General features: G+C 35.4%; 1 protein-coding gene across 1 annotated transcript; it reads right to left on the bottom strand.

The window, feature by feature from the left end:
- Positions 1-22,857: 22,857 nt before the first annotated feature.
- LOC145261049 (signal peptidase complex catalytic subunit SEC11A) lies at positions 22,858-48,025 on the bottom strand. Its single transcript, XM_080119210.1, has 6 exons — positions 47,881-48,025; positions 42,840-42,949; positions 39,225-39,374; positions 33,970-34,089; positions 32,130-32,187; positions 22,858-23,534 (listed from the first exon to the last, which is right to left on the bottom strand). The coding sequence occupies exons 1-6, from the start codon at positions 47,935-47,937 to the stop codon at positions 23,484-23,486; spliced, it is 546 nt and encodes a 181-aa protein (XP_079975336.1). The 5' UTR covers positions 47,938-48,025; the 3' UTR covers positions 22,858-23,483.
- Positions 48,026-72,089: the final 24,064 nt, after the last annotated feature.

The raw sequence follows: 72,089 nt of genomic DNA, 5'->3' as shown, positions 1-72,089 counted from the left end.
GCACGGTACCTTCTCCACATAAGTACTGGGTTTCCATGCCTCCTAAACTGCCTCTAATTCTTAATAAAATGAAAGAAAAAAACAAAAGCGAGAATTAAAAAGGCAAAAAATAAGAAAAATGTAAAAACACAAACAAACAAACACATACAATCACACACAAACAAACAAAAAATACACAAACATATCCAAACACAAACAAACGCATACAATCACACACAAACAAATAAAAAAATACACATACCTGTCCAAACACAAACAAACGCATACAATCACACACAAGCAAACAAAAAATACACAAACATATCCAAACACAAACAAACGCATACAATCACACACAAAGAAAAAATACACAAACATATCCAAACACAAACAAACACATACAATCACACACAAACAAACAAAAAATACACAAACACATCCAAACACAAACAAAAACACACAAACAAACAAACACACACACACAAACCCATACACACAAATAAACAAAAAAGCACACACATTCACAAACACCTCACAAACACACACACACACACACACAAACCCACACAATTTTTTAGAGATAAAGGAGAACTTTAATGGTGCACTCAATCTATGTATCTGTTGCGATTTCAAAATCACAGCCTCCATTTTTTCTTCCTTTCTTCGCTCCTGCTGTTCTATTCGCCTTCCCTTACCTTAAACAAAGGATGTGATTAGCTAACACGAGCTAAACATATGAACATTTATCTAGGTTCAGTGAATACATTCACCTTCCGTTTCTTTTTATCATCGACTTCGCTACGCACGTCGGAATTCAAATATATCAAACAAAACAGACAATTGACTTTTTTACTTTTAGACAAAATTAATTTAAATGGAATCAACAAACTCCCAATCTACTTTTGATTGCATAAATTTCGTTCTGGAATTAATTAGAGTTGTTTGTTTGTCTTATTGGGAGCAACATCACTAACATCACGCTGGCCAAACAAATACAGCTCGTTTCGACCTAGTCAGGCATCTCGGCCAGGGAGTAGGATGAGGCTCTTGAAGTGACGACTAACGCTACCAGTCACGTTGACCGAATCCACCAGCGCCGAAGGGTTAAAGTTCAAAACATTTTACCTTTGCAGCTTCTAGCAAACTATTAAGCCAATTTTGGGTGTAAACATTTGAAATTTTACGTAAAGGGTATTCAGACATGCAGCAAGCTTTTAAATCAGTTTTTGGGCGAAAATTTGGCTGGCAAGAGGTTAATGTTTACAGAGTTGACCTTTGCAGACTCTACCAAACTCCTCTGCCAATTTTGGGTCTAAACACTTGAAATTTTAGATGTAGGTTACTTGGACATGACTCAAACATTTTAATCTAATTTAAGCCCAAAACAATAAATTTTAAGAGGTCAAAATTGGGGTCAAAGTTTTAAAAAATTTGACGTCTGCAGTCTCTACCAACTTTTCTCTATGGTAGTTAAGGAAGCCTATTATATAGAAATGCATTACTGTACATATTCTCACTTTTTGATATATACATATGCACGTAAAGTTATGAACAGCACATAGGGCCCAAGCAAAGCCAGGCTGAACTGCTAGTATCAATATATAAACTATTTTATATATATATATATATATATATATATATATATATATATATATATATATATATATATATATATATATAAGCTGAATGTGTGTGTGTGTGTGTGTGTGTGTGTGGCTGATCACAAATAGGCTCCTATATGGTTAACTATTTTAAAAAACTGATTACATATAATGATAGAAGATGTATCGAGACACAGGAATGGGTATATTTGATCTGGCAGAACGGTGGTTCATTAAAATTGTGGGGTCTGCGTTCGTGCCTGGTCCACAAAGTATGGAAATAAAAAATTTAAAAATTAAAAAAAAAGTTTACAAGTGCTTTTTATATAGATGTACATAAGAATACTTTGATAAGTATGTTTTAATTTAAATAGGGATGGTATAATAAAATTGTCGGGTCTGCGTTCGCGCCTGGCCTCCATAGAATGAAAATAAGCATAAACTTTAATAAAAACTTTTCATATCTATCTGCATGAGTATACTTTGATAATTATGTTTCAGTTTGAAGAAATGTGGTATAATAAAATTATTGGGTGTTCGTTCGCACCTGACCTCCATAGAATGGAAATATGTCACAAAGCTTAACAAGGTTTTTTAATATAGATCCACAGAATATTGTGATAAGTGTTTCAGTGTGAACAGGTATGGTATAATAAATGATGGGGTTTATCCACTTTATTTTTACTTTCATCATATTTTGCTTTGGTTTTGATACCCCCAACTTCAACCCAAATTTACAACCCAATCATTTCATAACCTATCATACTTTCATAAATCAGAGTCCATTTTCTGTAGGCTGTTTTTGAACCCAGTCAACGACGGGTACTTTTGCTAGTATATATATATATATATATATATATATATATATATATATATATATATATATATACTTGTTTATTGTTATATAAACATGCTCACATCCCGCTGCTACAAATAGCCACTTGTTTCAATCAAACAACAGATATCATCAGGCAGCGACTTGACTATTCAAAAGTTCAATGAATAATCTATTATGAATGAATGAATTATTCATTGAACTTTTGAATAGTCAAGTCGCTGCCTGATGATATCTGTTGTTTGATTGAAACAAGTGGCTATTTGTAGCAGCGGGATGTGAGCATGTTTATATAACAATAAACAAGTATTATCAGCTCTTTTTATTGAGCACTATCTAACAACCTCGTTGAATTCATTAGTCCATTACTTTTGAATATAAAAAAACCCGAGTATATATATATATATATATATATATATATATATATATATATATATATATATATATATATATGAGCAAACAGTTAATAAAATATGTTAAAAAATGTTAATGAAATATGTTTTATATATATATATATATATATATATATATATATATAAACTATTTCCGGTTAAATCTATTAAAAAGAAACGAATTTTATATAAGAGTGCTCAATAATAGATAGGACGAGATACTTTTTTTATTTATTTTTATAAAATAAATATTTCTGATATCACTACAGAATCTGACAATTCGCTAGCGATAAAATTTGTGTGTGTGTGTGTGTGTGTGTGTGTGTGTATTTGTGTGTGTGTGTGTGTGTTTGTGTTAAGAGGCTATCAATGGTCATGTTTGAAAAAATTAAAAAATAAAAATAAATGAAAAACCTGGTCTTCATGCTCGCTATTCATACGCCTCTCTCTCTCTCTCTCTCTCTCTCTCTCTCTCTCTCTCTCTCTCTCTCTCTCTCTCTCTGTAATATCAATAGTTGTTATATACTCGGTACATTATTTTAAAAAAAAAAGTACATTGTATCATTCCAGTCTTACGTTTTGATAGTTATCTTAGACTTTTAATAAACAGAGAGAGAGAGAGAGAGAGAGAGAGAGAGAGAGAGAGAGAGAGAGATGCCAGAGCGGGCGGGGGTGGGGGTGAAACAACATCGATTGAGAGAGGGTGAGAGTAATAGACAGAAACACAAGAGATTAATTTTTTGATGAATAAATACCAATTTGCAGCTAATTACATCAATTAAAGCGGATCGATAAAAAAAAAAAAAGTAGAATCCAATCCCCAAACGAAGGAAGATTTCAACATGTATTTTGTGTGATTATAATATAAATAGCCAAAAAAAAAAGGGGGGGCGGGGTGAACAAACATTGATTTACTCGTGTCTTTATTATAATAATAAAAAGAAATATCAAACATGTGTATTTATTTGTGTACAAAGTGGCGTGCACATGGCGTCGAGTAAGAGAAATTGCAAACGCGGTCACGGGAAACCGAGATTATGGGCTACCATACAATTTTCCGTTTTTTTTGTTTTTTTTTTTACGTTAACAAAGCTATTGCCGCTGTGATGGCGGCATGGCCTTTCGCTTTCATTGGATCCAGCATGGAGACAAAACAAACAAAAAAATAAATTTAAAAAAGTACAAAACCAAATAAAAGAGAATGGATAGAGGGGAGCTGTAGAATTGTAATCCCTTCGTTTGACGTTGTACAATTTTCTTTTTCCTTAAAAACACCGAAAGTGGATGCTCTTTAAGTTTATAAATTCGCGTTAGTAAAATAAATTTTTTAAAAAATACGCGGACATTTTGTCGAATGGACGTTTAGTGAAACGGACGTTTAGAAAAGGCGGACTTTTACGAAAACGGACGATTTGTTGATTGTTCTTTTAAAATGATATTTTTTATGCATTTTTTTTTTTTTACACTGAATTATAGTAAATTATAAAATAAATTAAAATTATGTTATTAAACTGACTTTTTAACCTAAACTCTAAAAAATATATTAATTTTAAAATTGATTCAATTGTAGTAACAGTTCGAATATATCACGTATCTTGCTTGTTTTCCATCAAAATTTTTGAAAAAAAAAAAAAAATGTCCGTAAATTTTACTTCTGATCCTGAAATTAAATTATAATGTAATAATGTACTACTCTTTACGATGTGCGTACTCATCACGGAACGTTCCGGGAACGAGGATATCATATTCCAAAATTCACGTAAATTAATCAAGTAGGTTTTTTTTAAACCAAGAAAACCAAAATTTATGGCGAAGATTTTTCATCAGCCATGTTTTTGGATCAAGCATATATAAAGGTGAGACAGACACCTCAATTCGAACTATCGAGATCAAAAGCAGACTTATAATGGATACATTTAGTAATAAGTAATAAATAATATTTTTTATATTTTCGTTTTTTTTTTTTTCAATATTTTTCCAGTGAATTATTATCGAAGGGACACTAATCTACCAGATTATCAAAAAAAAAAAAAATAAATAAAAAAATAAAAAAAATAAAAATTTTTTTAATAAAAGTAAATATTTAAATATTTGTCGGCGGTGCTGCTCAGTTTCTAATGCAACGTTTTAGTAAATCGATCACCCATTTTAGAACCACCCGACGTTTTTAAGCCAATTCTTGTGAATTTAGCCTTTTTTAAAAGCAATTTGGCCCTTTTAACAAATTTCTGTTGAAATTTGCCTTTTCCGATTATTTTATATACACATTTATGGCTATCTTCAAGTTTTGTCACCCGACATTTTTTTTTTTTTTTTACAAAGGAGTCATCAAAGCTCGGAGGCCACTCGAGGACAAAGGTTAAAGAGTGTACAATAGTCAATGGGAAAATGTCATAGTAATCGTTATTAGTGGAAATTTGGTAAGTTGGATTATTTAAGGAGATGGATCATAAAGAACTTGTTTATGTTGGACTTGAAGACGACCATATTGTACCTATTTACTATGCTTCCCCACGGGACAGAGTTAGACACCAGGGTCGTTTTTTAACGTTGAGAAAAGGTACAAAAACAAAAATTGTCTCAGTCGTGAAGGATTTCTCCTCCACTGAAAGAGAACAAGAAATGGAAGTGCAGCATCTGAAGAACAGATGGTATTTATTTGCTCCCCCACCGAGCAAATTAGGCACAAGGCCAATTTTTAATGTGAGGAGTGAAGGGAGGAGGAAGGGAAAAAGGGGACCAGCTCCCGAGAGGTGGGAAATGGGAGCTGGTTAAAGGTCAGGCATGTGGGGTTGCCCCCACATCTGGTCTTTGCTAGTCATAGCTGGTCTTTGTTAGTCATAGCTTGCAGTATCTGCCGGAACAGATGGTATTTATTTGCTCCCCCACCGAGCAAATTAGGCACAAGGCCGATTTTTAATGTGAGGAGTGAAGGGGAAATGGGGACCAGCTCCCCGGGGAGTAGAGGAGCTGGACAGTGACAATTGGTATGAAGGGTTGCCCCTACATTGACCAAGGTCTTATATGTGGGGTTGCCCCCACATATGGTCTTTGCTTGCAGTATCTGCCGGAACAGATGGTGTTTATTTGCTCCCCCACCGAGCAAATTAGGCACAAGGCCGATTTTTAATGTGAGGAGTGAAGGGAGGGGGAAGGGAAAAAGGGGACCAGCTCCCGAGAGGTGGGAAATGGGAGCTGGTTAATGGTCAGGCATGTGGGGTTGCCCCCACATCTGGTCTTTGCTAGTCATAGCTAGTCATAGTTTGCAGCATCTGCCGGAACAGATACTACACTTTGATCTTGGCCAAAAGGCCAAAGTATTGTAGTCAGATTGAAAGCAGGCAAATGGAAGAGAGTTCCACAGGCATGCAATTCTAAGAAAGAAGCTTTGTTTATGGAATCTACGTTTAGGTTTAGGCACAGATAAAGAGGGGGGGGGGGAAATTATTGATAGTGGTTTCAGCTAGACGAGTGTTTTTTTGTGAAAGTCAGGCTAGGGGGAACAATAGATTGGAACTCAGACGAGCATTTGTCATGAAAATAACAATGAAGCAGAGATAGGTTCATAATGTGGGAAAGAAGTTGCAGGGAAGAAAAAAGAGCCCCCCCCCCCACACACAGGTAGAGCTACTACAATAGAGCTGACTGGGAAGTCATTAGAGAACGCATTCGAGATGTCCCATGGACCAATATCTTCTCTCTTACTGCTGAACAGTGTGCCAATGAGACAACTGAATGGTTCAAAGCGGGCGTTGATGCACATGTTCACACACGGAAGTATTATAGCAAGCCCCACTCACCCCCATGGTTCATTGCAGATTGTGCAGCTGCCATTGCACAAAGACAGCATGTCCCCCCTCGCCAATCTTTCACGAAAAACAAATTTGTTAACTTATATGGAGCGGCTCATCAAAACTTGTTTACGTTAGACTTGAAGACAAGCTTATTGTAGTCAGAAAAACGTTATAAAAAAATAATGTTGTCCGAGAACGACAGGAAAAGCTGTGTCCTAAACATGGCCGGACAAAGACAGGGTATAACATGCTTGATACGGCACGTTGGAGTACGAGAAGACTTTTGAACAAGAGACAACATGTAATTCTAGAAGTACCTGTAGATAAATGTCTGTCTGTTGTTTCACTGAATTCTTTTCTAGTCTTTGTTTCCTTGTGACTGTCTGCATAATAACGTCTTGAGCATAAACATGTAGTAACTATGTTACACCTTCAAGAAAATACGCCAGATCAACGTTAAATTATCTCCCCTTTGCAGATTGGCTGTCAAGTTCCATACTGTGAAGAAATGCTGTTCTTAGATCAAGAAAATTACAAGACCATCCGTTTAAAGTAATGAACATTAATGGAATGCTAAAGCCTTTCTTGAAACATGTGGGAAAGTCTGATCTAAGCCTCCTCTTCATGAAACCCTTGAGCGACAAGCCTGGCTTTTTTTCTTTTTTTTTTTTACATAGGCATCACCACTTATCAAGGCCAAGAGGCCACTCGAGGATAAAGGTTAAAGAGTGTACAGTAGAAATTGGGCAATATAGTAATCGTTAGTAATGAAAATTCTGTAAATTTGTTAACTTATATGGAACGGCCATCAAAAACTTGTTTATGTTAGACTTGAAGACAACCTTATTGTAGTCAGCTGGAAGGCAGGAAAATGGAAGACAATCCCACAGGTGTGCAGTTCTAAGAAAGAAACTTTGCGCTTGGAATCTACATTTAAGTTTAGGCACAGATGAAGAGTGGGGGAAAGTATTGATAGTGTTTTCAGCTAGACAAGTGTTTTTTGTGAAAGTTTGGCGAGGGGAGACTATAGATTGGAGCTCAGCCGAGCACTTGCCATGAAAATAACGATAAAGCAGAGAAAAACTCGTAACATCTCTTCTGTGAGAAAGAGGTTGCAGGGAAGAGAAAATGACATCATCATGAAACCTTTGAACGACAAGCCTGGCCTTACTAGAATTAATATTTTTCATTTTCGTTTTGTTTCTTTTTTTTAATTTTTAGCAGTGAGATTTATACGGAATTGCTTTGCACTGAAAGGGGCACTCAACCTAAATGGGTTGAACTGGTTTCCTACAAAGGAGGAAGTTTCATGAGAGTATAAAATTCCCAGTCGCATGCATATCCCCATTAAGCCCTTTAAAAAGTAGGACAATTTCTAGAATAGACGTGCAGACGGTGGATGTGTGGTGTGTGTCACAAAGATGAGAAGCCGTCAGAAAAGTTAAGGAATAGATTTTACGGCGCACATACGAAAGCGCCCCCCCCCCTGTAAGTTTTTTTATTTTTGTCTTTTTTTTCATCTTTTTCAGCGGATTATTATCAAATGATCACTAATCAACTGGATAATAAAAAATTTTTTAAAAAACTACAAAAAAATTTCAATATTTAGCATTTTTTAAGGGTTGCTTTGTTTCTAATACATTGTAGTAAATTGATCCCCCATTTTGAAAGCAGCGACTTTTTTGCAGCCAAAATTTTGCAAATTTAATCTTTTTAAAGCAGTTTAGCCTTCAAAAAAGCTTTAAAAAGGCTAAATTCACAAAATTTGGCCCCCAAAAAGTCAATGGTTCCAAAATGGGGGATCAATTTACTAGAACGTTGTATTAGAAATGGAGCACCCCTTAAAAAATGCTAAGTATTGAAATTTTTTTTGTATTTTTTGATTATCTGGTAGATTAGTGATCATTCGATAATAGTTTGCTGACGTGTGCCGATTACACATTCCCAACATAGTTGATGTTTTGCGTCAAAATAGATTAAGGTGGTATGAACATATCGATGATGCAAATCCAGTCAACAGATGTAGATTTATTGAGATTGATGGATGTAGATGCCATGTAAGACAAGGATGACGTTAGCAAGTTGAGATTACGACCACGACTTGCACAAGACCGTTTGGAAAAGAGGCAGCAGACAAAACTATCCAACTTGATGCTAGCATGAAAACGGATGTTAAACAATGATGATGATGATGACGATTATGATGATGGTGATGATGACGACCACGAAGATACTGCTGCTGATGATGATAATGATGATGATGATGATGATGATGACGATGATGATGACAATTTTGATTATGATGATGATGATGACATTGAGAATTATGATAGTGATGACAACTATGATGATTATGAAGATGATGATGATGTTAACGATAGTGATAATGACAATAATGAAGACGATTATGATGATGATGATGACGACGATTATGATGATGATGATGACGATTATGATGATGATGATGATGATGATGATTATGAAGATGATGTTAATGATGACAATCATGATTATGATGATAATAATGATTATGATAATGACTATTATGATGATGATAATGATTATGATGATGATGACGATTATGATGATGATGATGATGACAATGACGATTATTATGATGATGATGATTATGATGATGATGACAATGAAGATTATGATGATGATGATTATGATGATGATGATGACAATGACGATTATGATGATGATGATTACGACAATTATGATGATGATTATGACGATTATGATGATGATAATGACGATTATGAAGATGATTATGATGACGATTATGATGATGATAATGATGACGATTATGATGATGATAATGACGATGAAATACACATAATATTCTTCAGAATCAGTGTGGCCCAATTTCCGATTCCTTTCAAACAAAGGTCCCTCAGGGTACATTATCACCAACCCCACAGCAGCAAAGCCCCTCCCCACGCTTTTTCCTTCACAAAAATATATACAGGGTCCAAATAGCTAATCCTGACAGTGGCAACATGTTAACTTCACTGCTGTCCAGCTTCACAGTAAAACAGGTTAAAACAAAAATTAAATTTCTCAAACAGCGGCTCTGTTTCTATCTACAGCTAGTAGTAGCGATCTTGTCCTCTACAACCAGCAGAATTTGGATCTGCCAACAAACAAGAGTTATTGACATCAATACAGCCATCAAAACATCCTAACACAGATGGACAGGGCACGTAGCCAGACAACAGATGGTTTATCAGGACAATGCAATGGACACCTCATGAACATAAGAGGCCAAAGGGAAGACCAAGAATGAAATGGAGGGACGACCTGATACAACACATGGCAGCGGATAACTCGGGACAGAGTTAGATGGCTAAAGCCCAGGGAGGAGTTCCTCATTGAGTTATAAAACCCTTTTTGATTGATTGATCTAACCCTAACCTGTGCAATTAACATTAATTTTTATTTCTTCCAATTTATAAATAGGTACCCTACAGAGATTCGTATTAGCTAAAAACAAACATTGTGTTCATTATAAATTGAGGAACGCTCGGACGACTTTTCCGGTTATTTCTCTCAGCTGCCAAATGAGCCCGAGCCAACTTTGCGAAAATCGCGTCAGTAAATGCAGAACCACCACTAACCCTTACGTCCAGGTAGCAACATCGTTGTTTGGGGTTAGGGTTAGGGTTAGGGTTAGGGTTGAATTTTTTTTTTTTAAATAAAAAAGAGGACGTCGGCTTTGAACAAACATTCTGATTGTATACTTACAAATTACCTGTGCTTCTACATGGCTTGTTGCACTTTGCTATATTTTGATAAATAATTTGATTTGATGGTTTGAAAGTTGTTGGCATAACCTTCATGGGCCTCCTCATAATAAATGGTGACTCCCCCGACGTAATCCATGAGTAACAGCTGCACAGAAAGCATGGCAAAAAATTCACTGAGGAACCGATAATAAATGTGTCAACTCGTGTGGCACATCTGTCACCTTACAACACGATTGCAGAAAAATAAACAGCCGTAACTAGCTGCCCCCACAACGTTCAATTACAAAAATTGGTGATAATCTTTATGATTAACTACTTTGCTATAAAGAAGAATGAGTGTGACTTAATTGAGTTTTTCAAGATAATTAATGAGGTTTTTGAATGTGAAACATTTTTTAAAATAAAAACAACATTCACTGCTGATGCAGAGTACCTCCTTTCCTAAATAATGCCATCCATGAAATTGTTAATAAAACTCATAATCCTTTCTGCGATACAAATATATTTGGTACAAATAAATTTCAGTTTAAGCCTGACTTGACCATCGAGTTTTAGCTATGAATATTCAACAGTCTTTCTTTTACCATTTTTCAACAAGTTCACAAATAGGATAACCTTAAATACAAATATTGATCGTTGCGTGATGGGACATGGAGTAATGAAGTTTCGAGATTAAAACCTTTTCTTTGTAAATTTCTTATTTGTCTAATAATTCTTTTTTGTATCTTTTGTTTTTGCAAACATTTGTTAAAAAAAAAAATGTATATTTGTGAATTTTTGTGCATATGTTTATATGTATTTGAAAAGTATTCTATTTGTATGTTTATATATATATTTGAAAAGTGTTTATTTTTATGTATAAAAAAAAACAAAAAAACTCAATGTCATAAAAAAAATGTCTTCTTTTTGCACACATTATTCCAATATAGTAATAATTCATTTTGACCAATGAGAATAAAGACAAATTCCCCCAAAACCAGAAGAAAAAAAACAAAAAAACAATTATTTTATTGGTTTATTTTTCTTTGTTCATTTATTTGTTTACTAGCGGGGGTACCCGGCGTTGCCCGAGTGTTTGTTTCCGGGACGGGGGGGGGGGGGTTTAAAAAATGTTATGGTAGGTAAGTAGGAAGGATCAAACCCGGAGTCATGAGTAAAAGTAGGAAAATAAAGTGTGAAAAAAAACAAAAAAAAACATCTGCAACGTTAACAGTTCGGCCACCAAGAAAAGTCCATTCCAGTTGTTTAGGGAAAAAAAAAAAAAAAAAAACGACTACGGTAGGTCGGCGCGAACGTGAAAATATAATGTGAATTGTCCAGCACGCTAACCACTACGCCACAGAGCACTGTAGCTTAGTTTAGTGATTTTAAATAACTTCACATGAAAGAACTACGAAGCCAAACCGGTGTTCTCTTCTCAACTGTTCCTTGTGAACGATCCCCAAACGGTGTTAAGTGGTGGCAGGGGGAGGAGGAATTTATTAGAGAGAAAATATTTTACCACTTCCATTGATTTTAACCGATTTTGGCCGTGACTTCTCAGCAGAAAAAGTATAGAAATCTAAGATTATCGAGGAATTTGAGAAATAATAAGCCTATAACACACCTCAGATATTGTTCTGCCGTTTGTGCATATTATATTTGCATGAAATATCTTGATTTTTAATCCTATTAAGGTCAAACTCCGATGGGAAAAAATGGGTTCATTTTATTTATATAGAGATTTTTATTTTTATTTATTTATTTATTTTTCTTTCCTTTTCTCAAGTTAAAACAAAATTGAATTATCAAAAAAGGGGGTGTGTAAAATGTTTTTGACTCCTAATAGAGGTATATATTTAATTGTTGCCCACATCAGCAATATGTGGCACAAGGCCGGAAAGTGGGAACCCCGCAGGCTCCCCTAAAGAAGGGGCACTCCTGCAATTTTAAAAATTGCCTGAGTAACCCCGTCGGCATTCCCCGGTCGGAGTGCCTCAAGCAGCAAGCAATAAACTTGTCCCACCGGAAAGCCCAGTGGCAAAGCCTGGGAGGGTGGACCTCCTAGGTATTACCCAGGTGGTATACCTCAGTCCAACAGGTGCTGGGCCAGTTCCCGGCCCTTCACCTGTTGGGCTGAGTGTCAAGTGACGAATCCTTGACTTGTACTACCCTGTCTTCCTGCAGCCGAAGCCGCTAGGAGACCTTCCCCATCAGACTTCTAATGGGGGTATGAGACAAATGAATTCGCCAATCATTTTTATAAGCACTGGCTGTGCTAAACAACCAATGAAAACGTTTCAAAATTATTATAAAAATTGTCTGAACTACGCCGCCATCTTTGTTCAACACAATGTCTTAAAACCTAACAGCTATCCTTTCTGCAATCCGATCATGTTTGATACTACTAAATTTTAGTTTATGTCTGACTTGTCCACCAAGTTCCAGCCATGAATATCCAACATTTTGTGATCCTAGGCATTATATTCATTAGATCTTTACCGGCATAGTTGACAAAAATAAACTTCAGTCTATGCCTTACTTGTCACTTGTGTCACGACCTTTACCATTTTTTGTTTTCTACACCCCCTCTCTCTAATAGGTAGGGTGACCTTCCCCCCCCCCCCAACGTAACCCCAATAAAAGTTACACATAGAGTCTGACCATATTTGGTACAAATAAACCTCAGTTTACTCTTGACTTGCCCACCAAATGTCAGTTATTAATATCCAACAATATTTTATCACAATTCATTGATATATGGGGAAACTTTGGTGATTGTCTCATCAGTAGGTGTGATCTTGTATAAGCTTTACACTAACTGAAAATTAACCTTCACACTCGCTAAGATTTTTATCTGCAGTTATGTTAAATGTAATGTCTATCAAAGCACTCCATTTCACAAATTGACAACAACAACAAAAAAAAAAAACCTGTTGAGGAGGATACTGTAGTTTGTTTAAAACATTGTGTGTAGTGTTAAAGGATTTTTGTTTTTTTTAGGACAATACAATGTAATTTCTCCGTCACTTAGTTTTTGTCTTACTTGTCCACCAAGTTCCAGCCATGAATATCCAACATTTTGTGATCCTATGCATATTCATTAGATCTTTATCTCCATAGTTGGCAAAAATAGACTTCAGTCTATGTCTGACTTGTTCACTTGTGTCACACCCCCGTCCTCTAATAGGCAGGGTGAGCCCCCACCACCACCACGAGTGTTAAAAGGATATTTTTTTAGGCAATACAAGGTAATTTCTCCGTCAGTTGTACGCGCTTAAAAATATTGAAAACCAATTTTTTTTTTTCGATAATTTTCTTTATTACCTGTTCCGTGTATACAAAGTGTTGTTAGCACGGAATGCAAATTTTCGAGATTAAAATCTCATCGTTAATATGACGTTAAAAAAAGATATGTTTGGTGTTATATTTTTTCTCTCTAGTCGGCCATTATTGGAACGAATGCAGATTGACATCAAAACAATTTATCTTTACATCATCAATGCTCTGATCCCCATCTGGCATCAATTGAAATGAATAGGTCTCGTCTTGGGGGATGGAGATGCTCATGTTTTGTTATGGAATCTAATATATAAAAGACTATGTTTGTTTGTCTGTCTTCATATTTTAAAACGCCATCTTTGTTCAACACAAAGTCTCAAAACTTAACAGCGATCCTTTCTGCAATCCGGTCATGTTTGATACTACTAAATTTTAGTTTATGTCTGACTTGTCCGCCAAGCCTCTGTTCCATCGACAAAATGTTGCATCCCTCTGCCTGTTCTACAAATACTTTAACGGTGAATGCTCCGACGAACTGCAAGCACTTGTACTCCCTCAACGTAAATACCCCAGACAAACAGTAGAACCGCTAGACTTTGGAATTCCGTTCCGGGTCCCTGCTTCCTCAACTGTACTGACATGCAGAAGTTCAAGTGCGATGTGAACTGACATCTTGTTACCCAACTCCCTACATAGTTCCCCTGAGAGTAGCACCTACATCAAAGTGGCAATGTGCCTTGTTTGGATTGAAAAAAAGAAAAAGAGAAAAAAAAGAAAAAGAGAAAAAAAGAAAAAGAGAAAAAAAGAAAAAGAGAAAAAAAGAAAAAGAAAAAAGAGAAAAAAGAAAAAGAGAAAAGTGTATTTGAGAAGTTTTATCAGCGCACAAGCAGAAAAGCCTGGTGTATAAAATTAACTAGATTTTTTTATAAGACAAGCGTACATTCGAAATGAATGTTTCTTTTTAGAGCACAATTGAAACATGAAATTCAAATGATTATATAAAAATGATTTCATAAAATCAACAATTGGTTCTTTGATATGACAGGGGCGCATTCGAAATGAATGTTTCTGTTTAGAACACAAATGAACCATGATACTTGACTTTTGTATTTTAAACTTATAGTGAAGCCATTATTTACAGGTAATTTTATGAACTCAACAATAGGTTCCTTACAGTGCAATATAAACTACAATGTATTACGGATTAAGTGATTGCCGGAAGCCATGTGAAGCTTCTTCCCGGTACACTGCGGTGGAGGTCCCTAACGAGAGTAGGCAATCAATTGCTTTGATTAAATAAATGGGTGATTTGTTGATCATCATCCAGGGCAACGTCGGGTCTCCCTGCTAGTCGTAACTACAACAAAGATAGAAAATTTGTCTTAAAATTTACGTATCAAGGAGATTAATTGGAATGTATTTGGGTCACCAGAATTGCAAAAATTTTATGATCTATTTTCAGATGCAAAAAAGATTCTTTCAAGTGTTTTTTTTTTTAAATTTAAAACATCATTTTTCATTGATAAAATGATTATATATATATATATATATATATAAGAGAAAGAAAATTAAAACTAAGTTGAACTTTACAAAATTTATTGTTCAACTGAATACTCCAAAAAACAATTTACGAAGTCCTTATTGCGGAGTTTCAAACAATGCTATTCTTGTTATTCTTTTCATCAGAGGACAGAAAGAAATCAACAAATTATATTTGTAGCAATGCTAGAATTTACTAGTTAAGGCATTAAGTGAAACCGCAATTTATTGTAGTTATAAATTGCCAAATAAAAAGGTGTAAAAATGTTGGATATGTAAAAAATATATATAAAAACAAACCGTGCATAATATTTCAGCTTGCATGAAAATCCTCTCAAGTTGATCCGAAATGCTAAATAGTTCTTTAGAGAGAATTGATTCCAATATATATATATCATTTGTAGTATTATATGTATGCATACATATCTTATTTATAGTATTGCGAATTTTATTGGGTTTACATAATTGATAATTTGGTATTTTTTTTTTTTTTAAATAGAGATACGAAAATAGGTAAATATAAACATCTTTAAAATAACTTTGGAACGAAGAGATGTAGGTGAAATATTTTCTCATAATTTTCCTTAAAAGGGAAATGGATTCCATATTGTTCATTGTAAAAGTGTTTTTTTTTTTCACGTCTGATGATAGGCTGTTCTTGTGAAAATTTTCAAACAATATAGGGTTTGAATTTGTCCAAATGGTCTTGAAACAATTGTAACAAACTATGAAATACACTATTTGCTGCTACCAATCCATTCTTTGATGTCTCGATTTTGTTAAAACATATATATATATATATATATATATATATATATATATATATATAAAGCTTTGACTTCGAAGTATATTTATAAATTTCAAACAAAAATAAATATGTTTATTTTTGTAATAACGCGTTATTTTGCTTTCGAACATATCTTATACATATATATTATTCCTTAATTGGAATTCATTTTTTAGATGAGCATTGTGATACTATAAAGTGGCCCTGGGGTGGATTTGAGCCACTAAGTGCTAAGAGGAGGGAATAGACAAAGGAAGAGGAAATAGCTTAGAATAAACAAAGAAATCGGAAATATCCTACAATCAACCATAACAATAGAAACCTACTGATAAAACAGGGAAGGGCAGCTTCCGGTAGCCAGGGTGGGGTGAGCGACCTGTGAGACCAAGACAGAGGAGACAGACAGTTGACATCTAGATGCGCGTCGCGGCGGTTGGAAGTTGGACAGTGATAGTTGAACAGTTATAGAGTTGACTGTGAAATAGAGACGTAGACAATTTTGGAGTTGATTGTGAAACAGAAATAGATAAATGTAACATCGATAGAACAGGGGAAGACACACACACACACACTCACAAGTCCAACAGTCAATTTATATGTGAACATTGGCGTTTGTGTTTTTCCTTTGTTTGTTCGTATTTCTATTTTGTGAACCGTGTGTGCTCTCATCGACAGTCGCCAACGGGAAAAGGATGATCTGGCCATAAGAGGAATAGTCGAACGAAAAAATCTACGATACACAACGTTGGGAGTCGGCGATCTGATGTCGAGGAGCCACACACGTGGTGTTACAGCATTATATATATTAATTTATTTCGGACTATTATTCTCATCTTTATTAGTTGTTGTTTTCATAACAACTAATAAAGATGAGAATAATAGTCCGAAATATTTTATTTTATTCAAACTCAACCAACGTTTCTATCCCCTAACGTGACCAACACACCGTTGCGACATTTGAAAATGCTACCATGAAAAACAACAAACAGATTTCTACTTAGTGATTCTCTACTTCAACAACAACATGGCAAAAACAAAAGAAATACCGAGGATGAAGCTTTGCCTTCGAAACATATTTATAAATTTCAAACAAAATAAATATGTTTATAAATTTCAAACAAAATAAATATATTTATGAATTTCAAACAAAATAAATATGTTTACAAATTTCAAACAAAATAAATATATTCATAAATTTAAAATAAAAATGTTTATTTTTCGTAATAATGCATTGTTTTGGTTTCAACCGTATCTTCTATATATATATAGCTATCTATATATACATAAAAGTTAATGTGTTTGTGTGTGTACATTCCCCTACGCAATAACTCTGTCAATTTTAAGTCTACAGACTAGAAATTGGATATACAGGGTACTGAGATTTAGGGAAATCTTTGTAATCCATTTTCAGCCAGAAATTTGTCTGTTAAGGGGTACAAATTCAACGATTTGAACTTTGTGTACTCTACCAAACTCCTCCGCCAATTTTGGGTATAAACAATTGAACTTTTAGATATAGGTCCCTTGGACATGGATCTAACTTAATAACTTGATTTGAGCCCCAAACAATAAATGTTAAGAGGTCATAATAGGGGATAAAGTTAAAAAAAAAAAATTTACATCTGCAGTCTCTACCAAATTACTCAGACAATTTCTGGTCTAAACATTTGAAATTTTACATAAAGAGTATTCAGAGATAGGGCAAGATTTTTAATCGGTTTGGGTCGAAAATTTTTTAGTTACCGATATAGAAATGTATGTGTGCATGTATGTTTGCATGTCTGCCTAAAACTTTCGACAGAGGCGACGGATTTTACCAAGATCAGTATCGTTTTGAAGTTCGACCTTTTAGACGACAAATATAAAAAAATTGGCTAGCAACATTAATTTCTTCACCTTCAACTGGCCACTTTTCTACGGGGGGGGGGGGTCGCTTTTATTGAAAGTCATCCTCTCCTTTTGATTGTCTAGCCTTAATTTAAACCTACGTCACTTCCAGTTTGGCATTAGTTGTAACAGCAAAGACGTCAGGTTTTTTTCCCCGTTCTTTTCTTCCTTCGCGGTACAGGTTCAAGCCTGCCTTCCTACTACTACTTTTTTTTTTTTTTTTGCTCAACATACGCATCCAAACACCCAGGAAACGCCGGGCTTAAATGCTAGTATATCTATAAAAGTGTGTGTGTTTGTGTGTGTACATTTCCCTACGCAATACCTCTATCAATTTTTAGTCTACAGACTAGAAATTTGATATACAGGGTACTGAGATTTAGGAAAATCGATGTGATCGGTTTTCGGCCAGAAATTTGGCGATTAAGGGGTGAAAGTTCAACGATTTGACCTTTGAGAACTCTAACAAACTCCTCCGACAATTTTAGGCTTACACACTTGAAATTTTAGATATAGGTTCCTTGGACATGGATCTAACTTAATAACTTGATTTGAGCCCAAAACAATAAATGTTAAGGGGTCATAATACGGGTCAAAGTAAAAAAAAATTGACCGCTTTTTTTTTTTTTTTTTTTTGCTCAACATACACCTCCAAATACCCGGGCAACACATGCTACTATGTATATATATGTACATGATGAGCTGCGAAACAGTACTGTGTGTGGATGACTATAATGCTCCCTATCTTCGGTTCAGCATTTGCGAAGTGATGCTCTTTGTGTAAACAAATTGAGCTTAGGCACTTTGGACAAAGTCAAAACATTGTTAATTCACTGTCCGCATAGCGCAATGGTTAGAAGCTCTGACTGTCGTTTGGGCGATCGGGTTTCAATCCTGGCTTGAGTTAGTTGCTTGTCTAGCCGTACTAATGAGGATGACATCATATATATATATATATATATATATATATATATATGGTTCTGAATTTTTTAGGGTCCACAAGTAGCGCATTATTTGGTAAAATTCAGCTGTAAAAGTTGCGTTCCTGGAGATTGAAGGCTCAATCCTCAGTGCGGGGCAACCCAAAAATACAATTGCGAATTACTTAGGACCTCTATCCAGTCATGGCTGATAGAACGAGAACATGTTACTTTCATAGATTAAATAAACGGTTCTGGTTGAAATAGTGTTGGAAGGATTAATCGGAATTGGGAATCAGAAAAATTGACAAATTTGGGGGTATCGGAATTATTATCGAAAAAATTGGTGCCTATACTTCGATGCTAAAACGATTCTTTTGTCTTTTTTTATTTTATTTTGTTTAAAGCAAAATCTTCCATTGCTGGTAATAATGATAAAATAATAAATATTTATTGATTTTATAATATCAGTAAAGCTAAAATCGATAGATCATCCTCCATAAGTGTATTTTGACGTTTATGAAAATATCTGCACATTTAACGTTTTTTTTTTTTTTTGTTTTTTTTTTTTTACACAGAAATCTGGGAAAATACCAACTCTATAGTTAAATATTTAGAGATTTATAAAGAATTGGAATCGGAAACAGAATCAGTAATTGTCTCGGAATCAAGAAAAATATTGGAATCGTCCCATCACTAGTTTGAAATTCCTCGCAGATTTCAGAGTTTGACAAGATACACCTGAAGAAGGTCGGATGTTGCGTCAGCTGAAACGTTGTGCAAATAACACTCAAGATAAAAGAACAGTAGTCCAAAGAATCTAAATAATACAAAGACTGGGAATTTCAAACAGAATCAGTAATTGTATTGGAATCAGGAAAAATCGTCCCATCACTACTATACACTTCTACGTGCAATGAATAGTGCACCTGAAATATTGGATTCAATTCATGTGGTTTCAGTTGACCTTTGGAATATATTAACAACATTGTTCCCTTTTTTTGGGGGGGGGGGTGTTTTGACTAAAAGCTGTATCATTAAAAATTAATGCTCAATAACCTGGGTGTTTCAAACATGGTTAGTTCCATAGGTTTTTTATACACCCAAATTCAAAAATGTTTATTTTGTAAAATATATTTATCCTGCTGGTTCAGGATATATCTACAGTTCCTGTTGAATAGTCTGAATCACTTGCAGTTTGTTGATATTAATATAAAATCTATATATCTAGAAAAGTGAAATTGTCTGTGTGTGTGTGTGTGTGTGTGTGTGTGCGTGTACATTTCCCTACGAAATTACTCTGTCAATTTTCGGTCTACAGACTCGAGATTTGACATAAGGGGTATTGAGATTTGGGAAAATCTTTTTAATTGGTTTTCGGACAGAAATTTGGCTGTCAAGGGGTCAAAGTTCAACAATTTGACCTTTGAGAACTCTAACAAGCTTCTTTGCCAATTTTGGGTCAAAACACTTGAAATTTTAGATGTAGGTTACTTGAACATGAATCAAACTTTTGAATTTGATATAAGCCCAAAACAATAAATGTTAAGGGGTCAAAGTTAAAAAAAACATGTTTTACCTCTGCGCTCTCTATCAAATTACTCAGGTAGTGTTTTGTCTAAACATTTGAAATTTTACATAAAGTGTATTCAGACAGAGCAAGCTTTTTAACTGATTTTTGGCTGAAAATTAAGCTGCCAAGGGGTCGAAGTTCAAAAGATTTGACTTTTGCGGTCTCTAGCAAACTATTGAGTCAATTTTGGGTCTAAACATTTGAAATTTTACATAAAGGATATTCAGACATGCAGCAAGCTTTTTAATCAGTTTTTGGGCAAAAATTTGGCTGCCAAGAGGTCAAAGTTGAAAGAGTTGACCATTGCAGACTCTACCAAACTCCTCCGCCAATTTTTGGTCTAAACACTTGAAATTTTAGATGTAGGTTACCTGGACATAAGTCAAACTTTTTAATATATATATATATATTCACATAAAGTTATGAACAGTACATAGGATCCAAGCAAAGCTAGTAATACACTAAAATAAATTATAAAAGTAAGGAAAAATTTTTAAATCTTAGATTTAGATCACATTTTTTTAAAAATACCCACACACCTACAGACAAAGTTCCTTTTATGTAATAGTAAAGTAGATAGCAAGATAAATATTTCACTTGATAATTTTCCATAATTTTTGCCTGATACACGAGTATATCAAACAGTTTCCCTGTTAAAGATTTTGGAACCGCAGTTTTCAGCTGTGCACAATACTGTATAATTCCTTTTATTTTTGTTTTTAAATTTTTGAAGTTCTAATGAAAAAAAATAAGAAAGTAGATCCCCAAAGAGGCTTAACCCTGCATTAATTACCTGGGTGTTTCAAACATGGTTAGCCCCATGAGGTGTTTAAACACCCCGATACAAAAATGTTTATAGTGTTAGTATTTTGCTGGTTCAGAATATATCTAGTTCCTATTGAACAGTTTGACATTAATAGAAAATAAAATAAATTATAAAAATTAAGATATTACATTAGCTAAGCTCATAGTTGCTAAACTGAAAAACGTAATAAATTGTAAATAAAATATTAATCCCATCAAAAATTATGACAAAGAAAATATCAAAACATTAATTGCATATTAAATATTACAGAGTAGCGTAATTATAGATAATATGCACTTATATCGACAAACTTTCATTCTCATTGGAAAAATATAAAAATCTATAAATCATAGTTATACCTACATAGGTAAGCTACCCCAGAAGGAAAAAGTGACATCTACCTCCAAGGAAAACTGAAATACAATTGTGCCATACCATAGGTGCTATAATACTCTTACTGACTCAGGAGAGTACTGGGAGGGAGGTAAATAAATAAGTTGCCAACTAGGAATTTTTAAACAAAATTGGGATGACAAAACACCCTATGGGGATTAACGCAGGATTAAAAATTTTAACTTCAAATAAAGAAAAAAATTCAGTTAAAATTTTTAACAATTAAACTAAACTGAAATTGACAAAAAACAAAAAAAATGATTGCTACATCATAATGAAAGCAAGGGGCACGACTGAGCTTCGATCTTTGCTCCCCTCCATAAAACATTTACAAAAAATACTCATCTTCTACAACCACCGCCAATAGTCTCCGAGTCTCTACATTAACTAAATGAAACTTTCTTGAACAAGTGTTCTTTCTTAGAACTGTCTGTGGAACACAATACTATGGAGCTACTTCCAAGCTGACTATAACATGGTTGTTTTTAGGTTCAATATAAACAAAATTTCTGCAGACCACCATCAGTGTTGTCCTTTTATTGCATTTCCATCCCAAACAAGGCACAGTGCCATTTTCATGTAGGAGGCTACTATCAGGGACATAATTTGCAGGGATACTATGTAGGGAGTTGAGCAGCAAGATGTCTGTTTACATTACACTTCAACTTCTGTATGCAATACAGTCAGGGAAGCAGGAACCCAGAAGGGAATTCCAATGTCTAGCAGTCCTAGGGAAGAAACTATTAGAGTAAAAGGCTTTCTTACATTTAGGGATCTTTACTGTGTAGGGGTGGGATTTTGCTGCTTGTTAGGTCTGTCGGGGATATTTACATTGAGGAGGTATAAGGGCTTGTAGTTCGTTGGATCATGTACCATTAAAATACTTGTAAAACAGGCAGACGAATGCAACATTTCGTTGATGGGACAGTGGTTGAAGCCTAGCTTATAGTGCGGGACCTATCAGGTTGGCAACTCTCTTTTGAACCCTGTCTAAGAGTGAGAGACTTAGTAGCAGATGGACCAGTCCAAATGTGACAACAATACTTCATACAGGGTCGAATGGTGGCCTTGTAGAGATACAGGATACGCCCCGGTGTAAGTAACTTTCTTGCATGGTAGAGAGAGAACTCATCCTCTTTGCAGCAGCCTTGGCAATGCCCTCAATGTATTTATTCAAACCCAGGTTCCCTGTGAACGTTAAGCCAAAGAGTTTGAACAAATACTTTCAGGTAATGTATCATTATTGTCCATCCGGCACTCATTAAACTCTTATCCTCGAGTGGCCTTTGGACCTTGATATGTGGCGATACCATAGTAATTAAAAAAAAAGCATGAATAAATATAAAGGTGATACTGTTTAATAATCAAAAAAGTTTAAACAATTCCTGTGAAATGAAACTAGGCAACCCATATCCATGGCTTTTGTTTTTTAAATTGATTTTTATTGTTTATTTTTTTTAATTTCATATAAAAAAAAAAAAAATACTAATTAAATATTGGAAAAAAAAAAAAAAGAGAGAGGGAGGGGAGCGAGAGAGGGATGAAATGATGATGTCAGCAGAAAAGTAAAATGATGGAGGGGTGGAGCTAGAAAGAGAAGAGGGAGGGGGAAAGGGTCTGTTACAGTCATTGGGGTCAGGCAGGGTGGTGGGGGTGGGGATAGAAGGTCAGCAGGCAGGGGAACAAATGATGATACCAGCAAGGCAGTCTCAGGAACACCGCCTCCTTAGCACCCTCCCCTAGCCTCTACCGCATATATTTATATAATATACCATTATTTTGTATTTATTATTTACTGTTCAAAGTCGTAGCAAGAATTGATATTGAAGGTTAAATGCATGTTAAGAGAAGCAAGTTAAATGAAACGTGTTTGTACGTGAGACGACAACGAGGAGGCAGTGTGTACAACTTGTGTGCCATGCAGACACGGAGAGGGTGTGATTTTGTGTTAGCACTGCGGACAGCAGGTTATTCCCGATGTATAAGCACAAACAAGCCAAGACACACCAATACAGCATACTGAAAAAGAAAAAAAAAAATGGAAACATATCATTAACCAAAACTCATTATTTTGATATATTTCTGTAGAAATATATTTTCTTATAATATATATCAATCCTTATTTAAGAAGCTCAATGTAATTACAGAGCAATCTATATATATATATAAAAGCGAAAATGTATGTATGTGTGTTCGCTTTTTGTGTATGTCTACAAAAGGCTTTTTTCGCCGTGATTCTCGGTTGGCTCGCTTCTTAAAACTTTTTATATGCTGTCTAAATAATAATATCTACAACTAAGGAACTATGCTATCGCAGCTATCTTTAATTTACCCGACTTTTACAAGCTATTTTTGAGATATTTTTTGATCGACGCATAGCGGGGAAAACAGAAACTGGCTTCCAGCGCAAAACTAGGTCAGACATCACGCGGCTTAACGTTCTTGCACCTGTTAATTTCGCTTTATAAACGTCAAGTTAACACACTTATCAATTCATCTATTCTTGTGGTCGAGATGGTTAGGTTGCAGGTTTTTTTCCCCCATTTCCTTTCCACCTCCGCATCAAAGGTTCGCGGTTCAAGCCTACCTTTCTACTAAAACTTTTTTTTTTTTTTTTTTTTTTTAAACAGGGTTGTTTTGATCAACCCCCCCCCCCACACCAACATACACACACCTCCAAACACCCAGGCAACGCCGGGTACCCCCCGCTAGTATATAGAGTAAATGACAAAATGTTATATTCCAAAATTCATGATGTTGACCATCTTATAATTTATTCCTTTAAATCAGTTGACTCATACAATTCTTGACAGTATCTCTTTCGTAGCGCAAAATCAATCACTGAATCTATTATGCCCTTAACTCATCAGAAGAAATAGCAACAATCAATCCGTCAAAAGGAACTGAAGTGTGATTTGACATGATTAAAATCCAAAAATTGGAAGAGAAGCTGCAAATATCTTTATATTTTCCAAATGGCCTAATGGAAAAATATAAAGGTATTTGCAGCTTCTCTTCCAATTTTTGGATTTTTACCATGTTGTATCACACTTCATTTCCTTTTGACGGATTGATCGTTGCTATTTCTTCTGATGAGTTAAGGACATAATAGATTCACTGATTGATGTAAGAAGCTTGTCAAAACATGGAGCCTCCCCAAGACGAGAGCCATTCATTTCAATTAATGCGAGATGGGGATCAGAGCGTTGATGATGGAAAGATAGAAGCTTGGTTTTAGATGCATTAAAATTAACCATCCACCTCTTTCCCCATTGCACCACATGCTCAAGATCAGAGGAGAGAGAGAATCAGAGAGAACTTGGTCGTTTACAGCCTTTAAAGTGTTGCTACAGATGGTAGTTGTCAGCATAAATGTCTACAAATGATCTAAGAATTTGATTTGGGAGATCATTGATGTAGATCAGGAAGAGAGTTGGGCCCAGGATGAACCCCTGAGGGACTCCAGCATTAATACATTAAGAGCTTTTGATTTCTGCCCATCAATCACTACTCTTATAAATCTAAATGATTTAATTGAAAAGACATTTCCAGCTATACCATAACTGAAGATCTTTATGTCATACCTTATCAAATGCGTTTGATATGTCAAGAGGAATTGCCATAGAATATTTTGGTGAAGGATCAATCAGTCAAGTTGGAAAAAGATAATTTCAGAAGATGCCCTCCTTTCTCTTCCCTGCAATCTCTTTCCTACAGAAGAAACGTTGCAAACCTGTCTCTGCTCTATTGTTATTTTCATGGCAAGTGCTCGTCTGAGCTTTAATTTATGCCCCCCCCCCTTGCCAAATATTCATGAAAAACACTCGTCCACCTGACACCATTGTCAATAATTTCCATTCTTTATCTGTGCCTAAACCTAAATGGGAATTACATGAACAAAGTTTCTTTCTTAGAACTGCATGCCTGTGGAGCTCTCTTCTGCTTCCCAGCTTACTACAGTATGGTTGTCTTCAAGTCCAATGTAAACAAGTTCTTGATGAGCTGTTCCCCTTAAATAATCCAATTTACCAAATTTCCATGACTAACGATTACTACAATATTGTCCCATTGACTATTATACACTCATTAACCCTTACCCTCGAGTGGCCTTCAGCCTTGATAAGTGGTGCCTCAAAAAAAAAAAGTTCGAATTGGATGATCTCTGCAAATGAAAAATGCATGTGTCAACCAAATTTTGACAACCACAGAAGATGATGAAAGAACGAGAATATTGACTGAAGAATTCAACATGAACCATCTGACATGAATTGTATACCCGTTATTAAAACGGTGAAAATACAACAGCAGTTGCAGAGGAATTGAAAATTTTATTTAAAAAAAAAAAAGTGACATTTTTTTTTAAATGTCACAAAATTTATAAGCTTAACAAAAAACAACAAAAAAATGTTAAGGTTTTTCATATTAAAAAAAAAGAAAAGCTGCAATGACTGTCTGCTTTTTTAAACGTCACAAAGTTTATAACTTGAATTTTTTTTTAATGTTTAAAATCTTTAGAAGTTAATGAAAATTATTTCCCTTGCATCAGTGCCTTTCTCTACCAGAGCAACCAAAACAATTTAGTGTGGGGGATCAGTTTTGTAAATAAATTTATACAAAACCATTGGAGTATTTAGCAAAGAAGCCAACAAAATAAATGAAGAAAAAAATACAATAAATAAAAGTTACTTTATACCTAAAATACTAATTTTTTTTGTGTGTTTTAATGAGTTTTTAATGCACTTTGATCTCAAAAATGCAGTTTTTATAAGCTAATGTGAAAAAAAAAAAAAGAAGCTATTTTCGTTGGGAAAGAAGCCTCACTTTGACTTTTGCAGTACGCATGGATTTTTTTTTTCTGTACACATCTCTAAAACGTGTGCATCTTGAGTGGGGTGGGGATGAATTTGGGCACTTCTGCACTTCAGCATTATGGCAGGGTTGATGTGGAGGCTGGGCTAGTGGTGGCCTATAACCCACAGACTCAAAAAAAAAAAAAATTTTTTTTCTCTTGTGTGTAGGGGTCTATTTTTATACAGCAATTTTTTTTTTTCTATTTTTAAAAATCTAAGAGGGAGGCGGTCGCTACTAGTCCCCCGATCCCCCAAATGTAAATAGAGAAAAAAAGTGCTGCATAAATACGTTTTTTGAATCTGTGGGTTGTTACAGTGCATTCCAAAAATCACAAATTTTAGTCAGAAAAAAAAAACAAAAAAAAAACAGCAAAGATGATGAATACAGAGAAATTCAAAGCAAAGCTTCTTTCGCAACAAGATGTTGCCATTTTTTTTTTTTAGATCAAATAAGGGACAATAAAAACTACTTAAAAACACAAAACAAAAATGAATATTTTAGATATAAAATTAACTTCTATTGCCTATGATAACATTTATTTATTGTATTTTTTTCCCTGCATAGTTGCTTGTTGGCTTTTTTGCTAAATCCCCAATCATTCCTCATTTCCAGGATATTCAAACCTTTTAGGACAGTTAGCCAAATTATTTTACCACTAACTCCAAGTGATAATTAAAATGTTTTTTGAAATTGCATTTTTTGCGTTAGTTTTATTTGTTTCTTCTGGAAACGTTTTTTCTTTTAACGAATAAAAAATGATTTTTTCATTTCAAAAGAAATTTTTTTAAATGTTTCTGTGACTAAAAATCAGTTGTTGAAGAAATTCTTTTTTGTTTCTGAATTTTTGAGATGAGGATTGAGAATTCGTATCTGGATTCTTTTAGACTACTGTTCTCATCTTGAACGTTATCGTCACAAGGTTTCATTTGATAGAACTTTTGACTTTCTTTAAGAAGTGTATTTTATTCGCAAAAAAACATGGATTAGTGGATAAAGTACTAGGTAAATCCAGTTCTAAAATTACACTCTTCTGGAGGTTGAAGGTTTAATCTTCAGTGCAACACTAAAAACACAATGGCAAAATTACTTAGAACTTCCACATGGCTGATGGAACAAGATTTAATCCTTGTGGATTAAATTTAAAAAAAAAATGGTTTTAAATTCTGTACAGATTCCAGAGTTTAACAGAAAGATTCCCGGGTTTGGCAGAAAGATTAGACCTGAAGAAGGTCGGAGGTTACATCGACCTAACCGTTGTGAAAATGACGACAGTAGTCTGAAGAATCCAAACAATGTCTTTGTTCAAATAAATTGTGGACAAAAAATATAAAAATAAGTTGTGATAAGTTATCTCCCTTATTTAACCAATTTAAAGTAAAAAAGAAAGGATTAGGAAAGCAGGATTTTTCAACAAAGCTCCTATTGTATCAATGAGTCAAAAATGTCAGTTTTATTTTATTATTTTTTCTGAGGAATTTTTAAATACTATTGCTAAATAGCAAGTTTAATAATCAAAGGGTAATAACTCTTTAAACCGAAGCTGAATTATGCCCCTTGGTCTATTTCAGCTTTGAAATAAATGCAATGATAGATAATAGACTGGCAACAACTGAAGCAACGGACAAGTGTACCACCGTACATTTTAGGAGGAATTATCCAGCGTTCACATACTCCTTCCACAACAAAAAATATCAAGGTTTCTTGTCGATGTAACTTGTAAAATTGTCAAAATGGTTCAGAGTGTCATTGCATCAAACGGCTGTTTAGCCATCTTTTTGAAAAACGATATACAGATGCGATGAAACTTTTTCTTTTTTATCCTAAACAAGGCATATTGCTCATTAGACATAAGGACCACTATTTGGGATCGTTTCTAACAAGAGACCGTGGGGAGTTGAGCAGTGAGATATCTGTTCACCAATGTTTCGTCATTATTTCAAGACTTCCTCGAAATGAATAATTTGAAGAAAATAAAACACAAATATAATATTTGAAGATATACTTATGTTTGTGATGTTAAAAGGATGTCTTTGTTCTATTTCAGAATGACAAAAGCCAAGCGCATCATCATCATGCAGAAAGCGGATAAACCGTTTTAAAATAGAGTGAGTGAGATTAAAAAAAAAAGAAAAAGAAAAAGAAAACCTCATTTACACATCCAACATTTGAATTGTAACGACTATATTCATTCCAAAAAGAACAAAATATTCCTTTCAATCTCTAATGGCATCAAAAAATCTCACTCATTCTATTTCAAAACGCTATATACACTTTGGATGCTAACGCCCTTTTTCGTTCTGAAATAGGACAAAGACATCCCTTTTCATATCTAAAACGCAAGTATATTTTCACATATTGTACTGGTATTTTATTTACTTCAAATTATTCATCCCGAGGAAATTTTGAAATAAAGATGAAACATTGATGAAATTCGGTTTGTTCCAATTTTTCATCTCTCTCTCTCTCTCATATATATATATATATATATATATATATATGTATGATTCAATTCACTCCCAATTCTAACAATCACATTAGCACCTGCTCCACTCCGTGCTCCAATTCTATTGAAAAGGTCATAACATTTTCCAAAATCTTAACATGTTTTTATTGAAATCCTTCGAGATGAGTAATTTGCATTTTTATTTATTTGCAAACTGTTATCCTCATTTTCGTAGTTGTTTCACAACATTTCGGCCAACTAATTTTTAGGACTTGTGGCACAGTGGATATAAAATTGAGTCTCTGTGGTTTCAGGTAAGCATTGCCTGAAGATAGCGGTTTCAATCCTACCCAAAGCAGGCCAGAGTCTTACTTGGCCAAAAACATGGTGAGACGCCGACAATTATGGAAGGCAGTAATTATTGGGATACAGTTATGAAATTCAGCATTCCTATCCTGCCGCAGTTAATCACCTGAAGAAGGCCATATCTGTGTTTGCATTCATCTCTGTTGTCTTACACATTTTACACACACCGAACTAACCAGTAGTTGCACATTTCTTGTGTATCCAAGTCTTGCAAATATCACAAAAATTTGAGCATCCTCCACTTTCTTGTGGTTGGTTGGTTGGTTGTTGTTTTACGGCATATCAATCCTTTTCGGGTTATTTAATGCCAAATCCAAAGATTTGGAAGAAAAATTTTTTAATAGAATATATTTGTTGTTTTCAAGTCGGTTTCTATTTAACCCATAGTTGGGACCCTAACAGGTACTACCACTCCGGGTCAGAGTGGACCTGGAAGCAATGGTAATTAAAGGGTGGCTCCACACTCCCCAAAGCCCACAAGCTGGGGCCTCACTACTGGATATAGTTTAAGGTCATATCCAGGACCTCCATTGAGGGACTTTTACCCTCTGCAGGGGGGGGGGGGGGCAGTCGGTGTATTCTAATGCCCCACCGACAGGGCCCCACTTTCTTGTGGATTTCCAATATTCATAATTGCCTCCGTTCAGTCCCGAAAAAACGATAGATACTCCCTGCAAGGGAGGTTGCGCATGGAGTCATATAAGGCAAGGATTATACAATCGCCAACCGCACCTATCCTGAATCAGCACTGCTCAAGTCCAATGGCAAGGAGAAGCACAGGACGACTGGAAACAATGTCGAAATAAGCAGAGAGCACATTTAGCACCTGGAAGTCCCAAATGGTCACCCATTTTAGTACTGACCAGGTTCAATGTTGCTTAACTTTGGTGATCTATCAGGAACTGGTGTGTCGACATAATTATGTTATATAATTCCAACATTACAACTGATAATCAACACTTTTTTGTCTTTGCAACATTAATTCCCAGTTTGTTTTTTACTTTCCTTAGAATTCCTCCAAGTTTGATAGATAAAACGAGGGGGAGACGGGATCAGGAGAAACTACTATCATTACATACATTTCTTTCTATTCACATTAAAAATTAAGGTCCTTGTTGAAAAATCCAGTTTTCCTAGTTTTTTTTTTTTTTTGTTGTTTTTTAACTTTAGGGTGGTGAGATAAGGGAGACAACTTATCACAATTTATTTTTATATATTTTTTTTGTCAGCAATTGCGTGTTTTAGGCCGTTGTGGTTGTAAAACAGATGTTGATTGTGAATTTCCCATTTTTTTTTTTTCTGCATTGTATTTTTAATGAATAATAATTAGAAGAGCCAGGTGCATCCTAAAAAGGAGAACTGTTGCCACATCTGGCCAGGAGTTGCTCGGCATGCCATATCAATTCTTGATAAGAGTTCAAAATCGACTTCGAACCTAGGTTATGCCACTTTTCTTCCTTGCAACCTCTTTATCACAGAAGGGACGTTACGAGTCTGTCTCTGCTTTAATGTTATTTTCATGGCAAGTGCTCGACTGAACTCCAATCTATGGTTCCCCCTTGTCAACCTTTCACAAAAAAAAAAAAAAAAGAAAACACTCAACTACCTACAACCACTATCAACAATTTCCTCCACTCTATCTTTGCCTAAATCTAAACGTAGATTCCAAGCAAAAAGCTTTTTTCGTAGAACTGCACGCCCATGGAATTGTCTCCCGTTTTCCTGCTGACTACAATATGGTTGTCTTCAAGTCTAACGTAAACAATTTTTTGATAAATCGTTCCATATAAGTTAACAAATTTATCGAATTTCCATTATTAACGATTACTTTATTGTCCAATTTCTACTGTACACTCTTTAACCCTTATCATCGAGTGGTCCCTTGGCCTTGATAAGTGGTGATGTCTGTGTATAAAAAAAAATTTTTTTTAAAAAGCTTTAAAAATATACAAATCTGGAATATTGCATGCTTAATCAATACATATTGAAGAATGCTATATCCAAACATCTGCTGGTCCTGGATATGACCTTAAACTATACCCAGTGGAGAGGCCCCAGCTTGCGGGCTTTGAGGAGTGTGGAGCCACCCTTTAATTGGCATTGCTCTCAGGTCACCTCTGACCCGGAGTGGTAGTACCTGTTAGGGTCCCAACTATGGGTTAAATAGAAACCGACTTGAAAACAACAAATATATTCTATTAAAAAAATTTTCTTCAAAATCTTTGGATTCGGCATTAAATAATCTGAAAAGGATTGATATGCCGTAAAACAAAAATAACCAACCAACCAAACATCTGCTATATAACATGATATATATGTATTTCTTGAATAGTCTTAAGAAAATGTAATAATTTTATGTAGCGTTTTTTGCTTTTTTTATCATGGCGATGTAATTAAGTAAATAAACATGTTCAACATCAATTTAACTTTAATAAAAAAGAGAGAACTGCATGTTATCAATGATTATTTCTTAATACAATTGGTATTTCTTTGCGATTTTGTTAAATTCTTGCTTTGAACCGTTCCATATAAGTTAACAAATTTACCGAATTTCCATTACTAACAATTACTATATTGTCCAATTTCTACTGTACACTCTTTAACCCTTATCCTCGAGTGGCCTCTTGTCCTTGATAAGTGGTGATGCCTATGTAAAAAAAAAAAAAAAAAAAAGAACTGCCTGCCTGTGGAACACTGTTCCACTGGCCTGCTTCCAAGTTGAATACAACATATTAGCCTTAAAATCCACTTTAAACAAGCTTTTCTTGAGCCGTCCTCATAAATAATCAAATTTTACCCAATTTATACCATTAACAATTACTACACTACCACCTTACATTTATTAATCCTTATCCTTGAGTGGCCTTCGGGCCTTGATAAGTGATGACTTCCAAGTAAAAAAAAAAATTTAAATAAAAAATCTTACAAAAGAAATAACCACTGCAAATTCTTACCTTTAATTTTGGATAGTCATTCATCAAAATAGTTACTATGCCAACATATGGAACAAAACTGTAAAAAAAACAGCAATAAGAAATTTAGGCAAGGAACCATGGCACAGTGGTCAGAATATTTGAAAAAAAAAAATCAATCCAAAAAGCAATATTCACCTGAAGGTTGAAGGTTCAATTCTTAGTGTGAAAATATTTTTTAAATATTCTTTAATTAGATAAATTAAACCAATCGATTTATAAAAATAAAATTAAAAATAAATGTAAGAAATTTTTTTAAAATGTTTATAACTGATCTTACAAGACTAAGTTAAAAAATAATGAATTTCACGTTTCTGAATTTTTAAGATGATTTATTATTATTATTTGGATTCTTCAGACCTATGGCGCAGTGATACTAGGAAAAATCAATTGTAAAAGTGATATTCTCCTAAAGGTTGAAGGTTCAATTCTTAGAGAGGGTGACTGAAAAATATAATTGCGAATTACTTAGGACCTCTATCCAATCACGGTTGACAGAAACAAGAGCATGCTACTCTGGTGAAGTAAATAAAGGGTTCTGTTTGAAATTTCATCCAAATTCCTGAGTTCGACAGAAACATATCCGAGTTCCACAATATAGACCTGAAGAAGGCCGAAGATTACATCGATGGAAATGTTGTGAAAATTACACTCAAGATGAGAACAGTAGTCCGATGAATCCAAATAATACGAATAACCAATCCTCATCTCAAAAATTCACAAACGTCAAATCATGAAGAGTTTAAAAATCTTAAAATCTCTCCCTTGATCAGTCACACAGAAATTGAAAATGACACTGTCTAAAATTTTAAATAGCATCACCTTAGGTCACTCACACAAAAGTTTAAAATAGTATTTACTGCCTATGGTCCAAGTTTAAAATAGTATTTACTGCCTATGGTCCAAGTTTAAAATAGTATTTACTGCCTTTGGTCCAAGTTTAAAATAGTATTTATTGCCTTTGGGCCAAGTTTAAAATAGTATTTATTGCCTTTGGGCCAAGTTTAAAATAGTATTTACTGCCTATGGTCCAAGTTTAAAATAGTATTTATTGCCTTTGGTCCAAGTTTAAAATAGTATTTATTGCCTTTGGTCCAAGTTTAAAATAGTATTTATTGCCTTTGGGCCAAGTTTAAAATAGTATTTATTGCCTTTGGGCCAAGTTTAAAATAGTATTTACTGCCTATGGTCCAAGTTTAAAATAGTATTTACTGCCTATGGTCCAAGTTTAAAATAGTATTTACTGCCTTTGGTACAAGTTTAAAATAGTATTTACTGCCTTTGGTCCAAGTTTAAAATAATATTTATTGCCTTTGGTCCAAGTTTAAAATAGTATTTATTGCCTTTGGGCCAAGTTTAAAATAGTATTTATTGCCTTTGGGCCAAGTTTAAAATAGTATTTATTGCCTTTGGGCCAAGTTTAAAATAGTATTTACTGCCTATGGTCCAAGTTTAAAATAGTATTTACTGCCTTTGGTACAAGTTTAAAATAATATTTATTGCCTTTGGTCCAAGTTTAAAATAGTATTTATTGCCTTTGGTCCAAGTTTAAAATAGTATTTACTGCCTTTGGTACAAGTTTAAAATAATATTTATTGCCTTTGGTCCAAGTTTAAAATAATATTTATTGCCTTTGGTCCAAGTTTAAAATAGTATTTACTGCCTATGGTCCACGTTTAAAACACCATTGTCTAAGATCAGTCATGCTGAAGTTTAGAAAAGCATTGTCTAGAGTCGGTCATAATCAAGTTAAAAACGGTATTGTCTCTGGTTGATCACACTGATAATAGAAAAAAAAAAAAAGTAAACCAAATATACTAACCCACGTGCTCGTCCAACAACATCTTTTTTCTGCAGCCATAACTGGCCAGGGGCGTATAACCCCCTGTCATCTACTGAATTGTTATCTCCCTTGGTGAGAAATTTTACACTACCATTTTTTCTGGAAAAAAAAAAAAAAAAGATTTATTTTAAATTTCTAAGTGAAAAAGAACAAAAAAAACTGGTTGAATTAAAGACAAAGAAAAAGAAATGTTTGAAAATAAATAATTACATATTAAAAAAAATTAATCAGAAAATATGGAGGTTGTTATTTAAGACTCTGCCTTGCGGATTCCTTGGAAAAGGCAAAGTCTAAGGGAGTAAACCCCAACAAAAAATCTCTGAAGTTCCGATAGGCGGATGGTGAAACTCTGCAACATCTTCCCGGCAGTTTCTGCAGCCATGCTGGTACCGACTGTATTGGCTTGCCTTTCCGTTAGAGTCTACCTGCAACACCAAGAGGGGGACCCTGTTAAATGGGAAAATCAAGGTTCTCTTATTACCTGCCCAGGCCTGCACCTGGTTATCCACAGCAGATGATGTAGTAAACCAAACTAGATGCAGAATGCCATTGTCTCAGGAGACAAAAGGTTGCCATTAATATTATTTAAGACAATCCTCAACCGAAATTTTAGTTTCATTATAAAATTTTGTTTGTTAAGATATAGTTGACACTTTGATTTTTTTAATACTTCGTTTGAAGCAAAAAAAAAAATATTATGTACTTAATTTTCATGTAGGAAATAGTAATATATCCAAAAATTATGAAAAATCATCAAATAGAACAACTGCTATTATGTTTTTAGCAAAAAATGTCTATTGATATAGACAACAAATATTGTACCTATTTACTATGCCTCCCCACGGGACAGAGTTAGACACCAGGGTCGTTTTTTAACGTGGAGAAAAGGTATGAAAATAAAAATTGTCTCAGTCGTGAAGGATTTCTCCTCCACCGAAAGAGAACAAGAAATGAAAGTGCAGCATCTGAAGAACAGATACTACACTTTGATCTTGACCAAAATTGTAGCCATTACACAAGTAATCTAACATATTCTTTTCGGAGTTATGTCCCCTGCTTATAGCCTCCTACTGCCTACTTTATAATATCCATGAAAAATGTGATTTTACCCAATTTTCTGAAAAAAATTACTTGCATCTAGAAATAAATTTCTACTCAATTTTTTATAATTTTTGGATATATTACTATTTCCAGCATGACAATTAAGTGCAAAATATTGTTTTTAGCATAAAAAGTCATATTAAAAAAAAAAAAAGTTGATCTGTCGACTGTATTCTAACAAGCACCAATATTTTCAACGTGGACTAAAAAATCTTTGTAAAACAAACAATAATACCAAATTTAGAGACTGAATAGACCGATACTAGCTTTCAACAATCCACAAACGTTTTGTTAGCATACCATCTGCCTGCATGATTCACCAGAGCGAGCCTCGATCAACTGAGTGAAAGGCAACTGCGAAATCAACGAAGCAGATGATTGTGAGTTGCTGAAACGGCCAACGATTTTCAAGGGTGCGCTGAAGATTGAAGATCTAATCAGCACAACCGTTGCTTGGTTGAAAGTCATCTTGAGAAGAGTGTATACAGGAGTCATAGAAACTTTGGAATCAATGCAGCAGCAGAACCGAAAAGGCTTCTGCCACATCAACGAGGATTATTCCCTGGTAATTTTAGCAGGTTTTCCTGTCGCCTTCTTTGAAGAAGGAGAGGAGCAGTGCCTTTCTCCAATCAGAGAAATATTGAGATGAGCGTGTTGCATTAGAGGGAGAATTTGTCGAATAAAGTCAGAATTTTACTTAGAAGTTAGGTTTCATGGTTTTATTTTACGGCATTTCAACTCTTTTCACGTGATTTAATGTCACATCAAGTAATTTTGAAAAAAAGTTTTTATGCTTCAAGTTCTTTATATCTTGAAATATTCACTCGCAGCATTTGGTTTGGCTGTTTTGTAGAGAAAAATTATGTTTGGTTTCGATTGCAAAGGGAAGAAAAAAATATTTTTCGTGCATTTTAGCATCAGGAGATTTATTAATTAGGCCAGGACTTATCGAGTGACCTGCTAAAAAGAGAAAATGGTAAATTTAGTTTTAAACCAAAAAAAATCTATTATCTATAAAAGTGAACGTGTCTGTGTGTCTGTCTGTGTACATTTCCCTACGCAATAACTCCGTCAATTTTTAGTCTACAGACTCGAAATTTGATATACAGGGTACTGAGATTTGGGAAAATCTATGTGATTGGTTTTCGACCAGAAATTTGGCTGTTAAGAGGTCAAAGTTCAACGATTTGCCTTTTGAGAACTCTACCAAACTCCTCCGACAATTTTGGGTCTAAACACTTGAAATTTTAGATATAGGTTCCTTGGACATAGATCTAACTTAACTTGATTTGAGCCCAAAACAATAAATGTTAAGGGGTCATAATAGGGATCAAATTAAAAAAAATTGACCGTTTTTTTTTTGTTTTGTTTTTTTTTGCTCAGCATACACCCAGGCAACGTCAGACAACCATGCTAGTAAACAATATATCCAAAGTTGAATGGAATTTCACCCAATTTTCTCAGGTTTTTCATATTAAGACAATAAATCTATTTTCACTGACAAAAGTGACTTCTTCAGATAGTAAACAGTTTAAAGAAAACTGTTGGTTAACATAAATGATAAACAAACCTGGACATGACATGAAAAATTGTCAGTTCTGAATTATTTTCATATGAATGCCATCTTAAAATGATTCATTCATCCATACAGAGTTACTACGCTTTTTTTGAAATAAAATCTACTATATTAACGACAAAATGTGTGGATGTGTGTTTGTATGTCTGCCAAAAACTTTAAACACACGCAACGGATCCTCACGAGATCAGTATCATTTTCAAGCTCGATCGTTCGGACAAATATCGAAAACTGGCCAAAAACATTCATTCCCTCACTCTCAACTCGGCTATTTTTTACAAGTGTGTGTGTGTGTGGGGGGGGGGGTCGCTATGTTCGCTAACATTTCAAGTCATCGTCTTCATTGGATTGATTACACTTAATTTCAACACTCTCACCTTCTGGTTGCGCGATGAGACATCAGCTAAGACGTTAGGTTTTTTTTCTTCTCCTTCGCGTCACAGGTTCTAGCCTACTTACCTACTACCAACCTTTTTTTTTTTTTTTTTTTTTAAAACAACTCTTCACCCAAATTGCCTACTGTTGTTTTGATCACCCCCACCGCCCACCACTACCACTTTTTTACCCCCCTCCCCCTGCTTTCCTTACTAGACCTCCATACACTCGGGCAACGCCAGGTACCCCGCCAGCATTAACTAAAAAAAATGCAACAAAATAAATGAAAACAGTTACTAAAAAACACCAGACAACAACTAGTTGGTTTAACTATTGACATATAATCTTAACTTTTCCAGATACAAGATTATCTCATCTCCGACATGCACAAAAAGAAATGGAAACATTAATAAAATTACTTTTTGCAATCCAACCATATTTGGTAAAAAATAAATGTCAATCTATGCATGACTTGTCCACCAAGTTTCAATCATAAATTCCAACAGTTTTTGTTTCGCATTCATTCGTTTTGCGAACTGTTATCCTCATCTTCATAGCTGCTGTTGTTTTATCACATTTCGACCAACTCATCCTTTGACCATCTTTAAGTGGTTAACCACGATGGGATAAGAATGCTGAGTCTCATAACTGTATCCTCGGTAATTACTGCCTTCCATAGTTGTTGTCTCATCATGTTTTGGCCAACTAATCCCGTGGCCTGCTTTGGGTCAGATTGAAACCGCTATCTTCAGACAATGCTCAACTAGAACCGTAGATACTCAACGCCTCTATCCACTACACCATAAGCTCCAAAGTTTTTGTTTTATTGCTGACTCGCAGAGGGGGGGGGGGTAGGGGGGCACCTAGCCTTGCTGGGTTATAAAAAAAAAAAAAAAAAAAAAAAAAAAATGCTTAAATATATTTTAATTCATTCAGATTCTGTATTTATTATTACAGAACCAATTCTCCATTGAATATTATATTGTACCTAATATATAATACTGATTTCAAAAGTTAAAAAAAATAAATTACTCGGGTGCCATTTAGCGCTCCAGTTGCATCTTCTACCAATGTAGCTATCGAGGGATAGATAAGAAAGATTTAATATCAAACAACTTAGAGACATGAATTGAATTTGATCACGCGCGGAAAAACGTAAATTTATGTTGGCAAGTTGAAATGAACATTTTGCATTTTAACTTGCCGATATATTTCTGTATGCGTTATTCATCCATCCAAACAAAGATTTTAATTGTTATAAATCTTCCTTGGTGTATGATTACTAGGGCTATGACAAGAGAATATTCTTTTCATTGTTTTGACTCTCGAGTATATATCCGACAGTTAATCAATCGAGAACCACATCACTCTATATAAAAGCATATAAGATATCAACGGATACACACTCGAGAGTCAAAATAATGAAAAGAATATGCTGTTGTCATAGCCCTAATGATTTCCTGTTAATTAGTGCTATGTGACCAATAGCTTAAGAGCTTATGAGTAAAATATTTATACACACACACATACATCTGTTTTATTTATACGGATAATTGGAGGAGAGGGTGATAATATCCTCAATAGATGTTATTCTAAATGGGTTTCACACTAATCAGACCATCCCCCTCCCTAGCATTTTTATCTAAAAGATAATGTCTATCAAAACAATCACCTGAAACATTCAAGAGAGATTTCACGATGTGTGTGTGTGTGTGTGTGTAGGGAGGGGGGGGTCAGCTTTAATCGGCATCAGCCAGGTTTTCTGCTGTCCGCCACGTCGCCTTTTCTGACCTTGTCGGTAAACTGAGGCAATTGTTTTGTAGATGAACTTGCCTGGTTGGCGGTAGAAAGCATAACTCAACTAACGCAGACACCACACCAAAATGACTTGATGAGGGGAGTTGATTCTGATTCTGCAGCAGAACATACTCTGTGGTTTGAACGAAAATGCTGCTATCACACAGGCCCTAAAAGTCGGGCTGTTGCCATCTTTTTGCTTGTTTCTTATTTCCAATTGTTTTTATCCATACATTCTACCAGATTATCCTGCCTCACACGTACATTAAAAAGCAATTTTATTTGAGCACAACAGAATGTGGGGAAAATTGATGACATTATTTAAACAGTCTCTATGCTACAATTGAATCATTTGTCGCAAGAAAAAAAGGTACGCGCTACTTACTTCTCATGTACTTTTAGCACCCTGTGGACAATTGGAATATCTCTGCCTTCTACTTTGAAAACAACAATGTCGCCAGCTCGGATCGGTTCTTCTTTATAGTTTGTAAGAAACAGTAAATCTCCTCGGTAAAACGCAGGTTCCATACTACCACTGGAAGGACAGAAAAAAAAAAAAAAAACATTACTTGAACAAAATAAATAAAAAAGGGAAAAAAAAAAGAAAAAAAATTACTTGAACAAAAGAAAATAAAAAAGGGAAAAAAAATAAAAAAAATTACTTGAACAAAAGAAAATAAAAAAGGGAAAAAAAAGAAAAAAAATTACTTGAACAAAATAAATCAATAAATAAAAAAGAAAAGAAAAAAGGGAAAGAAAAGGAAGAAAAAAAAACTACTTCAAACGCAAATAAAGCTAAATATTGGTGCATTAGGTAAAACCATTCGCCCAATGTATAGAGTATTGTTGTCACATTTAGGCTGGTGCATCTGCTACTAGTCTCTTGCTCCTGAACAGGTTTCAAAAGAGAGTCGCCAACCTGATAGGTTCTGAACTGTCATGTAGGCTTCAACCTCTGTCCCACCAACGAAATGTTGCATCCCTCTGCCTGTTTTACAAGTATTTTAATGGTGGATGCTCCGACGAACTACAAGTCCTTGTACCTCGCTCGACATAAATACTTTTGTCAAACTCAACAAGCAGCAAAGTCCCACCCCTACACAGTAGAGATCCCTAGATGTAAGAAAACCTACTCCAATAATCTTCCGCAGAACTGCTAAACTCTGGAATTCCATTCCGGGATTCTGCTTTCCCAACTGTATTGACATGCAGAAGTTTAAGGGTAATGTGAACAGACATCTTGCTGTTCAACTCCCTACATTAAACCGTCTAATGTGGTTAATGATATTGCATAGACACATCGATAGTTACAACGAAAATAGATACGTCGTTGACATGGTTAGCAAATATGAAGAACCCCCACCATCTACTAATTATGCAATTTTTGAAGAGGACTTGTCATCGCGTCATCAAACCCGAACATTAATTAGCGATAAGATAGAACAGTTGAAGCAATACGCAACAGCCGTAAAAGAGGAAATTCTGTTTAACGAATGCAAACCAGATCCCGACAGTGTGTCATAGTACTGTCTGACACACCACTGCAAAATTCACAAATGCTTAAACACCGAGACAACAGATGCCGAACTTGAACAGTATATGGTCGATCGAACTCACCCGTGGAACCAGAAAGGCCAATACAATCACTTATATCAGACATATCAACATCACAAGAATATATAAGCATTTCCGACGATTCAGAAACAGATCAACCACAAAAAAATACGGCATGAATAAATATGACATATAAAAGATGGAGAGAATATACAGGTTGTCTCGTTAAATATAAACTGACATACTGTGACAAGGACATAAAAAGCCTCTTACTAGAAATTGCAATGAACTATCATTAAAATAATTATAAACATTACAGTCAATGATATATGCATTTTTTTTTTTTTACATAGGCATCACCACTTATCAAGGCCCACAGGCCACTCGAGAATAGGGGTTAAAGAGTGTACAGTAGTCAATTGGACAATATAGTAATCGTCAGTAATGTAAATTCTGTAAATTTGTTAACTTAAGTGAAACAGCTCATCAAGAACTTCTACGCATATTAACAGACAAAAGACTTTTCCATTCACTGTCACGGGTAAATAAAATTTCATTAGACTTATATTGGAATTCATCATTATTATATTGGAATCTATCACATGTATGGTACAAAAATATACATATGTGTGTCTACGTACCAGACATTTGATGTGAAAAGATTTGACATCATATTTAAAAAAATCATGTAAATTAAGTTTTATTTCCAAACTAGCGGGGGTACCCGGCGTTGCCCGAGTGTTTGTTTCCGGGACGGGGGGGGGGAGTTTTAAAAAATGTTATGGTAGGTAAGTAGGAAGGATCAAACCCGGAGTCATGAGTAAAAGTAGGAAAATAAAGTGTGAAAAAAAACAAAAAAAAAACATCTGCAACGTTAACAGTTCGGCCACCAAGAAAAGTCCATTCCAGTTGTTTAGGAAAAAAAAAAACAAAAAAAAAAAACGACTACAGTAGGTCGGCGCGAACGTGAAAATATAATGTGAATTGTCCAGCACGCTAACCACTACGCCACAGAGCACTGCAGCTTAGTTTAGTGATTTTAAATAACTTCACATGAAAGAACTACGAAGCCAAACCAGTGTTCTCTTCTCAACTGTTCCTTGTGAACGATCCCCAAACGGTGTTAAGTGGTGTGGCAGGGGGAGGAGGAATTTATTAGAGAGAAAATATTTTACCACTTCCATTGATCTTAACCGATTTTGGCCGTGACTTCTCAGCAGAAAAAGTATAGAAATCTAAGATTATCGAGGAATTTGAGAAATAATAAGCCTATAACACACCTCAGATATTGTTCTGCCGTTTGTGCATATTATATTTGCATGAAATATCTTGATTTTTAATCCTATTAAGGTCAAAATCAAACGTGAAAAAATGAGTTCATTTTATTTATATAGAGATAAAAAAACTTAAATTTTATGAATAACAAGAGCAGCTGTTCTGTCAGCTGTTTTGAGAATCTAAAACAACAAAAAATCAAAACAAAGGGGGATAACTCAATAATTCAAACTTGTGAGATTTATGCCTATAAATTTTTATCACTTAAAAGGATTTTCTTCATAAAAATAAAACTAGATCAAATAACATCATTTTTGGAATATATGCTCGTTTTGTCATGAGTACATACACCATAGCTTTTTTTCTTTATTTTTGCTTTTTAATAAAGGGACAATAATCCAAATATTTAACTAAGAGAGACAATCTAAGAAACTGAATTAGCAATGCCACCTTAGAGAATAGGTTTCATGCTATGATCATGACCTACTTGAGATTTTCCAAAAGTAATGTTCACACCAGTTAGTCTTTTTATGCCTATAGATTAACAGATTATATATATATATATATATATATATATATATATTCCAGCCAGCAGAGGTAGGGGTGGGGTGGGGTGGGGTGATTTTCTTTGGTTCACAGAAGGGAACTTTGAGCCGAAAGCTGATTGAGTAAAGATTCAGAAATCTGATAGCAAATCTGCCGTTTGGTGGAAAAATAGTGAAAGGTAAAATGTTATTCTTTTTGAACTAAAATGGTAGCTTTGCTTGTAGAGAGAGAATTCTTCTGTTGCGGCACTGGTCGAGGTCACACAACTGACACTGCGACCAGCGTTGGAAATGAGCAATGACTTTGGATGATCACGGCCTGTAACAATAAACACATACAGATGGATGTTCACAAACTGCTCATATACAAACAAATAAAATGTGATACTATCAATGTACCCCCCCCTCCAAATATTAGGAAGAAACAAAAAAAAAGAAACAAAAAAAAAGAAAGAGGAAATAATAAGTTGATCAGCAGAATCAAGGTTATAGGAAACCATGAGCTTACTAAAAATTCAATGGAGAAGATGTCATTGCCCAAGGCACACAAAAGAAAACTGAAAGAGGATTGTTAATCAAGGTGTGGCAAGTGACTGTTTAGAAAAACAATGTTAAAAGTATCTTACCTCAGAACAACTACAATGGGCGATTCACTTCCGGTTACGACCATCAAACCTTTCCAAATCATGAGTGCCGATGACACGATCATGGCAAAATTTAATACTTGGTAATACAGCTGAAACACACGAATTTTACATTTTTAAATAAAATACAGAAGATTTTTACGATTAACAATTTCATAAAATCAATAAAAAGGCAATTGAAGCATTCTTTAACCTTGGATGGTGCTGGTCTCGATCATCACAATCGGTTGACATCAGGAAAAAGCATTTAGTCTATAAAAAATCTTAATTAAGGAAATGACTTCCAAAGAAAATCTTATAGCATTTCAAGTCATGTAGTTTAAATAAAAACCTGGTCAAACATAAGTTAATTTGAAAGTCAATTTCTAAAAAGCTGTCCAACACATGCCAGCATGTAAAAATGGGCGTTAAACGGAATATGGTAAAAAAAAAAAAAAAAAATGGTTCTGCGTTTCTTGGAAGACGTGCGCAATTGAAATCCGACAGTTCACAATAAATGGGGAATTTCTTATATAAACTTACGTGCCATGTAAAAATAGATATCTACACCAAAAATTATGGAAAATTATCAACATCTTGAGAAGAGACCGGATTACAGCTGTGAACTACTAACATGGGAATTCTTGCTTCAGGGGCTTTCTTTCCTGGTTTAGAAGCATTCTGGCTCTAATGGAAAGCCCTCAATCATTTGAGAACGGAAATAGAGCAATCAAAAGTCGATATGATCATTTATGAATGAAGAGAGTCATAGTAATAATTACAGCATTCTACCTGGGTCGTTGGGTTGACCCTTTCCAACAAGTTCACCATGTCTCGAAAATGAGCTGACCAGGCATGGTGATCCAGTTATGAGTGTAAACCATTCGTGGTTCCAGTGATTGACCACCATAAAGAGGAGGGCCCACAATCGCTTCAGCATCCTGCTTAACCATTCCGAGCCAGGTTTTGAGCTGTCCACCGCAACGTTTCTTCGAGCCTGATGATGGTACTGGGTTGATGACTGCACGGATGAAGTCATCTGTAGTAAGGAGGAACATACAATGCAACACTGTATGGTTTTCCCTCTACTGCACAACTGGTGCTGCTTGAAAGGTTCAGCAGAATATAACAATCATGTAAACGACTATATAAAAAAAAATAATGTAAACGAGTAAAAAAAAAAAAAAAGAAAATGGAAGATTTATGATAACACACTTTAATGACAAGCAAAGAGGCAAAATGTTTCATTTATTCAAAAATAAAATTTAACTGTCAATTATTTTTATGATAAAAGAACAAATATTTATTACTTTTAAAATTGATCATTCTTTTGTTAGCAAGATAATTAATTAGCATCATAAAATACAGAAGTCAAAACTTTATCTGCTGATGTTTGTTCCTTTGGTATTTGAGCATTGTAAAAACAATCCTGCATGAACTAGAGAATTGCAATGGAGACTACGAGGCTGTGGTTAAAAGAAAGCAACAGAAAAGATCTGATTGCTCTTTAAAATCCGCAGAAAAAAAAGTGTTGGAGGACCCTGGCATCGGAAATCTGTTTTTTTTTCTGTGAATTGAATTTTTCAGAGTCTACCATGAAAATCTTTGCTAATACTCATACAAGCATCGCAGAGGTCAACTTCTCACAGAAAAGGTCCACAAAAATCGTCTGATAAAAACAAAGAAACTTCTGAGCAAAGTGAAACATCCTGTGGAACTAGAAATAATTTGGTTTTTATCCGATAAAAAAAAAAAAAAAAACGTTTGCCAAATTCAAAAGCAAAACATGCAGAATAGCAGATGCCTTTCATACAACCCTAACCCGAAACTCCTAGAATCCAGCAGATTAAATGTTTTTGGATACGTGTCCTCAGAGGGTGCTGTCATACCTATGCATTTTTTCAAACAGAATCTCAGATTGAACTCAAATGCCTACATAAAGTTGCGAACCACTGTAGTTGAGCCCTGAATAACAAGGGTAGCTAATAATAGGCCGTATGTATGGCAGCGGGATTCGGCTCCCCTGAAGAAAAGTAAAAAATGGTTGTCAACCAATTTTTACGATCAGATAAATCCTAATGTTTGGTCTCCAAACTCTGCTGATCTTACACTGATGGATTATTATGTATAGGTTGGTGTCAAGAAAGATACCCATCACCATGCCAGTACTACAAGAGACCAGTTAATCAACGGAATTAAAATGAGTTTTGAGGGTTTTTCAAGGGAAAATGTAAAATCAACTTGCTCCAGGTCCAAGCTCAGATTGAGGCTGTAGAACATGTTAATGGAGTTTATTTGGAGTAAAACTCTTCGACAATAGTTTAATTTCCTTGTCTATTGAATTTCTTTGAATTAAGTTTTATACAGTAGAACTCCGGGATACAGCATTTATCCGTTCCGGGGTTGGGATCCTAAGGTGAAATCGACGTATGGCAGGGCCTAAGCAAAATTTTATAGATTACATATTAAAAATCCGTAACAAAATACAGTACAGTATATAATACACACATATATAATCAAATAACATTATAAATAACGAAGGCGGAGAAAATACCATTACCAAGAGCCAGAAAAACATTGTATTCCACATTGTAACCTGAAAAAAATGTATCCTAGGGCCACCGTATACCGGGGTTCTACTGTAGATACCAAGAGCCTTTTTTTTTCCCCCCCTGATAAAATTGTCAAATTTGTCTCAAACATGCTATATATTCCATGTCAATAATTTTCCCCACTCTTTATCTGTGCCTAAATCGAAACGTAGATTCCATGAGCAGAGCTTCTTTCTTAGAACTGCACGCCAGTGGAACTCTCTGCCGCTTGCCTGTTTCCCACCTGACTACAACTTGGACATCTTCAAGTCCAGCATAAACAAACTCCTGACAAACCGCACCCTTAAGTAAGACACTATCAAAACCCCCAATACTAACGATTACTACAATACTATCTCATTGATTACTGTACACGCAATAACCCTTATCCCTGAGTGGCCTTCGGGCCTTGATAAGTGGTGACCCCCATGTATAAAAAAAAAAAAGAAAAAAAAAAAGTTAGCCACATTAGTGCTCCTTCCAACCAGCGAGTGCAGTATGTGACTGAACCACCGACCGCGGGGGACTATTCAATATCACGTACTTGTTTTACAAATACTTTAATGGAATGTGCTCTGATGAACTTAAAGCACTTGTGCCCCCTCGACATACGTAATTCTAACTAACCCAACAAAATTCCACCTCACTTCACTCTTAAGGCCCCTAAATGCTGGAAAGATTTCTACTCTAATAGTTTCTTCCTTCAGACTGCTAGACTCTGGAATTCCTTCCCTGTTTCTTGCTTTCCTGACTGTACTAACATACAGAAGTTTAAATGCAATGCAAACTCCCCACATAGTCCTTTGTAGATATGATCCTGATTAGTAGTCCCTCATGATTACGTGGCAATTGTGATTTGATAAGAAAAATCTGCGTTTATATAGATCGGCCCCCATGGCTGACCATATTGGTTTGGTAAAATCCGGTAATGAGTTAGAACAACAGAAAATTAAACTCTGGTTTCCAAAACGAGAAAAAAAAAAAAAAAAACACTTCATTTATTTTGCAATTTTTTTTCTTTCTTTTTTTTTTTCGTAAAATTGTTCCTTTTCATTTTGTTTGGGGAGGGGTTAATTAATTAAATAAATTGTTTAATTTCGAATTCTAAACTCCATATTGCTAAAAACAAAAAAAACAAAGTGTCATAGCAACGTCAACGTTTAACATAAAAGTTTAGGCACTAATGCATTTAAACATATTCAAGCAAATGAATTGCATTCAGTTAAGGAGAGTTCCGTCTGTGCAAGGGAAGAGTTAACAAAGCTCTCCGATTCTCATGTTAAGAACTTGGTCAATTTTTATGACGTGTCCCAGCGTATTATAAACACCCCAACCTCCCCATGTTAAGAACGGCTTTCGCGGTTGGGTGGTGTTTATTCCGAAAGCCGTTCTTAACAAGGGGAGGTTGGGGTGCTTATAATACGCTGGGGCACGTCGTAAAAATTGCCCAACAACTTTCTAAATTTGCTTGGAGGGGTGAGGGTGGGGGTTAAAATGCACAAATCAGTAAACATGGACTCACTGCTTGAGATAGCCGGGATGGTGGAAGTCTTTAATATTTCGAGAATATCATCTCTTTTTCAAAAAGAAAAGGACCTAAGAATATCATTAAAAACAAAAAAACAAAGAAAGCCCATATTTACTGATTTGTATTTGTGATTGTTTTGGGACAATAAATAGATATACGGAGATAAAAAAAAAACAAAACAAAAACAAGACTTTTCGTGTGTTCATACGTCACCCTAATTTAGCCGTCGATTCCATTCTTCCATATTTATTTTAGCGTTATTTTTTTTAAAGATTTTTTAGTTTGCTTTTGTACAACAAAAAATTTAAACGTAATCAAACCTTCATTCGTTTTTTGCTTCTCGTTAAATGTTTAATTTTGTGTGGTCGCCTTTCGGCTGTCGTAAATCGTTACCGGACCTTACCGAGCCAATATGGCCAGCCATGGTGGTCGATCTATGCAAGCACTGGACAATCGACATCCGTGTATTAAATATAGTGTTCGTTTCGAAATTTCGTAGAGGTTCCAGAGTTCAACCAGAAGTTTTGTTGTTCTAAAATATGCTTCTGAAAGAAGGCCAAAGATTATATCGGCCGAAACGTTATGAAAATATAACACAAAAAAAAAGAAAGAAAAAAAAACTTGTTGTTATTGATTTGCAAGACGAATACTTTAAAAAGTATAATTATTTTTTTTTTTTTTTAATAAAAAAAGATTTAAGATTTCTGGGTTTCTTTTTTTTTTTTTTTCAAGTTTAAACATGAAAACAGAAACGTAAAGAATTTTGAATTTAAGTCCATATTTCAATTTTGGGTGAAGGAATTAATATTTTCTGGAAATCGTTTTGTATTCATGCGCGAATTAATGGCGAAAGGTGTTAATTATTCATGGACTTAAATAATTTTTTTTTTTTTTAATATTTATGTAAACAATAATCTACACATACTTGCCGCTTGTTCATTCTCCGGACATCATCGAGAAAATCCATCTCGAAGAACGCCATGGCGTCGCGTGTAAAATACGAGAGACACGCGCGAGCACGACGACACCGGTTCGCCAAAATCTCGCGACAAGTCTCGTTGCAAATCTCGTGCACGTCACGATTAAAAATTGTTAAAATTAGTTTTGCATTTTAAAAAAAATATATTTTTTAAAAGTAAATTCTTCTTAAATCATTTGGCTTTGAGTGAAAATACTTTTAATCTGAAAAAAAAAAAAACTGTTATATACTAAAACAGAATCTACCCAGGCATCTCCAAACGAAACGCTACCTATTTAATTTAATTTGAGATTTTGTGGGTTAAATTTACCCCTTTGCCCTTATTATGCCTACGTGTGGTTGCACATCACCATCCTGAAATTACCTGGATATATATATATATATATATATATATATATATATATATATATATATATATATATATATATATATATATATATATATATATAGCCAGTAGAGTTTAGTTTCCTAGAAGTACATCCAATGAAACAACACGTGTCTACCAAAATAGTGCTCAATGAGTGAACAGAGCAGGTATATTAATTTTATTTATACAAACATTAATGGCTACATATGTGCATACATGTTTCTGTAATCACCCACGTTGGGGGATTACGTCTTCAGGCCAAGAACTACCTTCAAAAGTGGGTGATTACAGAAACATGTATGCACATATGTAGCCATTAATGTTTGTATAAATAAAATTAATATATATATATATACTAGCAAAAGTACCCGTCGTTGACTGGGTTCAAAAACAGCGTACAGAAAATGGACTCTGATTTATGAAAGTATGATAGGTTATGAAAAGGAAGGGTTGTAAAGAGATAGCTTCGAATTTGGGGATATCAAAACCAAAGCAAAATATGATGAAAGTAAAAATAAAATAGATAAACCCCATCATTTATTATACCATACCTGTTCACACTGAAACACTTATCACAATATTCTGTGGATCTATATTAAAAAACCTGGTTAAACTTTGTGATATATTTCCATTCTATGGAGGTCAGGTGCGAACGAACACCCCATGATTTTATTATACCATATTTCTTCAAACTGAAACATAATTATCAAAGTATACTTACGCAGATAGATATGAAAAGTCTTTATTAAAGTTTGTGCCTATTTCCATTCTATGGAGGCCAGGCGCGAACGCAGACCCTACAATTTTATTACACCATCCTTATTTAAGTTAAAACATACTTATCAAAGTATTATTATGTACATCTATATAAAAAACACTTGTAAACGTTTTTTTTTAATTTTTAAATTTTTTATTTCCATGCTTTGTGGACCAGGCGCGTATGCAGACCTCACAATTTTAATGAACCACCATTCTGCTAGATCAAACATACCCACTCCTGTGTCTCGATACATCTTCTATCATTATATGTAATCAGTTTTTTAAAATAGTCAACCATATAGGAGCCTATTCGTGACCAGACACACACACACACACACACACACACACACACACACACACACACACACACACATTCAGCTTAATATATATATATATATATATATATATATAGAGAGAGAGAGAGACAGAGACAGAGACAGAGAGAGAGAGGGGTTTTTTGTTTTTTTTACATGGGGGTCACCACTTATCAAGGCCCAGAGGCCACTCGAGGATAAGGGTTAATGGGTATACATTAGTCATTGTGATTTTAGCATAGTAAATATTAGTGGGAATTTTATAACTTTGATTACTTAGGGGGACGGTTTTAATAAGAACTTGTGCACGTTGGACTTGAAGGCAATCAGATTGTAGTCAGCTGGAAAGCAGGCAATCGGAACAGAGTTCCACAGGCGAGCAGTTCTAAGAAAGAAGCCCTGTTCATGGAATCTATGTTTATGTTTAGGCACAGATAAAGTGTGGGTAATTGTTGATAGTGGTTCTGGCAAGACGAGTGTTTTTCATGAAAGTCTGGCGAGGGGTGACCAGAGATCGAAGTTCAGATGAGCACTTTCCATGAAAATAACGATAAAGCAGAGACAGGCTCGCAACGTCTCTTCTGTGGGAAAGAGGTTGCAGGGAAGAGAAAAGGGCATCCCCCACTAAGCTATAAAGTCTATTTTGAACTCTGTCAATGCATTGTGAATTTGAGAAGTTTTATTACTACATAAGCTAAAAGACCCAACATATAAAATCAAGTTCTTTGATATGACAGGGGCACGTTTGAAATAAATGTTTGTTTAAAGCATAATTGCACCATTATACTTGACTTTTTCAAGTTGAACTTAAATTCAAGCCATCTTCTATAATACAAATCTCACCTGTCTGTTTAAATGTATGTATGTAAGTATGTTTGTATATATGTATGTAGCTGTCCATAAGCTGAACAATGGAAAGTCCACTGACATGAATCGGTTGCATGCAGAGATCTTTAAATGTTCTGGGCCCAAGCTTGGCAGACTGCTTGGTGTGATGAGTGTGTTCAACAGAATTGGCGGAATGCATTGATGGAGGTGCTATACAAGGGGAAGGGTGCCAGAAATGAACGTGGAAACTATCGGGGCATCTCATTGCTGTCAGTAGTCGTTAAGGTGCTCTGTAGGATCATTCTTGAGAGAATGCTAGAGCACATTGCTGACAATGCTTTGCCCGAGTCGCACTGTGGTTTCATAAGTGGTCAGGGACAGTGGATATGATTTTTGCAGCCAGGCAACTACAGGAGAAATGTATAGAACAGTGAAAGGGTCTGTATCAGGTGTTCATCGAATTAATTTGATACAGTAAATAGGGACACTTTGTGGAAGATTCTGAAAAAGCTTGGCTGTCCTGACAAGTTTGTAACCATGTTAAAGCTCTTCTGTGATGAGATGAAGGCTGTGATCAATGTTGGGGGAAAGCTGGCTGATCCTATTTCAGTAGAAAGTGGTGTTAAGCAGGGAGACATTCTGTTACAGAATGGATAGAGAGAGAGAGAGAGAGAGAGAGAGAGAGAGAGAGAGAGAGAGAGAGAGAGAGGTGAGTAAACGTGGAGTGTAGACACATTTACCAGAACCGAGGGTCAGCTGACCAGATTACGTATGAGTGACATGGTCAGGTTGGCTAGATCAGTGAGACTGGATTTGGACTTTGAAGAAGACGGACGGCTTAATAGCTGTTCCCTCCCCTTCACTGCGGGTGGGGGACGCTGACGTGTTTAAAGCAAGCAAGATTCACTTCCATATTCTGTGTCGACATCTGGAAGGAAAATAAAAAACTATAAAACCAATTCATCGTCTTGGAGTGATAAATCTTTGTCTAACAGGTACCAGTCGCCCTCCAAGAGAAGATAAATTCCAGATGGATCAACATCGACGACACATGAAGTAAGGTATGTCGAAGAAAATGCATGTAACACACACACAAAAGCATATGAACAATTAGAGATGAACACACACAACCGCATATGAAACTAGACGATCATACGCACACGGAATTCTTTTATGACACACATAATCTCCTTTCATTCTAATAATAATCATTCCATGACAACAAATACAATTATGGTCCTCCCCTTTTATGTTATACACCAAACGTCAATTTGGTGCCCCTCTAGGATAACCCTAGTGATAACTTCAATGATAGCACTATGTAACAAACGTTCAATTTGGTGCCGTAACTGACCAGACCACCTAGCAAGGGTGGGTTTAAAAGAAAAAAAGAAAAAAAAAAAAGAACTTCGGTTACCACGGGGGAAAAAAAAAAAAAAAAAAAAAAGACAAGAAAAACACAATAAAATGTCTGGAAAAAAGGAGAAGAAAGAGAGAAAAAAAAAAGAAAGAACAGTAGAAAAAAAATACAAATCAACACACGCACAACGTAGGGTCCATTAAAACACTAGGCGAATTAGAAAAATAATTAAGAAAAAAAAAAAGAAATACACATTTACACATAAAGAAAGAAAGAAATGGTTCTGAAGAAAAAACGGACACATTAAAATTATATATAGATAGATTTATATGATAAATTATTAAGAAGAATTAAGGGTAGAACGGTACGTTAAAAAGAAAAGAAAAGAAAAAAAAGAACGTTTCCGTGTAGAAAAAACAATAGAAGAAATTGAAAAAAAAAAACAGCTATGACGATAGACATACAGATAATAAATTGTAAATTTTTAATGAACAGCCAGTGAGTAAACCAGAAAAAAAAAGAAATAGAACATATGACTTTAGTAACAGTGTGGGTCAGGAATGAGCCTTTCAGCTTACCAAAAGATAAACACGTCAATCACAAATATGTGTTATGAATATTTTTATTGCATTTTTAAACTGTGGAACTAAGTGTAACTTTTAATGAAAAACAATATGTACTTTTGATGAAAAACAATGGATAGGTTCTGCAAATGTGATTTTTTTTTATTTTTCACTAATTGTACGATTTTTTTTTTTCTTTCTTAGGAATTTTTTTCTGACGTGGACAATTTTAGTTCCATCGATGTGTTAGGATTGTCTGAGACTTTATAAGTGAGTCGTTTTATTTTATTTTAGAAACGACTATGTATTTTAATTGTAAATGTCTAGGTATTTTTTGTAAACGACTGTGATTTTTCTTTAATTTTGAATTCTGTGGAATGGTAACGGTGATGCACTATGCAGTCGACCTCAGGAGTTGATGACGTGGTCAATTTTGGGTTTCCACGAATCTGTGTTTTGTTATTTGGAATTTTGTTGTTAGTGAGATGGGACTTTGTGATTGCTTATAGGATATTTTTGTATTTTTTAATTTATTATTTTTATGTAATTGATGTGTTGTCAAACGGTATTGTGCAGAATTTTCTTGTTCTGTACATGTATTTTTTTTCGCAGAATGGGGAGGTGGAATCTTTGCTTGTGGGGTCTATTGAAAGAATGATTAATAAAAGAAAGAACGTGTTGTTAATTAATTAATTAATAATCATAATAGTAATAATAAAATTGGGAAAAAGAGAAAGAAATAAGATTTAAACAGTGTAATAAATAATAATAAAAAAAAACACTACTGGGTTATGCATAAGGGACCAACTAGTTCTTAAGTTTCGGAAGAGTCAAAAGTTCAGTCGGTATTAATTTTAATTTTCGAAATGTAGAATAAATGTTCTATTCGACATGAGTGACGTTTTGACCACATAAGTAAGGTAGAAAAAAAAAAGGATAAATATAGGGTTGAATAAACTAGATGAAGAAATGAAAGAAAAAAGTGGGGCGTGAATGGAATTTAATTTCTGTGGCAAGCATGTTAGAATTTTGGAGAGGTGTTGAATTACATGGGTAGTTATTAATTTCATTATTCTCGAGAAGTGATTCGAATTTTATTTTTTTTATCGTGATTTCTATTGAGTTCGAGTAGAATCAACATGGAGCAACTTTGAGTACTTCATGTGTGGAAATCCGATGTTTTCCGTGAAGCTATGTGTCTTCAAGGCAGGTTGCGCTTACCGACTTTGGAAAAAAAAAGTTTTTTCTGAAATAGCAGTAAACGGAATGTATTCTGTCCAGCGTGAGCGGATTTAGTTGTAATCAACTTCAGGGAGCAAATGAAATGCCCTCTGACATGGCGTAAGGGGCAGAGGGGGTGCAATGGCTGACGTGGCCATTATGTTACGAATCGCTCAAGAGAAGATGAATGAAATATGTATGCAAGTACTTAGGAAAATAGAAGGCTACCCACCATAAGGAATGTTAAGAGGTTTTTTGTTTCCCACAAAATACTAGTAATAAGAGTAGGCTTATGATGAATAGGATAAGGCTTGGGATGGGAAAATTTTTTTGTGTTCTACCTATGGGAAGAAAAGCTGATCTGTAAAGCCAAGGACGATGATAGTCCGTTTTGAAGAGGCAGATTTTATTATTCGGTTGATTGCCGAGAATTTATCGATCACGCGTAGTGTCGACGGGAGTAAAGGATGCTCCTGAAATTCTGATTTAAATTATGAAGAGACCATGGGGTCACAGGGAGTTGTTGACCTTCGAGGGCACAAGGATTAGCGCCACATGGTATTATTTGTTGATATTATTTTACTTAGTATATGTTATTAATTATTGAATAAAGGTATGACAGTTTTCTTTGCTAGTGGGATGAGCATATATATCCCATTCTTAGTAAATGTGGGAAGTAGAAAATGTATGCCTTCGCCATACATTTTGATAAAAAGGTGGGGAAGGAATGTTACAGAATGGATTGAGAGAGAGAGAGAGAGGTGAGTAAACGTGGAGTGTAGACACGTTTACCAGAACCGAGGGTCAGCTGACCAGATTACGTATGAGTGGCGTGGTCAGGTTGGCTAGATCGGTGAGACTGGATTTGGACTTTGAAGAAGACGGACGGCTTAATAGCTGTTCCCTCCCCTTCACTGGGGGTGGGGGACGCTGACGTGTTCAAAGCAAGCAAGATTCACTTCCATATTCTGTGTCGACATCTGGAAGGAAAATAAAAAACTATAAAACCAATTCATCATCTTGGAGTGATAAATCTTCGTCTAACAGGTACCAGTCGCCCTCCAAGAGAAGATAAATTCCAGATGGATCAACATCGACGACACATGAAGTAAGGTATGTCGAAGAAAATGCATGTAACACACACACAAAAGCATATGAACAATTAGAGATGAACACACACAACCGCATATGAAACTAGACGATCATACGCACACGGAATTCTTTTATGACACACATAATCTCCTTTCATTCTAATAATAATCATTCCATGACAACAAATACAATTATGGTCCTCCCCTTTTATGTTATACACCAAACGTCAATTTGGTGCCCCTCTAGGATAACCCTAGTGATAACTTCAATGATAGCACTATGTAACAAACGTTCAATTTGGTGCCGTAACTGACCAGACCACCTAGCAAGGGTGGGTTTAAAAGAAAAAAAGAAAAAAAAAAAAGAACTTCGGTTACCACGGGGGAAAAAAAAAAAAAAAAAAAAAAGACAAGAAAAACACAATAAAATGTCTGGAAAAAAGGAGAAGAAAGAGAGAAAAAAAAAAGAAAGAACAGTAGAAAAAAAATACAAATCAACACACGCACAACGTAGGGTCCATTAAAACACTAGGCGAATTAGAAAAATAATTAAGAAAAAAAAAAAGAAATACACATTTACACATAAAGAAAGAAAGAAATGGTTCTGAAGAAAAAACGGACACATTAAAATTATATATAGATAGATTTATATGATAAATTATTAAGAAGAATTAAGGGTAGAACGGTACGTTAAAAAGAAAAGAAAAGAAAAAAAAGAACGTTTCCGTGTAGAAAAAACAATAGAAGAAATTGAAAAAAAAAAACAGCTATGACGATAGACATACAGATAATAAATTGTAAATTTTTAATGAACAGCCAGTGAGTAAACCAGAAAAAAAAAGAAATAGAACATATGACTTTAGTAACAGTGTGGGTCAGGAATGAGCCTTTCAGCTTACCAAAAGATAAACACGTCAATCACAAATATGTGTTATGAATATTTTTATTGCATTTTTAAACTGTGGAACTAAGTGTAACTTTTAATGAAAAACAATATGTACTTTTGATGAAAAACAATGGATAGGTTCTGCAAATGTGATTTTTTTTTATTTTTCACTAATTGTACGATTTTTTTTTTCTTTCTTAGGAATTTTTTTCTGACGTGGACAATTTTAGTTCCATCGATGTGTTAGGATTGTCTGAGACTTTATAAGTGAGTCGTTTTATTTTATTTTAGAAACGACTATGTATTTTAATTGTAAATGTCTAGGTATTTTTTGTAAACGACTGTGATTTTTCTTTAATTTTGAATTCTGTGGAATGGTAACGGTGATGCACTATGCAGTCGACCTCAGGAGTTGATGACGTGGTCAATTTTGGGTTTCCACGAATCTGTGTTTTGTTATTTGGAATTTTGTTGTTAGTGAGATGGGACTTTGTGATTGCTTATAGGATATTTTTGTATTTTTTAATTTATTATTTTTATGTAATTGATGTGTTGTCAAACGGTATTGTGCAGAATTTTCTTGTTCTGTACATGTATTTTTTTTCGCAGAATGGGGAGGTGGAATCTTTGCTTGTGGGGTCTATTGAAAGAATGATTAATAAAAGAAAGAACGTGTTGTTAATTAATTAATTAATAATCATAATAGTAATAATAAAATTGGGAAAAAGAGAAAGAAATAAGATTTAAACAGTGTAATAAATAATAATAAAAAAAAACACTACTGGGTTATGCATAAGGGACCAACTAGTTCTTAAGTTTCGGAAGAGTCAAAAGTTCAGTCGGTATTAATTTTAATTTTCGAAATGTAGAATAAATGTTCTATTCGACATGAGTGACGTTTTGACCACATAAGTAAGGTAGAAAAAAAAAAGGATAAATATAGGGTTGAATAAACTAGATGAAGAAATGAAAGAAAAAAGTGGGGCGTGAATGGAATTTAATTTCTGTGGCAAGCATGTTAGAATTTTGGAGAGGTGTTGAATTACATGGGTAGTTATTAATTTCATTATTCTCGAGAAGTGATTCGAATTTTATTTTTTTTATCGTGATTTCTATTGAGTTCGAGTAGAATCAACATGGAGCAACTTTGAGTACTTCATGTGTGGAAATCCGATGTTTTCCGTGAAGCTATGTGTCTTCAAGGCAGGTTGCGCTTACCGACTTTGGAAAAAAAAAGTTTTTTCTGAAATAGCAGTAAACGGAATGTATTCTGTCCAGCGTGAGCGGATTTAGTTGTAATCAACTTCAGGGAGCAAATGAAATGCCCTCTGACATGGCGTAAGGGGCAGAGGGGGTGCAATGGCTGACGTGGCCATTATGTTACGAATCGCTCAAGAGAAGATGAATGAAATATGTATGCAAGTACTTAGGAAAATAGAAGGCTACCCACCATAAGGAATGTTAAGAGGTTTTTTGTTTCCCACAAAATACTAGTAATAAGAGTAGGCTTATGATGAATAGGATAAGGCTTGGGATGGGAAAATTTTTTTGTGTTCTACCTATGGGAAGAAAAGCTGATCTGTAAAGCCAAGGACGATGATAGTCCGTTTTGAAGAGGCAGATTTTATTATTCGGTTGATTGCCGAGAATTTATCGATCACGCGTAGTGTCGACGGGAGTAAAGGATGCTCCTGAAATTCTGATTTAAATTATGAAGAGACCATGGGGTCACAGGGAGTTGTTGACCTTCGAGGGCACAAGGATTAGCGCCACATGGTATTATTTGTTGATATTATTTTACTTAGTATATGTTATTAATTATTGAATAAAGGTATGACAGTTTTCTTTGCTAGTGGGATGAGCATATATATCCCATTCTTAGTAAATGTGGGAAGTAGAAAATGTATGCCTTCGCCATACATTTTGATAAAAAGGTGGGGAAGGAATGTTACAGAATGGATTGAGAGAGAGAGAGAGAGGTGAGTAAACGTGGAGTGTAGACACGTTTACCAGAACCGAGGGTCAGCTGACCAGATTACGTATGAGTGGCGTGGTCAGGTTGGCTAGATCGGTGAGACTGGATTTGGACTTTGAAGAAGACGGACGGCTTAATAGCTGTTCCCTCCCCTTCACTGGGGGTGGGGGACGCTGACGTGTTCAAAGCAAGCAAGATTCACTTCCATATTCTGTGTCGACATCTGGAAGGAAAATAAAAAACTATAAAACCAATTCATCATCTTGGAGTGATAAATCTTCGTCTAACAGGTACCAGTCGCCCTCCAAGAGAAGATAAATTCCAGATGGATCAACATCGACGACACATGAAGTAAGGTATGTCGAAGAAAATGCATGTAACACACACACACAAAAGCATATGAACAATTAGAGATGAACACACACGACCGCATATGAAACTAGACGATCATACGCACACGGAATTCTTTTATGACACGCATAATCTCCTTTCATTCTAATAATAATCATTCCATGACAACAAATACAATTATGGTCCTCCCCTTTTATGTTATACACCAAACGTCAATTTGGTGCTCCTCTAGGATAACCCTAGTGATAACTTCAATGATAACACTATGTAACAATTCCAGCACCCACAATCTTTGCTTTGTACTTCACCATGGTCTTTCGGATGGCATTGAAGGGTTGCTCTGATGGTGTCTATATTCGCTACTGAACTATGGGGGTGGGGAGTGGGGGTCAACATTAGGTGCTTCAATGCATATGAAGTTATCTTTATTAAAATCCAGCAATCTACAATTTAAAATATTACATCTGAAACCAGTAGCAACATTTTAAAATGCTTAGCATAATATAATTCATTCTTTGATGCTAATTTTGCGTAGCAGAATTTAAATTATTAACGCTATTCTTGAGTTTACATTGGATTGTTTTGATTCGACAGGACTTCAGGTATGCGTTATCGGTTGTTTTTATTATTATTATTATTATTATTATTATTATTATTATACGAAAGTACTCACCAACACGATTCATGACTTGCTCTATGCAGATGGTGACTCATAGGGGGGAGCTGATATGCAGCATCTTGTGGACGCCTTTGCGGTTGCTTGCGGCGCATTGGGGCTGACTATCAGTCTGAACAAGACTGTCTTAACATATCAGCCTGCACCAGGCATGCCATACTATGAACTATCAATTTATGTTTATGGGTCGAAGATAGCGGTTGTCGCTAAATTTGTGTACCTGGGTAGCACGTTAAGCATGACCGGTGCCCTGGATGACAAGGTATCGTTACGGATCAGCAAGGCAAGCGATGCTTTTGGAAAGTTGGACAAGCGTTTGTGGAGCTGTTATGCCTCATGTGTTCTCTCTGCTCTTCTCTTTGCCTGTGAGACGTGGACAGCATACAGGAAGCATTTGAGATGTCTCGAGCAGTTTCACCAGATGTGCCTACGGTGAAACTTAGGTGTAGGCTGGAAAATTTATGTCAGTGATGTTGAGGTTCTTGAACAAACCCAATGTCTAAGCATTGAAGCTCTTATTATCAATCATAGACTGAGATGGAGTGGTCATGTGGTGAGGTTGTTAGACAGTTGACTTCCCAAACAACTCCTTTATCTCGAGCTTGCCGAGGGAAGGCATTTGGCTCCAAAAGCCTAAAATGAGATTCAAGGATTGTTTGAGGTCCACCTTAAAAAAATGTGAGATGGGTGGGAGAGTCTTGCTTTGGATTGTGGAGAGTGGAGAAGGGCCTTGCGGGGAGGTGTGGGCAAGTTTGAGGCTGATCGAACCCAGTATGAATGACTGAGACGTGATATTTGGAAAGGAAATGTGCAAGAAGCAGTTGATGAGCTGGGGCGCCAAATTGGTCTGGAGTGTGAGGTGTGCGGGAGATTATGTCTGAACAGAGCTGGGCTAATAAGCCACCAGACTGCTCATGAGCGCAATGGGCCACAAAACAGTCTTGTGTTGCCAGATCTAACTTGTGTAAACTGCGGGCAGACGTGCAAGACTGCAGGCAGTTTGAAACGGCATTTGAATGTTCATAGAATTGACCATCAAGCACATGCTACTAGTGGCGCTTATATCTGCACCATGTGTGCCAAAGAATGCCAGAGTTTGGCCGGGCTTAAAAGACACTTTCGTGCGACTCATCACTGATTTGTCTTCATGTTTCAATTTTTTAATGTTATATCAAGTAATGGCAATATTCGAGAACGAATTTGCTGCCATCATGTATGTATGTATGTATGTATGTATGTATGCCTGCCTAAAACTTTTGACAGAGGCGACGGATTTTCACGAGATCGATATCATTTTTAAACTCGACTCTTCGGACGACAAATATCAGAGAATTTTTTTTTTTTGTTTAACACACACCTCCAAACACCTGGGCAACGCCAGGTACCCAGACTAGTATTATATATATAGGAATGAATGGAATAATAAAGTAATGGGTCTTTTGTATATATTAATCGAATTGTGAATAAACAAACAAACAAACAAACAAACAAACAGATAGGAATACAAATTTATATGTATATAAATACTAGCCTGGGTGGGCGGCGTTGTCCGGGTGTTTGGAAGTGTGTGTTGAGCAGAAAAAAAAAAGCAAAGTTGTAGTAGGCAGGCAGGCAGGCAGGCAGGCAGGCAGACTCAAACTCGTGACGCAAAAGCGGAAAAAAAGTGGAGGTGTGTGTAAAGGTGTTGGTTGAGCAAAAAAGGAAAATTGCAAGCACAAAAAAAATATGAGTAGTAAGCAGGTTCGAACCCGTAATGCGAAAAAGAGGTGAAAAAAAAAAACTGTTTTATCGATGAGCCTATCGTGGTTGTGACATCACACCTTTTATGGCTTTGAATGACTTGCAAAAAATGTCAGCGAAAAAGCCGACCCTCCCTGTAAAAAAGTGCCCAGTTGTGGGTGAAGGAATTAATGTTTTTAGCCAATTTTTCAATATGTGTCGTCCGACAGGGTCAAGCTTCAAAACGATACTGATCTCGTGTCGAAAGTTTTAGGCAGGCAGACATGATGATTGCAACGTCTTGCCAGACGAGTGCCACTCTCTCAGACACTTAAAGTCCATGAGCCCAAATACCTGAGGGAGTATCCATACAAAGATGAAGTTACAGAGTCTTAGCTTTGTACGACAGCTAAATCTCTCTCTTGGTTCAAAATGTTGAGATCCAGCAACAAGCAAGAGCAAGATAGCAAGCAAAAAATTAAACTGCAGACCAGCTTACTGCATCTCCCACTTTATGTTTTTTTAAATCAGAGATTTGCTTCTCCTAGAAAGGTTGCCTTCACCACGGCTTACGGGAGCCCTCTCCACTCGAACTCATATATTCATACACAGAAATATACACGGTGCTAGTTGGCCGTTGACCCCAAAAAAGGGTTCATCCGCCCTTTGAAAGGTCTTGTTTTTAATCCTTCAGGGAGACTAGTCGCCCTCCTCACCAAACAAGTCTGGTGGGGGAACCAGTTTAGTCGCCGGTGACCCGACCATGAGGCAGGTATTTCTGGGTTACATGGTACCAGTAGCATATGACATGACCTGGCAGGCAGACATACAAACATACATACATGCATACATTTAAACAGACTAGTGAGATTTATATATATATATATATATATATAATTATTGTATTGCAGTAGTTTCCCAGATGAGACTCCGGTGTTTTATCAAAAAGTGCTTTTAGTGGCAAACAGAACATAAGGATAGTATGTTTATTTATTTATACAAACAAAAATGGCTACATATGTGCATACCTGTTTCAGTTGCGATTTCTTTAGAAATCCAACATCACCAGGCCAAATCTTACAACGAGACAGCCCACGTTCAACCCATCAGATTAAAATTTCATGAAGCCAGATTTTTCCAATCTTTACTTTACCATATAAATTCAAGGAAAAATAATGACCCACATAGCATGAGCGAGAATAAGAAACCATTTTGTTTTTTTAATGGCGACCATTTTTAAATTTCAAACCTTTTTCAGGAATACTAGCACATTTTTTTTGAAAAATTGTTTTACATGTTATTATTTTATTAATTTTGCCAACCTGAACGTTGAGATAATATTGGGGTTAAAGTCGTTTTTTAAGATTACTGCTTTTATTAGTCCACTAGATAAATACAGGGGTGGGTATTTACTGAAAAAAAAGTATGGGAACGAACATTTTAGAAATACAAAAAAAAAATAAAATGGTTACCCGTTCCGTAATTATGCTATGTAGTCAGCAAATAGGTGGTCAATAACGTTTTCTGATTAGGAAATGGGTGATCATTTTATGTTAAATCTATAAAAGTGATAATGTGTGTGTGAGGACACTTCTCAACCTATATACACACTGAATATTTGATCTACAAACTTGAAATTTGGTATATAGGGTATTCAGACACGTGGAAAACTTTTTAATTAGTTTTCATCCAGAAAAACGAGTTGCTAAGGGTCAAATTTGAAAAATTAGTATGCAGGAGGGGGTCATCAGATTTTTATATGCTTGCTAACTGTTTCATGAATGTGCATGCATAGCTGTGAAACATGACAGCTTCTTGTTGTTAAGAATAAGATTGTTTTAAAACACATCGTAAATGTAGTCTCAAGCTGGTCTAACGGTTATCATACTTGACTCACGGTCTTCAGGTTTGGTTTCAATATTTTTTTTTACTTACAAAATGTGAACTGCTTAAAAAAAACATAATGCTCGTGTGCACATGTCTCAGTTTTTGTATTGATCAAAATATGATAGTTATGTGTATGTTATGATCGGGCAATGCCGGGCGGCCTGCTAGTTTTTTATACAGTAAAGGTACTCTCTGTTACGTGCTTGGAATTTTTTTTTTTTACACAGTGATCACCACTTATCCAGGCCCGGAAGCCACTCAGGGATAAGGGTTATTGCAAGTACATTACGTTAGTGTGGAGGTTTGATGAAGTGTTTACTTAAGGGGGCGGTTCATTAGGAATTTGTTAACGTTGGACTTGAAGACATCCAAGTTGTAGTCCGATGGGAAGCAGGCAGACGGAACAGAGTTCCACAGGCGTGCAGTTCTAAGAAAGAAGCTTTGTTCATGGAATCCGCGTTTTGATTTAAGCACAGATATAGAGTGGGGGAAATTTTTCACAGTGGATTTAGCTAGACGGGTGTTTTTCGTGAAAGAACCACGTAAAAATGATGCAAAAAAAGGGGGTAATGTTTGACAATTTTATTTAACACTTTATGAAGAGAGATTTAAGTAGGTGAGCCGCTGAATGCGTACTGATCGAACACCATGTTGTTTATCATCCCAGTGTCATGGCCGACTCTCCAGTCTCTCCAAGGAGTATAACGCTCTTGCCAGTCCAAGGGTAATAACTGTAGGGGACTAGGATATATAAATCCTAATCCCGTTACAAAAGAAAATAATGAAACGAATGGAATGAAGGAAACAAAAACTCAATTGATGGATAAGATAAACGTGTCATTTATTTACTGTTGAAAGAATGAATGTTTTAGATATAACATGTGTTCATGTCCGCGCGAGTGTAACCATTGTTTGTTGCGGGATTGGTATGATAGAAGGAAAAAGGAAATGTGTGTTCATCTCACGTTCGGGTCACCATCGTTTGTTCGCGCATGGGAAAAGAAGTGAGTGATGTAGTGGAGAATGGGAACGATAGTCCAGCGTGTAGACACAGAAAAAGATAGAGGGTTGACATCAGTTAAACTGTGCGCCATGTTAGCCGTCAGCTACGCGGTGGTGTTCTCTGGCACAAGTAGTAGATAGAGAGAGAAAGAGTGTACGTACTGTCTGTTGGCCTTTTGCCCCACATAGTAGTAAATGGCGTGAGGTACGCGCGTGCGCGCGCCTGCCGAAACGGCGGCGGCTGGTGCGCCGACCAACCACCTCGGAAAGGCAGGTCGGAAAAAGGGCTGGAAACGGCTCATCTCTTCCTTTTATAGGTGTTTCCGGTGTGTCTTTTGCGCATGTGTGGATTTCCTTTGAAAGGGGAAGTAACGTTGTCCATGTATGCGTGTATGTGAGTACATGTGTGTACGTTAGCGTGTGTGTATATACACGTGAATGTGAGTGTATGTACGCGAACGTGAATATATGTATGTGTGTGGACGTGTGCGCGTATGTATATGACAAGTAATATAGCTTGACATGTGAACGCGTGTTTTTGTGTGAGACTAGAAAAGGCTCGCGCATAACTCTTTCTTTTTCTCATTAGATGGACCCTAACACCCTCCATTCTGAAGTCTCAAGTATTTGATTTATTAATTTGGCACTAGTGCATTACTGTTTGTTTGTTTTTTTGTTTGTTTTTTTTGCACAATTTTTTTTGTTTTCATTTTTTAAGAACTCCAAAATAGAAAAAAGAAAAATAAACAAGGAAAGGAAGAGAGAATTGCTGTGTATTTAACCATTTTATAAACTCTGTCATTTGTTCAGCTTATAGAGATGGTTGTAGAACTGCTATTCAGCCTAGCTCGCATTCAGCGCACACACAGAAACAATACACAGCATAACACCCTCAAGTTTGAGACATATCCAATTATCGCCCCTTATTTCCAGAATTGCATGTCTAAACCAATAGGTAGCGATATTAACTTCCTTTTCTTTCTCACTCTCTATCTCTCTCTCTTTCATCTGGGACACTATGCTGTACGAACATGTGAAGATTTTTTCCTCCTCACTTTCTTACAAAAGATGTTGTTGCGGACCAGGATATAATAATACCCTAACTCGCCACAAGAAAATAATGAAACAAATGGAATTGAAGGAAACAAAGACTCAAATGATGGATAAGATAAATGTGTCGTTTATTTACAGTTGAAAGAATGTTTTAGATATAACATATGTTCATGTCCGCGCGTGTGTAACCAATGTTCATTGCGGGACTGGTGTTGTAGAAAGAGAAGGAAATGTGTGTTCATCTCAAGTTCGGGTCATTATCGTTTGTTCGCGCGTGGGAAGAGAAGTGAGTGTTGTAGTGGAAATTGGAATGATAGTCCAGCGTGTAGACAAAGAAGGGGATAGAGAGTTGACGTCAGTTAGCAGTCAGCTACCCAAAGGTGTTCTCAGGGACCAGTAGTAAATAGAGAGAAAAAGAGTGAGAATGTGTACGTACGGTCTGTTTGCTTTTTGTCCCACATAGTAGCAAGTGGTGTGAGGTATGAGCGTTCGGTCCGTAGACCGACCAGCTCGAAAGCTGGTCCTAAAAGAAAGAAGCCGGTTATTGCTCTTTGGTTTATACTCGTTTCCGGTGGTCTTTGTGCATGTGTGGATTTCCTTTGAAAGGGAAGTGACGTCATCCATGTGTGCGTTCGTGTGCGCGTGTGTGAGTACGTTAGCGTGTGTGTATATACACGTGAATGTGAGTGTATGTACGCGAACGTGAATATATGTACGTGTGTGGACGTGTGCGCATATGTTTGTGTGCGCGTATGTATGCGCCAAGTAATATAGCTTGAAATGTGAACGCGTGTTTTTGTGTGAGACTAGAAAAGGCTCGCACAATGTCTTGTATCAGTTGCCCATAATAAATTCAAACAGTTTGTAAGTTACGTATTTTAGTCAGCGTTGCTTGTTTATTTGTCGTTCGTTCATTAATTCTAACTTTTAATGCGTCCTTGGCCTTTTGGTCAAGATCAAAGTGTAGTATCTGTTCTTCAGATGCTGCACTTCTATTTCTTGTTTTCTTTCGGTGGAGGAGAAATTCTTCATGACTGAGACAATTTTTATTTTTGTACGTTTTCTCCACGTTAAAAAACGACCCTGGTGTCTAACTCTGTCCCGTGGGGAGGCATAGTAAATAGGTACAATCTTGCCTGAAGGGAATTTGATTGCTTGTGTAGCAAATTGTTATTTCAAAAACAGATTCGGTACATACATTCAAAAGGAAGTAACTCAATTGAAATTATTTCAAGTTTTAAAATAGACGCTAGATCTAAATGAACACCGTTTCATCGATGCATACAGACAGCGCTTGTGGAAAAGGCATGCTCCCAGTTCCGGACCTGAGGCAATGATTAAGGCTAAAGGCAGCTACATTGAATAAATGTCAGCTCTACTAGATGATCAAGTTACCTAAATTGATTTTTTTCCATGAAAGTTTTGAAATAAAGCTGTAGTGTTGTTTTTTTAGGGTGACAAATTTATCGTTCCATATGTATATAAAATAAAATATGCATTTTATACGGTTAAACATCACACAAAAAGAGAATCAGCAGTTGTCATCCATTTTAGTTGTTCTAATTAAACACCTTGGGGTGACCTTGAACTGTGCAAAGCAAAGGCATTCGTCTCCCTAAAGTATTATATGAGGTACCTTAAATGAGTTTCCAGATTTTTCAATTTAGCCATCTTCAGACTCAGTCACCGCCTCGATACGCATCTGGAACTGGAAGCATGCCTTTTCCACGAGCGCCGGCAAGAGCTCTGCGAATACTCGGTGGATGGTGGCGATCAGGCTAGCTTTGATATTGTGGAAGGTCGTCTTGGCCATGTTCTCGACGTATAACTAAACGAAGTAGTCTACCGGGTTCAGGTCAGGGGATTAGGGTTAGGGTTAGGGTTAGGGTTCAGGTCAGGGGATTAGGGTTAGGGTTAGGGTTCAGGTCAGGGGATGAAGGAGCCATTGAGAGAAGGGTACAATGTTGCAGCACTTCTTCTGAAGTCAAGCCTGTGTCTCTTTGGACTTGTAAGCCGGCGCCGAGTCCTGCTGCCAAACCTAGGGTCTGCCAGCAGCCACCTGATTGCACGAGAGGGTCATCACACGCTCTAGCACATCAGCACATCCAGGTACACGTTGATGTTGACTTTCAAGCCGACTTCGAAAATGTGAGGTGGTATGATGTGGCCCTGAACTTAAACAACACCAAAGACCATAACTGTTTTTATCATCATGGACACGTCCCTGTTATTCGTGGCAATCCAGCGATGTATTTTGAGGATTCTGGAAATCGTTCTGTTGTCATAACTTAGATCGTTAATTGAGAGTACACAAATGAAACTCTAGTCCCCTTCAAAGTAATCTCCTTTGGCTGCAATAAACTTGTACTAATCTTCTGCATCTTCAGGACAAAATAACCCACTTTCTACTCTTCTTGTCCATTACAAATAAAAGGAAATATCACTGCAAGTAGTAACATTATTTAACCTGTAGCTGTGGAGAGTAAGGGGAAAAGAGAGAAAAAAAAGAGAGGGTGAGAGATATATATAGAACAGAAGGAGACTAATCGAAACATAAAGCAAGAAAAAGTGAGTTTGCAAAACCAGTTAAATTTAAATAAATAAAATTTCTCAAATTACGTCTCTTTCTGCTCTGTTTCTTACTAATTTGTTTTCACTAAAAGACTCTCCAGCCAGCAGAACCGAGTTTGAGCATAGGCAAACTAGGCAGCCACCTAGGGCCTCTGATTGGTTGGGGCCTCACACAAAAATCATAAGAAAAAAATATTATATACATAATGCTAATCTATTTATGTATCTATATATATATAAAAGCGAAAATGTGTGTGTGTATGTATGTATGTATGTATGTATGTATGTATGTATGTTCGCTTTTTGTGTATGTCTGCAAAAGGCTTTTTTCGTCGGCCTTCTCGGTCAGCTCGTTCCTTCTTAAAACTTTTTATATCACGTCTAAATTGTAATATCTACGACTTAAGAACGGGGGTCGCGTGTGTATTTAATTTGCCCGACTTTTACCAGTTCACTGCATCTTCGAAAAGCAAATGATGGAGCAGGGGAAACAGTAACTGGCTTGCAGCGCAAAACTAGGTCAAACATCACGCCACTTCTTCGCACCTGTAAATTTCACTTTATAAACCTTAACTTAACGTGCTTATCAATTCTTCTCCCCTCGTGGCTGAGATGGTTAGGTGGTTGCTATTTTACCATTTCGTTTCCACCTTCGCGTCAAAGCTTTGGGGTTCAATCCTATCTTCCTACTAAAAATTTTTTTCTTTTACACCTCCAAACACCCGGCCAACGTTTTTGTTTTTTTTTTAAACAGGGTCGTTTTGATCTCCCCCCCCCCCCACACACACACCTCCAAACACCCGGCCAACGGTTTTTTTTAACACACACACCTCCAAACACTTGGGCAACGCCAAGTAGCCGCCGTTAGTTTATATATATAAAGGGCAAAATGTGTGTGTGTGTGTGTGTGTGTGTGTGTGTGTGTGTGTGTGTGTGTGTGTGTGTGTGTTTGTATATCTTGCAAAAACTTCCAACAGACATGTCGGAATGTGACGAAACTGATATCGTTTTAAACCATGATCTTTCGGGTGACAAATATCAAAACATTGGCCAAAAACATTAATTCTCAACTGGGCAGTTTTCTACAAGGAAGGGTCGTTTTCTCCGCCAATATTTTTGCAAGTCATCATGTCTTTTCAATTGACTAGCCTTAATTTCAATGTTCACGACTTCCGGTTTTGCCTTAGAGACATCAGCTAAGACGTTATGTTTTTTAACCTTCTTTTTCTTCTTCGTGTCACGGGTTTGAGCCTGCCTGCCTGCCTACTACCACTTTTGTTTTTTTTTTAACACCTCTCTCTACCTGGGCTGCCTACTTTTTCTTTTTCCTTACTCGACACATCAAGGCAACGCATCCCCACTAGTATATATATATATATATATATATATATATATATATATATATATATACACACACGACAAAATGTGTGTGCGTGTGTTTCTATGCCTCACAAAATGTTCCAACAGGTGCATCAGAACATAACGAAACTGGTATCATTTTAAACCACAATCTTTCGGATGATAAATATCACAAAATTGGCCAAAAACATTAAATTCTTCACACTCAACTAGGTTTTTTACGAGGGGGGTAGCTTTTTCCGCAAGTCATTGTGCCCTTTCGATTGACTAGCCTTAATTTCAACATTCGCGACTTCCAGTTTTGCCATGGAGGCATCGGCTAAGACACTATGTTTTTTATTTTTAACCTTCTTTTTCTTCTTCGCGTCACGGGTTCGAGCCTGCCTGCCTACTACCACTTTTTTTTAACACCTCTCCACCCAAACTACCTACTGTTGTTTTGATACCCCTCCCCCGGCTTCTGACACTTTTTTTTTTGGGGGGGGGAGTTCCTTACTACAGCACCTTGACACACCCGGGCAATGCCGGGTACCCCCACTAGTCATGCATACTCAGAAACATTCATATCGATACGCAGTGGCAGGTTAGAGTTAGGGTTGACATGTTATTATTTTTAAGCTTTATATATTATCATGCTGTTCCAAATGTCGTTGTAGCCCTTCGTATAGCATCGACAATTCCAATTACTGTTGCATCGGGGAATAAGGCGAATGTATGTATTTTAGTTTCAAGAACCACCGACAGATGTCACTTTTCAGCCAAAGAACAGGGGTCAATAACTCTTTCTTTTCAAAAAGTGCGTGCAAACTAAAATCATATTGTGATACATTCTTATACAATCTTTCTGTGCAAAGAAACAAACAACTTATTCTTAAACCTCTATAAATGTTTGGTCCTGGATATGACCTTAAACTATATCCAGTGGTGAGGCCCCAGCTTGCGGGCTTTGGGGAGTGTGGAGCCATCCTTTAATTGCCATTGCTCCCAGGTCCACTCTGACTCAGAGTGGTAGTACCTGTTAGGATCCCAACTATGGGTTAAATAGAAACCGACTTGGAAAAAAAAAAAACAAATATATCCTATCAAAATTTTTTCTTCAAAATCTTTGGATTTGGCATTAAATAACCTGAAAAGGGTTGATATGCCGTAAAACGAAAACAACTAAACAACAACTCAATAAATGTTTCATGTTTTTAAAATTATATTTTGCTACATTTTTATACAACCTTACCGTAAAAAAAAATAATTCTAAAAATGATGAAAAAAAAAACAAACTATTTGAGAACGACAATGAAGCAAACACACCTGAACAGTCTGGCAATATCTATCGAACGATATATCATCCAGTCTCTGGATTATTCACAATTTATTTGAGACTTTGTCGGCATCAAAGCATGAAAAGTTGATTTTTGTTGAAAGTTTATGACATCTGCACAAATATCTTTGCATAAATTTCCGTTATTTGTTGTGTTAGATACAAATACAGATAGTTTTTAATAAACTGTAGAATTTTATTTTTTTTGGTATTTATTTTTTATTTGTCTTTTTCGTTTGAGGTTACCACATTATTTCTCCTAGCCTCCAACTACCTAAGGCCGGCCCTGCAGTTCTCAACTAATGCAAGTAATCATGTCGTATTCAATGCATATTTGCATTTAGGTCACGGCGTCAGATGTTTCTTGATCCATTAAAAAAATCAATTAAATATATAATTTAATTTATAAAGCTATGAAGGATTGATATTTGATTCCACCTAGCCATTTTAACCTTTTCTATTATCTAGCATAAAAAACTAAAATGCATTTCAGTTCAGTCTGTTTGAAAAGTAAATTTTTTTTTTTCTTCCGATCAGGTTGGTTGTTTTTGTTTTACGGCATATCAACCCTTTTTGAGTTATTTAATGCCGAATCCAAAGATCTTGAAGAAAATTTTTTTTAATAGAATATATTTGTTGTTTTCACGTCGGTTTCTATTTAACCCATAGTTGAGACCCTAACAGGTACTACCACTCCAGATCAGAGTGAACCTGGGAGCAATGGTAATTAAAGGGTGGCTCCACACTCCCCAAAGCCCACAAGCTGGGGCATCACCACTGGATATAGTTTAAGGTCATATCCAGGACCCCCATTGACGGACTTTTACCCTCTGCAGGGGGGCAGTCGGCATATTCTAATGCCCCACCGACAGGGCCTCTTCCGATCAGGAAACTTGTTACAATGGTGACAATTTTAAATAACGACTGAAGTAATAAAAAGGGGAAATAAATCTTGCAGTTTAACATATGAATTACCTCCCTTACATTATATCTATATATTAATATGATAGCGTGTGTGTTATTTTCTGTGTCACGCTTACATCCAGATTGCTTAATTGTTATGTACTTCCATTTTTTGTTATAAATAATTTTCCAAAGAATTCTTAATAAGTTTTGGTTTCAGTTTCGATTATAACTGATGGCACTCCAGTAATCTATTTTTTTTATAAATAATTTTATCAAGAATTCTTCATAAGTTTTGGTTATGGCTGAAGGAACTCAAGTTTATATATATATATATATATATATATATATATATATATATACTCGGGTTTTTTTATTCAAAAGTAATGGACTAGTGAATTCAACGAGGTTGTTAGATAGTGCTCAATAAAAAGAGCTGATAATACTGGTTTATTGTTATATAAACATGCTCACATCCCATGTGAGCATGTTTATATAACAATAAACCAGTATTATATATATATATATAAATATATATATATATATATATATATATATATATATATATATATATAAAAGTGAACGTGTCTGTCTGTCTGTATGTCTGTATGTCTGTGTACATTTTACTTCGCAATAACTCTTTTAATTTTCAGTCTACAGACTCCAATTTGATATACAGGATACTGAGATTTGGGAAAATAGATGTGATCTGTTTTCGTCCAGAAAATTGGCTGTTAAGGGGTAAAAGTTCAAAGATTTGACCTTTGAGGACTCTACTAAACTCCTTTGACAATTTGTGGTCTAAACACTTGAAATTTTAGATATAGGTTCCTTGGACATAGATTTAACTTAATAACTCGATTTCAGCCCAAAACAATAAAGTCTAAGGGGTCATAATAGGGGTCAAAGTTAAAAAAATTGACTTTTTTTTTTGTTTTTGCTCAGCATACACCTCCAAACACCCGGGCAACGCCGGGCTGAAATAACATATATATATATATATATATATATGTTATATATATATTCATAAGTTATATATAAGTTATATATATATATATATAAGTTATATATATATATATAAGTTATATGTATATATATTCATAAGTTATATATATATATATGTTATATATATATATATTCATAAGTTATATATAAGTTATATATGTATATATAAGTTATATATATATATATTCATAAGTTATATATATAAGTTATATATATATATAAGTTATATATATATATATATTCATAAGTTATATATATATATATAAGTTATACATATATATATATATGTTATATATATAAATATAAGTTATATATATATATATATATATATATATATATATATATATATATATATTTATAAGTTTTATATATATATATATTTATAAGAATTTTTCTGGAGATCTAAGTAGATTTCTTAAATGCAACACATAACAAAAGATAAAAACTCTTCCATAAACCAAATGAAAAACTCATATACATGCCATCCACCCAGTGTTCAAAAATATGGTAGCTAATGTTCGTAAAGGAATATCAAGACTTTCTTCAAATGCTGAAGTGTTTGCACTTTTATACATTAATTCTGTATACTCACTATTCCATAGCTAGCTATAACATATACTGACCCAACGGGTCACGGATAGTCTAGTATGTATATAAAACTAAAAATTTGGAGTTAAATTCCATAAATTAAAAACGTTTACGAGAAAACTAGTTTTCAACAAGGAATACAAAATTTTTTAATTTTTTTTTCCATAATCCATGAATTTTCAACAAATGGCATCTCATCAGAGGCAATGTTTTTTGCTATTTTATATTGAAAAACCAAAAAGCTTGGATGAAAACATAAAAGAAGCAATGATAAAAAGAGGATACTCCATCTAGTCTAGAAACCGCTGGTACTGATAGCTAATCATCGAAAAATTGTATGATATTATATGTGTAAGATGATA

This window comes from Euprymna scolopes, chromosome 37 (genome assembly GCF_053919585.1).
Source record: "Euprymna scolopes isolate OS-2025 chromosome 37, ASM5391958v1, whole genome shotgun sequence".
In the NCBI taxonomy this organism is placed as follows: Eukaryota; Metazoa; Mollusca; class Cephalopoda; order Sepiida; family Sepiolidae; genus Euprymna; species Euprymna scolopes.
The sequence above is the reverse complement of the archived record's forward strand: the minus strand, read 5'-3'. Positions and strand labels throughout refer to the sequence as shown.

Bases quoted from the DNA above. Each gene is read 5' to 3' on its own strand.
- LOC145261049 (XM_080119210.1), bottom strand. From the start codon at position 47,937: ATGGCGTTCTTCGAGATGGATTTTCTCGATGATGTCCGGAGAATGAAC. The intron at 42,950-47,880 runs GTATGTGTAGAT...CGTGTGTTTCAG, and splicing joins GGAGAATGAACAAGCGGCAA to CTGTATTACCAAGTATTAAA. The intron at 34,090-39,224 runs GTAAGTAGCGCG...TTTTTTTTCCAG, and splicing joins GTGCTAAAAGTACATGAGAA to AAAAAATGGTAGTGTAAAAT.